Consider the following 72089-nt stretch of genomic DNA (forward strand, 5'->3'; position numbering starts at 1 on the left):
GCGAGGAACCTCATTTTATAGCCATTCTTGAGTGGCGCTTGCTAAGTCCTGTTGGAATATCCAAGGTCTGCGGCCAAAAGATTTGTGTGCCCAAGGCTTTAACATACCCTCCAGAATATTTTCGCGATAATATTCGGCATTTATTCTGATGCCATGGTCGATTAATATGAGCGGAGAGCGACCATCGGCTGTTATGGCGGCCCACATCATCACTATGGCCGGCGCTTGAGTTCTGGTGGCCAACCGAAGGTGCACATTTTCAGCTGACCTCTTTGGCAAGTAAACACGGTTATGTTGTTTGTTTACAAACTGCTGGACACATTCGTTTTCTCATCGGAGAGCAGATAAAACCAAATTCGGCAGTTCACCACTTTCGGCCAAGCGAAGCAACTCTTTAGCTCTTTTGAGTCTATTTTCCTTCTGTTGCGGTGTAAGTTCTTGCATTTTTTAAAATTTCAGTGGCTTTACCCCGAAGTAATTTTTCAATATTTGCCGATATCTTCAGCTCCCGGATCCTTTCTCGGCCGCAGGTTTCGATCAAGTCGCTTATTTACTTTTCGAACCATTTCTGCTGATGTTGCTGTTTTCCACCGTCCACGTTCTTGACGTCGGGCTACGCTACCAGTATCACGATAACGAGCGATGGTGTGAGACACAAAATATTTATTCACATTTAAATGCTGGGGTCCTCTAAAGATAGCCACTTGTGGTCTTCCAGCCAAATATAAAGAAATCACACTATCACGCTTGAGTTCCATCACGAATAACTTTTTTTCTGGAAAATTCTCAACAAAATGCTTTTGTACGATTGTAAACAATATAATGAGCTGTCACTGGAATAATTCTAACAGCTGCCGGACGAGTGGCTTAGAAATAACAGCAATCTGAAATTTGTTGCAGTTTTTTCATCTCACCCTGTAGTGTTGAGTCATGGAGGTGGTTTTGGACATACGCACCAGGTTATGGACGAATGGATTAAATGGTACTCAAATTTGAATTGTGATGAAAATTGGTGTGTAGGGTTGAGATATGCAGTGAATAGGTTTGGAAATCCAAGGTTGTTCGTGGACCTTGTTTTTTTTCTATTTATACCCTACACCACATAGTGGTAAGGGTATTATGTCTTTGTGCATTTGTTTGTATCATGGAGAAGGAAACGAGATAGACCCATAGTTACTTTTGAGAACCTTCATAGAATCACTTTCTGAGTCGATTTATGCATGTCAGTCCGTCTGTCCGTCCGTCCGTCCGTCTGTCCATGTATTCTTGTGAACAAAATGCAGGTCGCATTTATTATCCGATTGAGATGAAATTTTCCAAACAATATTTTTTTGGCCCAAGGACGAACCCTATTGAAATTGGTGAGAATCGGATCAAATTTAGATATAGCTCCCATATATATCTTCATCCGATTTCGGGTTAAATGTGCACCAAATATCCACTATCAGTCCAAATTACCTGAATTTTGGCACACCCAACCGAGTTCGGCCTAGAAGCAAGTATATCAAATTTGGAGAAAATCGGTTCAGATATAGCTATAGCTCCCATATATATCTTTCATCCGATTTGATCTTTAAGTCCCTCACATTCCTACTATGCACTCCACAACCTTGATATTTGGTACCAGGTATTAGATGGAGCACAGAAATAGCTGTTTTAAATTTTATCGAAATCGGTTCAGATTTGGATATAGCTCCCATATATATCTTCATCCGATTTCGGGTTAATTGGCCACCAAATGGCCAATATCAGCCCAAATGGCCCGAATTTTGGCACACCCAACCGAGTTCGGCCTAGAAGCAAGTATATAAAATTTGGAGAAAATCGGTTCAGAAACAGCTATAGCTCCCATATATATCTTCATCCGATTTCGGGTTAAATGTGCACCAAATGTCCACTATCAGTCCAAATTACCTGAATTTTGGCACACCCAACCGAGTTCGGCCTAGAAGCAAGTATATAAAATTTGGAGAAAATCGGTTCAGATATAGCTATAGCTCCCATATATATCTTTCATCCGATTTGGTGTTTAAGCCTCTCACATTCGTAATATGTACTCCACAAGAATGATATTTGGTACCAGATATAAGATACAGCCCAGAAATAGCTGTTTGTAATTTTATCGAAATCGGTTCAGATTTGGATATAGCTCCCATATATATCTTCATCCGATTTCGGGTTAATTGTGCACCAAATGGCCGATATAAATCCAAATGGACTGAATTTTAGTACATCGGACCAAATTCAGCCTAGAAGCAAGTATATCAAATTTAGTGAAAATCGGTTCAGATATAGATATAGCAACCATATATATGTTTCATCCGATTTAGAGTTTTAGTCCCATACATTCGTAATATTAACTTCACAACCGTGATATTTGGTACCAGGTATTAGATGGAGCACAGGAATAGCTGTTTTAAATTTTATCGAAATCGGTTCAGATTTGGATATAGCTCTCATATATATCTTCATCCGATTTCGGGTTAAATGTGCACTAAATGGTCAATATCAGCCCAATTTTCGTACATAAGACCGAATTCAGTTTAGAAGCTAATACGTAAAATTTGGAGAAACCCGGTTCAGAGATAGCTATAGTTCGTAAAATGCACGATTGAATTAGATAGATTTTGATTTTGTACCAAATATCTCATAGAGCTCTGAAATGCCATGTATAAACCTTTTTACGAGAGTTCTACTAAATATGCATAGTGGTGTAGGATATCATATAGTCGGCCCCGCCCGACTTTTGAGCTCTCCTTACTGGTTTTAAATTAATTTTAATATGTTTCTCAGAAAAAAATGGTTTCGCAACACTGTGCGTTGCCCATAAAACACTTAAAAAAGTAAAACATATTTTATAATTTGTGTTACTGACGAGAAGGAAGCCGTGCAGCATCGTCTCCACAATAAACGCACGGAAAGTTCGCAGCAGCAAACCACAGGGCCAAGAATTGGAAACCAAGTCGGTGCTGAAAAAATACACCACACACACATCCTCCATCCATCCACAAGCACAAATGCACAAAAGGCAAATGGTTTATTATGTTTCATTTTACTGCAATTTGTTTTGAGCCATGTTCTCAATTCGGCATTCAACATTGTGGCCGAATAAACAAACAGGCAGCCATCTGAACGCACACACACACACACCAAGCAATGGCTTCACACACACTACCTCCACATAATATTACGCCATCAGAGCGGCATCAACTCTGCAACATGGCAAACAAAACATAGGCCGCTCTTTTGGTCTTAACAAATTGGCGAAATGCCAGAAAATAGTATTTCAGATGTTGCAACAATTGCCGGGACTGCCATCGCCCTGTTGATGTTGTATTCCGGATGCTGCTAATACTGTGTACGTTGTTGTTGTAGACGTCGACGCCGCAAAAAAAAACGGCTAAATAAATGAAAACTCAAATAAAAAATTGAAATCTATGTTGCAGCTTTGAAGACGTTTCCTTCCTTCCATGGGTTTTTTTCTGAAAGGATTTTTTTATACTCTCCACCATACATAGTGTGGAGGGTGTATCAAGTTCGTCGATCCGTTTGTAATTCATTGATATAATAATTTTAGACCCAAGGAAGTATATATATTCTTGATCAGGGTAACGTTCGAAGAGGATTTAGCCCTGTCCGTCCGAGTCAAAACGAATAAAGAGAGGAAGCTAAAATTTTGCACAGATAAGTCTTTTCTCTGCAGATTAGTCATGTTCGAAGATGGGCTATATCGGTATAGCCCCCATTTAACGGTAACCCCGATATTCGGTATTTCGTTGATTTTAGCCACATTTTTCAATGGAATTATCTGAAACTCCACACACGGTGTTCGTTCTGAGTACTTTACCCCCTGGAAGAGTATTATCTATATAGGTCCACGATATCGTGTAGCCCGCATACAACGGTACCTTCCGATATTCGGTATTTTTATGATTTTAGCCACCTTTTTAAATGGAATTGTCTAAAAATCCACACTAGAAATTCTTTCTAAGCACTTTAACCCTTGGAAGAGAAATGTCTATATTGATCCACGATATCGTGTAGCCCCCATGTAGTGGTACCTCCCAATATTCGGTATTTTGATGATTTTAACCACATTTTTCAATGGAAGTGTATGAAAATCCACCCAAGGAATTCCTTCTGACCACTTTACCCCCTGAAAGAGAATTGTCCATTTAGGTCCACTATATCGTTTAACCTCCATATTACGGACCCTCCCCCCCCCCCATTCTCGTTATTTTCATGATTTTAGCGCCATTTTTTAGCAATCTTTTTCAAATTTCGCATTTAGATTTCGTAATGGGTACTACAGCCAGAGACGGCGTGCCGACAGATGTATACCCTCAACGAAAAGTCCCACTTAAAATTTTAGATTCGTTCTAAGACTTCGTGTTAGGCCTTTTTAGTACTTAAAATGCACAATTTGTTCATTTTAACAAAAAAAAAATAGAAATCAAAACCTCATACTTCGTACTAAATTTTCAGACTTTCAAGGTGTTATATATTTTTGAAAAGGTCCTTTTTCGGAGAGGATAATAGAAAAATGTCTATATTTTCTTCAAATTTTTCAATTTAGAAGTTTATCGAGAAGAATATTAGTAAAACCAGTCCAAAACTATTTCCACGTCTCTATATGTAAACCCCTGAAACAAACACTGACCCCTTCAAAATGTAGTAACATTTACTACGTATATCTAAGACAATCTACATCTCTATATTGTAGATACCAAAAGTGATCGAAAACTCGTACCCTTTGGTACTTTTTGAACAACTAGAGATACCTCAATATGCAATATTCGGATTTCAGGCCACTCAGCATCAAATTTAGTAACAACTAGTACTTTTCATATACACACATACGCACACATTTCCAAAACCACCTCCATAACCTCAATTCCAGATACCAACAGTGACCTTAATATCAAATTTTAGAATTTCTTCACTATCTTTTCACTCAAATACTAAATTTAGTACTAATAAGTATTTTTCGTACAATTATTGGACACAATTCCGAAACCATCTCAATATTTTAGCCAAAGCTACCAACAGTGGCATCTGCATGAATTTTCAAGATTTCAGCTTTATTCCTTTATCCAATATTGAATTAAGATCGAAAGCTTCACCGAAAAAAAAATTTTGTACCATTTAATACTTTTCGTCCATTCCAAAACCACCTGCATATCTCAGTTCCAAATATCAAATTTTGCGATTCCAAATCTATTCCTTCACCCAATACAAAATTTTAGTACCATTTAATACGTTACATACAAATATTGTACATTTCCGAAACCACAGACACCAACATAGACATATATATCAAATTTCAGCTCTATTCTTTCACCCAATAGCAAATGTGGTACAATTTTGGTATTTTTAGGACAATTACAGTAAACATTTCCAAAACACCTGCATGTCCCAATTACAGATAAAAAATAAAAAGTAAAAAAAAATTTAAAAATATTCCTTAAAACATGCACCATTCTTGGACTTTTGGTCTTTGAAACAATATTCTTTACAAACCTTTCCACGTTTCTTCAACTGATGGTCCTTGAAAAAATATTTCCTAAAAAAAAGAGAAGTTTTTTGGACTTTAGGTCCTTGAAAGTATATTCTTTAAAAAATTCAAGTTGGACATTTGGTCCTTGAATAATATTCTTTAAAAAACGCAAGTTGGTCTTTGAAAAATATTCTTTAACAAATCTACGTTTCTTGAACATTTGGTCATTGAAAAAATAATCCTTGAAAACCCATTATTTTGGTCTGTTGGTCCTTGAAAAAAAAAATCTTTAAAAATCAGATTTCTTGGTCTTTTGGTCCTTGATAAAATAATCCTTAAAAAATCCCAGTCTCTTGGACTTTTGGTCATTGAAAAAATATTCCTTAAAAATCCACGTATCTTAGAGTTTTGGTACTTAAAAAATATTCTTTAAAAAAAATCCATGTTGTTGGATGGTTCATGAAAAATATTCCTTTAAACAATATTATTTACAAAATCCATTTTTTTTTCAACTGATGGTATTAAAAAATAAATCCTTAAAAAATTCACGGTTTTTCAAACTGGTGGTCCTTGAAGAAATATTCGTTAAAAATGTTAGCTTCTTGGACTTTCGGTCCTTGAAAAATATTCCTTAAAAAATCCAAGTTTCTTGGACTTTTGGTCCTTGAAAAAATAATCCTTAAAAAATCACGTTTCTTGGTCTATGGTCGTTGAAAATATGTTTCTTAAAAATCCACGTTTCTTGGTCTTTTTGTCCTTGAAAAGATATTCTTTTAAAAATCCACGTTTCTTGGACTTTTGGCCCTTGAAAAAAATTAATCCTTAAAAAATTCACGTTTCTTGGAATTTGGCCCTTGAAATAATAATCCCTAAAAAATACACGTTTTTTTGACTTTTGGTCCTTGAAAAAATATTCCTTAAAATATATTCTTATTCTTTTTGGAATTTCAATGGCTTTACCCCGAGCTCATTTTTCAATATTTGCCGAATGGAATATTGCGATATGTTCAGCTCACGAGCCATTTTTCGGCCACTTGACTCGGGGTTCGATCAAGTCGCTTCTATACTTTTCGAACCATTTCTGCTGGTGGAGCTATTTCCTTCAGTCCACTTCCTTGACTTCAGGCTACGCCTCCAATATCACGATAACGAGCGATGGTACGAGACACAAAAGATTTATTTACATTTAAATGCTGGAGTGCTCTAACAATAGCCACTTATGGTTTTCCCGCCAAATATAGAGAAATCACACTATCACGCTTGAATTCCATCACGATTGACTTTTTTCTGGATAATTCTCATTAAAAAGGCTTTGGTACGGTTGTAAACAATATAATGAGCTGTTACTGGAATAATTTTAATAGCTGTCGGACGAGTGGCTTAGAAATGACAGCAGTCTAAAGTTGTTTTTTTCATCTCACCCTGTATATGTGATTTGGAGTTATTGAAAAGTATTTTTTCGTAGGACGTCTTACGGGGATTTACTAGAAATATTTTTGTGTGTCATCTGTATGTGTATTCATTAATTTTTTTTTTCGTATGCCACCTGTACGTGAATTCATAAAAACAATTCCTTTGACCACCTAGACATGGATTTATTCCAATTTTCTTGACCACCTAGACGTTGTTTTTGAATTTATTAGAAAATATTTTTTTGAGATTACAAAAATACGTGGATTTTTTAAAGATATTTTTTAAGGCTATAAATAAACGTGGAATTTTTAAAAATATTTTCTCGAGGCTATAAATAAACGTGGATTCTTTTAAAAATATTTTTTCGTGGCTATAAATAAACGTGGATTTTTTTAAAAATATTTTTTCGTGGCTATAAATAAACGTTGATTTTTTTAAAAATATTTTTTCGTGGCTATAAATAAACGTGGATTTTTTTTAAAAATATTTTTTCGTGGCTATAAATAAACGTAAATTTTTTAAAAATATTTTTTCGTGGCTATAAATAATCGTAAATTTTTTTAAAAATATTTTTTCGTGGCTATAAATAAACGTGGATTTTTTTAAAAATATTTTTTCGTGGCTATAAATAAACGTGGATTTTTTTTAAAAATATTTTTTCGTTGCTATAAATAAACGTGGTTTTTTTAAATGTTTTTCGTGGCTATAAATAAACGTGGATTTTTTTAAAAAAATTTTTTCGTGGCTGTAAATAAACGTGAATTTTTTTAAAAATATTTTTTCAAGGCTGTAAACAAACGTGAATTTTCTAAAAATATTTTTTCGTAGCTATAAACAAACGTGGATTTTTTAAAAATATTTTTTCGAAGCAACAGGAGAGCGTGGATTTTTTAAAAAATATTTTTTCAAGGCTATAAACAAACGTGGATTTTTTAAAAATATTTTTTCGTAGCTATAAACAAACGTGGATTTTTTAAAAATATTTTTTCGTAGCTATAAACAAACATGGATTTTTTAAAAATATTTTTTCGTAGCTATAAACAAACGTGGATTTTTTAAAAATATTTTTTCGAAGCAACAGGAGAGCGTGGATTTTTTAAAAAATATTTTTTCGAGGCTATAAACAAACGTGGATTTTCCAAAAATATTTTTTCGCGGCTATAAACAATCGGGGATTTTTTTAAAAATATTTTTTCGAAGCTTTAAACAAACGTGGATTTTTTTAAAATATTTTTTCGAGGCTATAAATATACGTGGATTTTGTAAAAATATTTCTTCGAGGCTATAAATATACGTGGATTTTTTTAGAAATATTTTTTCGTGGCTATAAATAAACGAGGATTGCGGTGATCGCCAAGGGTCTTTGATGAATAGCAAGGATAAAGCAAAAAGAGCAAACTCAACAACCACTGTCCGTTGACATATACGCTCTACGGTCTCCGCCGAGGGAAGTACGAAATTCCATCTTGTCCTTCAAATTGAACTAAATTTAGTACCATTTAGTACTTTTCGTGTACTTGAGTACACACTTCTTTAAATAGACATCTATACTCCTCAACCCTTATTCCCATTCAAAATTTCAAGTTTTTAGTTCTAACCAAATGTAGTACATTTTAGTACTTTTCGTACACTTATAGCGCGATTTTCAAAAAAAAAAAAAATCATTTGGTACATCTGTCATACACTCCATCTGTGACCCGCATTTTGAAGGTTTCTGCCACAATATCCAAATAAATTAGCTAAACTTGACAATTGGGGTTCTTGGTAGGTCAGTTCTTTCCTTGCAAAAAATCGTTTATTCAGGTCTACTAATTCGTATGTTACCTTCCGATTTTCGGTATTTTGAAGGTTTCTACCTCAATTTCCGAACCGAATAAGATGATAATATGGAATTCTAAGTTAACATATTTCACTTCTTTCATTATATCATTTTTCTTTAATAAACATAGAAGTGGAGGGTATAAAAAGTTCGGCCCGGCCTAATTTAAAGTCATTTTGACTTACTTTCCGCTTTTTTATTTCAAAAATTAAATACCCGTTAAAAATTCATTTTTTTATTAATTGTACATTTGATCTATAATTTTGGCATATTTCTGCTGAACAAAACTGCGTCGACTCTTGAGGGTGGGTCCTGAAAAAATTAAAAAAATAATAAAAAATTTATTTAATTAGACATATGTTCTTCTTACCCAATTCCCCAGTTGGTATTGAAAAGTCATGTAGCAACACTCTAAAATATTGTATTTTCTGGGCATTTGAAAGAGCCACTTGATTGTAGCTATCAATGCCATCCTGTAAACCTTTCAATACCCTGGGATCCAGTTTAATTTCTATGTTATTGAAATCCAAATGTTGGAGATTTTCTGGTAGCTGAATATTCAAAAGTTCATTGAGTTTTGTACAGTGTACTTGTAGTGTTGCCAGCCATTGGATGGTCTCAGGTAGTAGTGCGTTTGTGGGGTAACCGGTATCGGGATTGATGAGAGTCTAAAAAAATAATTTCAAATCAAATATGAAATAAATACAAATTTATTTTTTTATTGAATTTTCATTTCTAACCTTAAATGTCAAGAGCACTGTTAAATATTTCCGATTATCACCCACGACCATGGCATTACCAACACAGGGCAACAGCTTTTTGATTTGGTCTTCAATATAAATGGGAGGTATGTTTTCTCCACCCGAAGTAATGATAATCTCCTTTATACGGCCATTGATGTAAACATTTCCACCAGCATCCAGCTGACCAATATCACCACTTTTGATGAAGCCATCTTCCGTGAAAGCTTCCCTGGTCTTATGGGGTTCCTTCAGATAACCCATGAAATTACAGCGGCCTCTTATTAGAATCTAAAGATTTTGAAATGCCAAAAATTAAAAAATAAAATAAAAAAAATATTAAAGTGTATCCTTACCTCCCCTTCACCATATATATCGGGACTATCAATTTTAAATTCCACGCCAGCCAAGGCTTGACCACTTGTCTGCAGATTTGGCCGCTTGAAATCGGCAGTCACACCGCCACAGGTCTCTGACATGCCAAATGCCTCGACCAGGGGCAAATCCAGGCTGAGGAAATGCAGTTTTAGTTCCTCCGATACGGAGGCACCACCAGTAAAGCAGTACTTTAGACAATCCAAACCCAACCCCATTTTTATTTCCTTGACAATATCCAAAGCCCAGCCAGGGGCCAATGTGGCCGAAATATTTCTAAAAAAAAAATGTTCCTGAATGCCATTTCCATTAAAAATTACACCAATTCTTACCCTGCCATTTGGTCCATATACTGCTTCAGAACCAGTTCCCTAGCATTGTTGTACAGTGTCTTCTGTTCTTCTTCCGTTTTCGCCTGCCTCTCAATGAGTTTCTCAAAAATTCTGGGTACACCAAAAAACCAGGTTGGCCGTACCTTCTTGATTGTTTCACACAGAGTACCCTTCATGGCATTCCGGTCGGCGAAATATATATTAGCTCCGTTTAGCATGCCCAGGAAGATATCGAAAAATTGAGAAGCTATGTGGCTGAGAGGCAAGTAGGTTATACAGGATTCCATGCCGGGTTTTAATTGCGTCAAGGATTTATTCAAGGCTTGAACGACATAGAGTACGGCATCGTGAGACACCATTACGCCTTTGGGCAGGCCCACAGTGCCAGACTGCAAGAGAGGAGAAAAAAATGTAATTTGGGATGAGTCTTCGAAACTAGCGGCGATGTGGTCAGCTATTCTCTAGAAGACCATCTACCCTATAGAAGTCCCCTAAGGGGTCAACTTTTCCATAGAAGACCACTAAGGGGTCAACTTTTCCATAGAAGTCCCCTAAGGGGTCAGCTTTTCCATAGAAGACCCCTAAGGGGTTAACTATTTCTTAGAAGACCCCTAAGGGGTCAACTATTTCATAGAAGGCCCCTAAGGGGTCAACTTTTCCATAGGAGACCCCAAAGGGGTCAACTATTTCATAGAAGGGGTCAGCTATTCCATAGGAGACCCCAAAGAGGTCATCTAGGGAAAACCCCCCTGAGGGCTCTTCTATTCGATATAGAAGACCCCCTTGAGGGCTCTTCTATTCGATATAGAAGACCCCCTTGAGGGCTCTTCTATTCGATATAGAAGACCCCCTTGAGGGCTCTTCTATTCTATATAGAAGGCCCCCTGAGGGCTCTTCTATTCCATATAGAAGACCCCCTTGAGGGCTCTTCTATTCGATATAGAAGACCCCCTTGAGGGCTCTTCTATTCGATATAGAAGACCCCCTTGAGGGCTCTTCTATTCGATATAGAAGACCCCCTTGAGGGCTCTTCTATTCGATATAGAAGACCCCCTTGAGGGCTCTTCTATTCTATATAGAAGGCCCCCTGAGGGCTCTTCTATTCCATATAGAAGGCCCCCTGAGGGCTCTTCTATTCCATATAGAAGACCCCTGAGAGCTCTTCTATTCTATAGAAGACCCGTAAAGGGCTCTTCTATTCTATAGAGGACCCCTAAGGGTACTTCTATTCCATGGAAGACCCCTAAGGGCTCTTGCATTCTATAGAAGAATCCTATGGAGATCTTCTCTTTCCTTTATATGATCGGTTTGAGGCCTACTTAGATTCACTCGGTTTTGTTTGGCCGCGGATGACTAACCTTTTCCCATCCCAAATTTCGAAGATTATTTTTCGCCTGAAAATATGCTCTGGTTTTTATGAACTTTTATCTATACCCGAAACAAGAACCAAAAATCACTCACCGTAAATATCAGCAGAGAACACATATTGGCAGCCACATCCTCTTCACGGAATAATAACTCGTTTCGCAAACCCTTTCCAAAATCCAGCTGCATTAAATTCGCCCACGAGTAATAGCCGCTCTTCTCATCAGTTTCCTCAAAATCATAAGGTGCCGATAATTGAACAATAGCCTTCAGTTTGGGTAAACGTGAACGTATAGCTCGAATTTTTTCCATTTGTTGGCTATTGTCGACCACAACCACTGAAGCATCGGATGTCTCCAAAACATGATAGACTGCCTCCGCGGAATTGGTTGTATAAATCCCAGCCACCACAGCATTGATACGTAACGCTGCCAACTCAATGTAAAACCATTCGGGACAATTAGCCGCCAGTATGGCAACTGAGGAGCGAGCCTCAACGCCAAGATGGAGTAATGCTAAGGCGGCTTTTTCAACATTTTCGAAGTAGTCATTGTAGGTTATGTGGGTCCAGTTGTTGGAATTGTGGCCGGGGTTGTCTGCCTTGTAAGCCAAGGCTGTGTGGGTTTGGTATTTTTCACAACATTCTCGGAAAAATCCGGGTATAGTTTTTGGCTGGATGTCATTTAGGCTTTCGGTGGAGGCCAATAATTTTACCGGCTCATGTAGGCAACAGGAAGTGTAAGTGGTGGCGGGTTTTAGGTGGGTCATTGGGAGAGGCTGGGGTTGGGGATGATGGGAATTTCTGAAAAAATATATTTTCGAGGCTATAAATAAACGTGGATTTTTTAAAAATATTTTTTCGAAACTATAAATAAATGTGGATTTTTAAAAAATATTTTTTCGAGCCTATAAATAAACTTGGATTTTTTAAAAAATATTTTTTCGAAACTATAAACAGGCGTGGATTTTTTAAAAATATTTTTTCGAAACTATAAATAAAAGTGGATTTTTTAAAAAAATTTTTTCGAAACTATAAATAAAAGTGGATTTTTTAAAAATATTTTTTCGAGCCTATAAATAAACGTGGATTTTTTAAAAATATTTTTTCGAGACTATAAATAAAAGTGGATTTTTTAAAAATATTTTTTTTTCGAGGCTACAAATAAACATTAATTTTTTAAAAATATTTTTTTCGAGGCTATAAATAAACGTGGATTTTTTAAAAATATTTTTTTCGAGGCTATAAATAAACTTGGATTTTTTAAAAATATTTCTTTCGTTACTATAAATAAACGTGGATTTTTTAAAAATATTTCTTTCGTTACTATAAATAAACGTGGATTTTTTTAAAATATTTCTTTCGTTACTATAAATAAACGTGGATTTTTTAAAAATATTTCTTTCGTTACTATAAATAAACGTGGATTTTTTTTTTAAATATTTTTTCGAGGCTATAAAGAAACGTGGATATTTTAAAAATATTTTTTCCGAGGCTATAAATAAATGTGGATTTTTTAAAAAATATTTTTTTCGAGGCTATAAATAAACGTGGATTTTTTAAAAAATATTTTTTTCGAGGCTATAAATAAACGTGGATTTCTTAAAAATATTTCTTTCGAGGCTATGAATAAACGTGGGTTTTTTAAAAATATTTTTTCAAGGCTATGAATAAACATGGATTTTTTAAAAATAATTTTTCAAGGCTGTGAATAATCGTGGATTTTTTAAAAAAATTTTCTCGAGATTATAAATGAACGTGGATTTTTTAAAAATATTTTTTTCCAACTATAAATAAACGTGGATTTTTTTAAAAATGTTTTTTTTTTCAACTATAAATAAACGTGGATTTTTTAAAAATATTTTTTTTTCCAACTATAAATAAACGTGGATTTTTTTAAAAATATTTTTTTTCCAACTATAAGTAAACGTGGATTTTTTTAAAAATATTTTTTTTCCAACTATAAATAAACGTGGAATTTTTTAAAAATATTTTTTTCCAACTATAAATAAACGTGGATTTTTTTAAAAATATTTTTTTTCCAACTATAAGTAAACGTGGATTTTTTTAAAAATATTTTTTTCCAACTATATATAAACGTGGATTTTTTTAAAAATATTTTTTCGAGGCTATAAATAAACATGGATTTTTTAATAATTTTTTTTCCGAGGCTATAAATAAACGTAAATTTTTTAAAAATATTTTTTCGGACGTGGATTTTCTTAAAATATTTTTTCGAGCCTATAAATAAACGTGAATTTTTTAAATATATTTTTTCGAACCTATAAATAAACGTGGATTTTCTTAAAATATTTTTTCGAGCCTATAAATAAACGTGGATTTTTTAAAAATATTTTTTCGAGACTATAAATAAACGTGGATTTTCTTAAAATATTTTTTCGAGCCTATAAATAAACGTGGATTTTTTAAAAATATTTTTTCGAGACTATAAATAAACGTGGATTTTTTAGAAATATTTTTTTCGAGGCTGTAAATAACCGTGGATTTTTTAAAAATATTTGTTTGATGCAATAAATAAACGTGGATTTTTTAAAAATATTTTTTTTTATCCAATAAATAAACGTGGATTTTTTAGAAATATTTTTTCTAGTCAATAAATAAACGCGGATTTTTTAGAAATATTTTTTCGAGCCAATAAATAAACGTGGATTTTTTAGAAATATTTTTTAGAGGCAATAATAAACGTGGATTTTTTAGAAATATTTTTTCCAGGCAATAAATAAACGTGGATTTTTTAAAAATATTTTTTCGAGCCTATAAATAAATGTTGATTTTTTAAAAATATTTTTTCGAGCCTATAAATAAATGTGGATTTTTTAAAAATATTTTTTCGAGCCTATATATAAACGTGGATTTTTTTAAAAATATTTTTTATATAAAAGTGGATTTTTTAAAATATTTTTCAAGAGCCCATCTATACTTGGTCTTTTCACGAATTTTCGAATGACACCTGGTGGGCATACTTTACTGCAGATTGGCTTCTTATTGTTGTTACCGCACAATATATCCTCCAGACGATATAAATCCAATAAAACTTTCTTAATTTGTTTTCAATTATAATCACACACGAGTTGCTTAATGCGAATAAACTCAAACTGTGTTAATTATATCTACATTGTTGATATTTATAGGTTTCTAATACGCATGTACATACTGATGCTATTAAGATATTACATTTTGAACTTGATCTTCAATTTGATATTGAAACACTTGGCGTCAGATAATCGTAGCCGGTAATAATTAAAAAATACACTAAACAACTGATTTTTTTTCTTTAAATTTGTTAATTATGCATTGATTGGTCTATACGTATACGAATGTGCTTAAAAGTTTATGGAATTAAAGATAATTTTTTTTTTTGTTTTTTTTTTTTTTTTTTTGACCAGACCCACAATTTTTGTCCACTAAAAAAGTGCAAAAAAATTAATAGGTTTGTGTAAATTGATAATTATAGTTATTAGCAAAGCTCCGATTGACAATGAATTAGACCTACACACTAAATAAAAGTTGAGAACTAATTAATGTATGCTAAAATGAATACAATGTATTTGAACATCCCGAATAACTACTTATGGACGCTGTTGTTAAACGAGAAATAAAATATTTCTACAAAATCGACGTTTATTTATAGTCTCGAAAAAAAATATTTTTAAAAAATTCACGTTTATTTATAGTCTCAAAAAAAATATTTTTAAAAAAATCCACGTTTATTTATAGCTTCGAAAAAAATATTTTTAAAAAATCGACGTTTTTGTAGCCTCGAAAAAATATTTTTAAAAAACAAACATTTCTTTATAGCCTTGAACAAATATTTTTAAAAAATCCACGTTTATTAATAATCTTGAAGAAAATATTTTTAAAAATATCCACGTTTGTTTATAGTCCCTATTTTTTTTAAATCCACGTTTTCTAATAATCTCGAAAAAAATATTTTTAAAAATATCCACGTTTTTTTATAGCCCCGATTTTTTTTTAAATCCACGTTTATTTATAGCCTCGAAAAAATATTTTTTAAAATATCCGCGTTGATTATTAGCCTGGAAAAATATTTTTAAAAAATCCACGTTTATTTAGAATCTCGAAAAAAATATTTTTAAAAAATCCACGCTTATTTATAACTACGAAAAAAATATTTTTAAAAAATTCATGTTTATTTAGAGTCTCGAAAAAAATATTTTTAAAAAATCCACGTTTATTTAGAGTCTCGAAAAAAATATTTTTAAAAAATCCACGCTTATTTATAACTACGAAAAAAATATTTTTAAAAAATCCACGCTTATTTATAACTACGAAAAAAATATTTTTAAAAAATCCACGCATATTTATAACTACGAAAAAAATATTTTTAAAAAATCCACGCTTATTTATAACTACGAAAAAAATATTTTTAAAAAATCCACGCATATTTATAACTACGAAAAAAATATTTTTAAAAAATCCACGCTTATTTATAACTACGAAAAAAATATTTTTAAAAAATCCACGCTTATTTATAACTACGAAAAAAATATTTTTAAAAAATCCACGTTTATTTATTGGTTCGAAAAAAATATTTTTAAAAAATCCACGTTTATTTATTGGTTCGAAAAAAATATTTTTAAAAAATCCACGTTTATCTTATAACCTCGAAAAACTATTTTTAAAAAATTCACGTTTATCTTATAACCTCGAAAAAATATTTTTAAAAAATCCACGTTTATCCTATAACCTCGAAAAAATATTTTAAAAAAATCCACGTTTATCTTATAACTTCGAAAAAATATTTTTAAAAAATCCACGTTTATCTTATAACCACGAAAAAATATTTTTAAAAAATCCACGTTTATCCTATAACCTCGAAAAAATATTTTTAAAAAATCCACGTTTATTTATAGCCTCGAAAAAAAAAATATTTTTAAAAAATCCACGTTTATTTATAGCCTCGAAAAAAATATTTTTAAAAAATCCACGTTTATTTATAGCCTCGAAAAAAATACTTTTAAAAAAACCACGTTTATTTATAGCCTCGAAAAAAAATATTTTTAAAAAATCCACGTTTATTTATAGCCTCGAAAAAAATATTTTTAAAAAATCCACATTTATTTATAGCCTCGAAAAAAATATTTTTAAAAAATCCACGTTTATTTATAGCCTTGAAAAAAATATTTTTAAAAAATCCACGTTTATTTATAGCCTCAAAAAATTTTTTTTAAAAAATCCACATTTATTTATAGCCTCGAAAAAATTATTTTTTAAAAAATCCACGTTTATTTATAGCCTTGAAAAAAAATATTTATAAATAAATCCACGTTTATTTATAGCCTCGAAAAAAATATTTTTAAAAAATCCACGTTTATTTATAGCCTCGAAAAAAATATTTTTAAAAAATCCACGTTTATTTGTAGCCCCGAAAAAAATATTTTTAAAAAACCCCCGTTTTTTTATAGTCTCGAAAAATATATTTTTGAAAAATCCACGTTTATTTATGGTCTCGAAAAAAATATTTTTAAGAAACCCCCGTTTTTTTATAGTCTCGAAAAAAATATTTTTTAAAAATCCACGTTTGTTTATAGTCTCGAAAAAATATTTTTAAAAAATCCACGTTAATTTTTAGTCTCGAAAAAAATATTTTTAATAAAATCCACGTTTGTATATAGTATCGAAAAAAAATATTTTTAAAAAATCCACGTTGGTTTACAGTCTCGAAAAAAATATTTTTAAAAAATCCACGTTTGTTTATAGTCTCGAAAAAAATTTTCTTTAAAAAAACCAACGTTTATTTACAGCCTCGAAAAAAATATTTTTTTAAAAATCAACGTTTATTTATAGCCTCGAAAAAAATATTTTTAAAAAATCCACGTTTATTTAAAGCCTCGAAAAAAATATTTTTAAAAAATCCACTTTTTTTATAGCCTCGAAAAAAATATTAAAAAAAATGCACGTTTATTTATAGCCTCGAAAAAAATAATTTTAAAAAATCCACGTTTATTTATAGCCTATAAAAAATATTTTTAAATAATCCACGTTTATTTATAGACTCAAAAAATATTTTTAAAAAATCCACGTTTATTTGTAGCCTAGAAAAAAATATTTTTAAAGAATCCACGTTTTTTATAGCTTCGAAAAAAATATTTCTAAAAACTCCACGTTTATTCATAGCCTCGAAAAAAATATTTTTAAAAAATCCACGTTTATTTGTAGCCTCGAAAAAAATATTTTTAAAAAATCCACGTTTATTTGTAGCCTCGAAAAAAATATTTCTAAAAAATCCACGTTTATTTATAGTCTTAAAAATGTTTTTTAAAAATCCACGTTTATTTGTAGCCTCGAAAAAAATATTTTTAAAAAATCCACGTTTAGTTGTAGCCTCGAAAAAAATATTTTTTAAAAATCCACGTTTATTTGTAGCCTCGAAAAAAATATTTCTAAAAATTCCGGATTCATTTATAGCCTCAAAAAAAATATTTTTAAAAAATCCACGTTTAGTTGTAGCCTCGAAAAAAATATTTTTAAAAAATCCACGTTTAGTTGTAGCCTCGGAAAAAATATTTCTAAAAATTCCGGATTCATTTATAGACTCGAAAAAAAATATTTTTAAAAAATCCACGTTTAGTTGTAGCCTCGGAAAAAATATTTCTAAAAATTCCGGATTCATTTATAGACTCGAAAAAAATATTTTTAAAAAATCCACGTTTATTTATAGTCTTAAAAATGTTTTTTAAAAAATCCACGTTTATTTATAGTCTTAAAAATGTTTTTTAAAAATCCACGTTTAGTTGTAGCCTCGAAAAAAATATTTCTAAAAATTCCGGATTCATTTATAGCCTTGAAAAAAATATTTTGAAAAAATCCACGTTTATTTATAGTCTTAAAAATGTTTTTTAAAAATCCACGTATATTTATAGCCTCGGAAAAAATATTTTAAAAAAAATCCACGTTTATTTATAGCCTCGGAAAAAATATTTTTTAAAAATCCACGTTTATTTATAGCCTCGGAAAAAATATTTTAAAAAAATCCACGTTTATTTATAGCCTCGGAAAAAATATTTTTTAAAAATCCACGTTTATTTATAGCCTCGGAAAAATATTTTTTAAAAATCCACGTTTATTTATAGCCTCGAAGACAATATTTTTAATAAATTCCACTTCTATTTATAGCCTCGAAAAAATATTTTTAATAAATTCCACGTTTATTTATAGCCTCGAAAAAAATATTTTTGAAAAATTCACGTTTATTTATAGCCTCGAAGACAACATTTTTAAAAAATCCACGTTTATTTATAGCCTCGAAAAAAATATTTTTTTAAAAATCCACGTTTATTTATAGCCTCGGAAAAAATATTTTAAAAAAATCCACGTTTATTTATAGCCTCGGAAAAAATATTTTAAAAAAATCCACGTTTATTTATAGCCTCGGAAAAAATATTTTTTAAAAATCTACGTTTATTTATAGCCTCGGAAAAAATATTTTAAAAAAATCCACGTTTATTTATAGCCTCGGAAAAAATATTTTAAAAAAATCCACGTTTATTTATAGCCTCGGAAAAAATATTTTTTAAAAATCCACGTTTATTTATAGCCTCGGAAAAAATATTTTAAAAAAATCCACGTTTATTTATAGCCTCGGAAAAAATATTTTAAAAAAATCCACGTTTATTTATAGCCTCGGAAAAAATATTTTTTAAAAATCCACGTTTATTTATAGCCTCGGAAAAAATATTTTTTTAAAATCCACGTTTATTTATAGCCTCGGAAAAAATATTTTAAAAAAATCCACGTTTATTTATAGCCTCGGAAAAAATATTTTAAAAAAATCCACGTTTATTTATAGCCTCGGAAAAAATATTTTTTAAAAATCCACGTTTATTTATAGCCTCGGAAAAAATATTTTTACAAAATTTACGTTTATTTATAGTCTTAAAAATGTTTTTTAAAAATCCACGTTTATTTATAGCCTCGGAAAAAATATTTTTACAAAATCCACTTTTATTTATAGTCTCCCAAAAAATATTTTCAAAAAAATCCACGTTTATTTATAGTCTCGAAGAAAATATTTTTAAAAAATCCACGTTTATTTATAGCCTCGAAAAAATATTTTTAAAAAATCCAATTTTATTTATAGCCTCGAAAAAAATATTTTTAAAAAATCCACTTTTATTTATAGTGTCGAAAAAATATGTTTAAAAAAACCACGTTTATTTACAGCCACGAAAAAAATATTTTTTTACAAATCTACCATTATTTATTGCTTCGAAAAAATATTTTATCTCCGCTAAAGATTTTTTTTTGGAAATTTATTCAAATTCATTAAAATCTTACAACAATAATATCAAGCAAATATATTCATATATTCATACACACATACAAATTGACATTTAAAATTCAAAATGATAAGCGGTCAGCTGTCATTAAACGACAAAAATCTCTGCATGTTTTTTTCATTCATAATCTGTCTTCAGTTTGTTTAACTCGCACCGCTCTTATCGCATGTCGTACATTCTGTCAATGATCTTGGCGTATTTGGTGTGTACAATGTTGCGGCGAATTTTCAATGTGGGACCTTAAAGGCGAGGGGGAATAAATACATAAATTATATTAAATGAAGACAAATTAATCTCAAATTAAATTAATTATATTTTTTGAATTAAAATTAAAATTTAATTAAATTTTATTTAATTAAATTAAATTTCTTTCCGAAATCCAAACCTACCCAATTCCCCAGTGGGTATTGAAAAATCATGCGGCAACACGCTAAAATATTGAATCTTTTGGGCATTGGATATGGCCTGGTCGTTATAGCGCTGTATGGCCGATTCCAAAGTCACATGGATTTTATTATCAAGCTGAACCTCCACGGAGTTGGGATCAAAGTCTTGCAAATTTTTGGGTATTTCGATGTGCAGCATTTCCGAGAGATGGCTGTAGTGCAAATCCAATGGGGCCAACCATTCTTTGGTTTCGGGTAAGAGGGTATCTTTGGGATATCCTGTGTGGGGATCCATGTCGGTCTAAAAGGAAAGGGTATTATTAGTTATCAATTTTTAAAGGTTTGTAAAACCTGCTATCGTACCTTAAATGTCAGTAATGATGTCAAATATTTTCTATGATCCCCAATGACCATGACATTGCTGAGACATGGCAACTCCTTTTTAATAATTGTCTCAATATGCAAAGGTGGTATATTTTCCCCTCCGGCCGTAATGATGAGTTCCTTGATGCGACCATTTACATAAACATAACCCTGGTCATCCAAATAGGCCACATCTCCAGTCATAATCCAACCATCTTCGGTAATTGTGTCCCTGGTCTTTTCCGGTTGCTTGAGGTAACCCATGAAATTGGTTCGACCACGGACAAGGAGCTAGAAATTCATAATTTTTAGAAAAAGCGATAATTCGGAACCTAAAATTTTTCACCTCTCCTTCGCCATTATCACCACTTGGATCCTTTATCGTAACCTCCACCCCATCAATAGGTCTCCCGGTAGCTGTCAAATTTATCTTCTCAAAATTGAAGATAATACCCCCACTTGTCTCAGACATGCCGAAAACATTGGTCAACGGCATATCTAGGCTTAAAAAGAAACGCAGTAATCCCTCCGTGACAGGGGCTGCGCCGATTAGACAGTCTTTCATGGCCCCAAAACCCAAGGCCTCCTTCAGGCGATTGGTGATCTTTGAGGCTAGCCAATATTTAAGATTAGAAACGGGTTTGCTGAAATGAAAACAAGTGATTTTTTTAGAGAATATTTTTTTAAGGACTTCCATAAACGTGGATTTTTTAAAAAAAATATTTTTTCAAGGACTTCCATAAACGTGGATTTTTCAAAAAAAATATTTTTTCAAAGACTTCCATAAACGTGGATTTTTTAAAAATTATTTTTACAAAGACCATCAGAAACGTGGATTTTTTAAAAATTATTTTTACAAAGACCATCAGAAACGTGGATTTTTTAAAAAAATATTTTTTCAAGGACTTCCATAAACGTGGATTTTTTAAAAAATATTTTTCAAGGACCATCAGAAACGTGGTTTTTTTAAAAAAATATTTTTTCAAGGACTTCCATAAACTTGGATTTTTTAAAAAATATTTCTTAAAGGACTTCCATAAACGTGGATTTTTTAAAAAATATTTTTTCAAGGACCATCAGAAACGTGGTTTTTTTAAAAAAATATTTTTTCAAGGACCATCAGAAACGTGGTTTTTTTAAAAAAATATTTTTTCAAGGTCTTCCATAAACGTGGATTTTTTAAAAAATATTTTTTCAAGGACCATCAGAAACGTGGTTTTTTTTAAAAAAATATTTTTTCAAGGACCATCAGAAACGTGGTTTTTTTAAAAAAATATTTTTTCAAGGACTTCCATAAACGTGGATTTTTTAAAAAATATTTTTTAAAGGACTTCCATAAACGTGGATTTTTTAAAAAATATCTTTCAAGGACTTCCATAAACGTGGATTTTTTAAAAAATATTTTTCAAGGACTTCCATAAACGTGGATTTTTTAAAAAATATTTTTCAAGGACTTCCATAAACGTGGATTTTTTAAAAAATATTTTTCAAGGACTTCCATAAACGTGGATTTTTTAAAAAATATTTTTCAAGGACTTCCATAAACGTGGATTTTTTAAAAAATATTTTTCAAGGACTTCCATAAACGTGGATTTTTTAAAAAATATTTTTCAAGGACTTCCATAAACGTGGATTTTTTAAAAAATATTTTTCAAGGACTTCCATAAACGTGGATTTTTTAAAAAATATTTTTCAAGGACTTCCATAAACGTGGATTTTTTAAAAAATATTTTTCAAGGACTTCCATAAACGTGGATTTTTTAAAAAATATTTTTCAAGGACTTCCATAAACGTGGATTTTTTAAAAAATATTTTTCAAGGACTTCCATAAACGTGGATTTTTTAAAAAATATTTTTCAAGGACTTCCATAAACGTGGATTTTTTAAAAAATATTTTTCAAGGACTTCCATAAACGTGGATTTTTTAAAAAATATTTTTCAAGGACTTCCATAAACGTGGATTTTTTAAAAAATATTTTTTTCAGGTTGGATTTTTTAAAAAATATTTTTTCAAGGTGGATTTTGTAAAAAATATTTTTTTAACGTGGATTTTTTAAAAAATATTTTTTCAACGACTTCCATAAACATGCATTTTTTAAAAAATATTTTTTCAAGGACTTCCATAAACGTGGATTTTTTTAAAAAATATTTTTGCAACTTGGATCTTTTAAAAAATATTTTTTCAACGTGGATTTTTTAAAAAATATTTTTGCAACTTGGATCTTTTAAAAAATATTTTTTCAACGTGGATTTTTTAAAAAATATTTTTGCAATTTGGATCTTTTAAAAAATATTTTTTCAAGGACTTCAATAAACGTGGATTTTTTTTAAAAAATATATTTGCAACTTGGATCTTTTAAAAAATATTTTTTCAACGTGGATTTTTTAAAAAATTATTTTTGCAACTTGGATCTTTTAAAAAATATTTTTTCAACGTGGATTTTTTAAAAAATATTTTTCAAGGACTTCCATAAACGTGGATTTTTTTTAAAAATATATTTGCAACTTGGATCTTTAAAAAAAATATTTTTTCAACGTGGATTTTTTAAAAAATATTTTTGCAACTTGGATCTTTTAAAAAATATTTTTTCAACGTGGATTTTTTAAAAAATATTTTTGCAACTTGGATCTTTTAAAAAATATTTTTTCAACGTGGATTTTTTAAAAAATATTTTTGCAACTTGGATCTTTTAAAAAATATTTTTTCAACGTGGATTTTTTAAAAAATATTTTTTCTAGGACTACCATAAACCTGGATTTTTCCACGTTTATGGTAGTCCACGTTTATTTGTAGCCTAGAAAAAAATATTTTTAAAGAATCCACGTTTTTTATAGCTTCGAAAAAAATATTTCTAAAAACTCCACGTTTATTCATAGCCTCGAAAAAAATATTTTTAAAAAATCCACGTTTATTTGTAGCCTCGAAAAAAATATTTTTAAAAAATCTACGTTTATTTGTAGCCTCGAAAAAAATATTTCTAAAAAATCCACGTTTATTTATAGTCTTAAAAATGTTTTTTAAAAATCCACGTTTATTTGTAGCCTCGAAAAAAATATTTTTAAAAAATCCACGTTTAGTTGTAGCCTCGAAAAAAATATTTTTTAAAAATCCACGTTTATTTGTAGCCTCGAAAAAAATATTTCTAAAAATTCCGGATTCATTTATAGCCTCAAAAAAAATATTTTTAAAAAATCCACGTTTAGTTGTAGCCTCGAAAAAAATATTTTTAAAAAATCCACGTTTAGTTGTAGCCTCGGAAAAAATATTTCTAAAAATTCCGGATTCATTTATAGACTCGAAAAAAATATTTTTAAAAAATCCACGTTTAGTTGTAGCCTCGGAAAAAATATTTCTAAAAATTCCGGATTCATTTATAGACTCGAAAAAAATATTTTTAAAAAATCCACGTTTATTTATAGTCTTAAAAATGTTTTTTAAAAAATCCACGTTTATTTATAGTCTTAAAAATGTTTTTTAAAAATCCACGTTTAGTTGTAGCCTCGAAAAAAATATTTCTAAAAATTCCGGATTCATTTATAGCCTTGAAAAAAATATTTTGAAAAAATCCACGTTTATTTATAGTCTTAAAAATGTTTTTTAAAAATCCACGTATATTTATAGCCTCGGAAAAAATATTTTAAAAAAAATCCACGTTTATTTATAGCCTCGGAAAAAATATTTTTTAAAAATCCACGTTTATTTATAGCCTCGGAAAAAATATTTTAAAAAAATCCACGTTTATTTATAGCCTCGGAAAAAATATTTTTTAAAAATCCACGTTTATTTATAGCCTCGGAAAAATATTTTTTAAAAATCCACGTTTATTTATAGCCTCGAAGACAATATTTTTAATAAATTCCACTTCTATTTATAGCCTCGAAAAAATATTTTTAATAAATTCCACGTTTATTTATAGCCTCGAAAAAAATATTTTTGAAAAATTCACGTTTATTTATAGCCTCGAAGACAACATTTTTAAAAAATCCACGTTTATTTATAGCCTCGAAAAAAATATTTTTTTAAAAATCCACGTTTATTTATAGCCTCGGAAAAAATATTTTAAAAAAATCCACGTTTATTTATAGCCTCGGAAAAAATATTTTAAAAAAATCCACGTTTATTTATAGCCTCGGAAAAAATATTTTTTAAAAATCTACGTTTATTTATAGCCTCGGAAAAAATATTTTAAAAAAATCCACGTTTATTTATAGCCTCGGAAAAAATATTTTAAAAAAATCCACGTTTATTTATAGCCTCGGAAAAAATATTTTTTAAAAATCCACGTTTATTTATAGCCTCGGAAAAAATATTTTAAAAAAATCCACGTTTATTTATAGCCTCGGAAAAAATATTTTAAAAAAATCCACGTTTATTTATAGCCTCGGAAAAAATATTTTTTAAAAATCCACGTTTATTTATAGCCTCGGAAAAAATATTTTTTTAAAATCCACGTTTATTTATAGCCTCGGAAAAAATATTTTAAAAAAATCCACGTTTATTTATAGCCTCGGAAAAAATATTTTAAAAAAATCCACGTTTATTTATAGCCTCGGAAAAAATATTTTTTAAAAATCCACGTTTATTTATAGCCTCGGAAAAAATATTTTTACAAAATTTACGTTTATTTATAGTCTTAAAAATGTTTTTTAAAAATCCACGTTTATTTATAGCCTCGGAAAAAATATTTTTACAAAATCCACTTTTATTTATAGTCTCCCAAAAAATATTTTCAAAAAAATCCACGTTTATTTATAGTCTCGAAGAAAATATTTTTAAAAAATCCACGTTTATTTATAGCCTCGAAAAAATATTTTTAAAAAATCCAATTTTATTTATAGCCTCGAAAAAAATATTTTTAAAAAATCCACTTTTATTTATAGTGTCGAAAAAATATGTTTAAAAAAACCACGTTTATTTACAGCCACGAAAAAAATATTTTTTTACAAATCTACCATTATTTATTGCTTCGAAAAAATATTTTATCTCCGCTAAAGATTTTTTTTTGGAAATTTATTCAAATTCATTAAAATCTTACAACAATAATATCAAGCAAATATATTCATATATTCATACACACATACAAATTGACATTTAAAATTCAAAATGATAAGCGGTCAGCTGTCATTAAACGACAAAAATCTCTGCATGTTTTTTTCATTCATAATCTGTCTTCAGTTTGTTTAACTCGCACCGCTCTTATCGCATGTCGTACATTCTGTCAATGATCTTGGCGTATTTGGTGTGTACAATGTTGCGGCGAATTTTCAATGTGGGACCTTAAAGGCGAGGGGGAATAAATACATAAATTATATTAAATGAAGACAAATTAATCTCAAATTAAATTAATTATATTTTTTGAATTAAAATTAAAATTTAATTAAATTTTATTTAATTAAATTAAATTTCTTTCCGAAATCCAAACCTACCCAATTCCCCAGTGGGTATTGAAAAATCATGCGGCAACACGCTAAAATATTGAATCTTTTGGGCATTGGATATGGCCTGGTCGTTATAGCGCTGTATGGCCGATTCCAAAGTCACATGGATTTTATTATCAAGCTGAACCTCCACGGAGTTGGGATCAAAGTCTTGCAAATTTTCGGGTATTTCGATGTGCAGCATTTCCGAGAGATGGCTGTAGTGCAAATCCAATGGGGCCAACCATTCTTTGGTTTCGGGTAAGAGGGTATCTTTGGGATATCCTGTGTGGGGATCCATGTCGGTCTAAAAGGAAAGGGTATTATTAGTTATCAATTTTTAAAGGTTTGTAAAACCTGCTATCGTACCTTAAATGTCAGTAATGCTGTCAAATATTTTCTATGATCCCCAATGACCATGACATTGCTGAGACATGGCAACTCCTTTTTAATAATTGTCTCAATATGCAAAGGTGGTATATTTTCCCCTCCGGCCGTAATGATGAGTTCCTTGATGCGACCATTTACATAAACATAACCCTGGTCATCCAAATAGGCCACATCTCCAGTCATAATCCAACCATCTTCGGTAATTGTGTCCCTGGTCTTTTCCGGTTGCTTGAGGTAACCCATGAAATTGGTTCGACCACGGACAAGGAGCTAGAAATTCATAATTTTTAGAAAAAGCGATAATTCGGAACCTAAAATTTTTCACCTCTCCTTCGCCATTATCACCACTTGGATCCTTTATCGTAACCTCCACCCCATCAATAGGTCTCCCGGTAGCTGTCAAATTTATCTTCTCAAAATTGAAGATAATACCCCCACTTGTCTCAGACATGCCGAAAACATTGGTCAACGGCATATCTAGGCTTAAAAAGAAACGCAGTAATCCCTCCGTGACAGGGGCTGCGCCGATTAGACAGTCTTTCATGGCCCCAAAACCCAAGGCCTCCTTCAGGCGATTGGTGATCTTTGAGGCTAGCCAATATTTAAGATTAGAAACGGGTTTGCTGAAATGAAAACAAGTGATTTTTTTAGAGAATATTTTTTTAAGGACTTCCATAAACGTGGATTTTTTAAAAAAAATATTTTTTCAAGGACTTCCATAAACGTGGATTTTTCAAAAAAAATATTTTTTCAAAGACTTCCATAAACGTGGATTTTTTAAAAATTATTTTTACAAAGACCATCAGAAACGTGGATTTTTTAAAAATTATTTTTACAAAGACCATCAGAAACGTGGATTTTTTAAAAAAATATTTTTTCAAGGACTTCCATAAACGTGGATTTTTTAAAAAATATTTTTCAAGGACCATCAGAAACGTGGTTTTTTTAAAAAAATATTTTTTCAAGGACTTCCATAAACGTGGATTTTTTAAAAAATATTTCTTAAAGGACTTCCATAAACGTGGATTTTTTAAAAAATATTTTTTCAAGGACCATCAGAAACGTGGTTTTTTTAAAAAAATATTTTTTCAAGGACCATCAGAAACGTGGTTTTTTTAAAAAAATATTTTTTCAAGGTCTTCCATAAACGTGGATTTTTTAAAAAATATTTTTTCAAGGACCATCAGAAACGTGGTTTTTTTAAAAAAATATTTTTTCAAGGACCATCAGAAACGTGGTTTTTTTAAAAAAATATTTTTTCAAGGACTTCCATAAACGTGGATTTTTTAAAAAATATTTTTTAAAGGACTTCCATAAACGTGGATTTTTTAAAAAATATCTTTCAAGGACTTCCATAAACGTGGATTTTTTAAAAAATATTTTTTAAAGGACTTCCATAAACGTGGATTTTTTAAAAAATATCTTTCAAGGACTTCCATAAACGTGGATTTTTTAAAAAATATTTTTCAAGGACTTCCATAAACGTGGATTTTTTAAAAAATATTTTTCAAGGACTTCCATAAACGTGGATTTTTTAAAAAATATTTTTCAAGGACTTCCATAAACGTGGATTTTTTAAAAAATATTTTTCAAGGACTTCCATAAACGTGGATTTTTTAAAAAATATTTTTCAAGGACTTCCATAAACGTGGATTTTTTAAAAATATTTTTCAAGGACTTCCATAAACGTGGATTTTTTAAAAAATATTTTTCAAGGACTTCCATAAACGTGGATTTTTTAAAAAATATTTTTCAAGGACTTCCATAAACGTGGATTTTTTAAAAATATTTTTCAAGGACTTCCATAAACGTGGATTTTTTAAAAAATATTTTTCAAGGACTTCCATAAACGTGGATTTTTTAAAAAATATTTTTCAAGGACTTCCATAAACGTGGATTTTTTAAAAAATATTTTTCAAGGACTTCCATAAACGTGGATTTTTTAAAAAATATTTTTCAAGGACTTCCATAAACGTGGATTTTTTAAAAAATATTTTTCAAGGACTTCCATAAACGTGGATTTTTTAAAAAATATTTTTCAAGGACTTCCATAAACGTGGATTTTTTAAAAAATATTTTTCAAGGACTTCCATAAACGTGGATTTTTTAAAAAATATTTTTCAAGGACTTCCATAAACGTGGATTTTTTAAAAAATATTTTCAAGGACTTCCATAAACGTGGATTTTTTAAAAAATATTTTTCAAGGACTTCCATAAACGTGGATTTTTTAAAAAATATTTTTCAAGGACTTCCATAAACGTGGATTTTTTAAAAAATATTTTTCAAGGACTTCCATAAACGTGGATTTTTTAAAAATATTTTTCAAGGACTTCCATAAACGTGGATTTTTTAAAAAATATTTTTCAAGGACTTCCATAAACGTGGATTTTTTAAAAAATATTTTTTTCAGGTTGGATTTTTTAAAAAATATTTTTTCAAGGTGGATTTTGTAAAAAATATTTTTTTAACGTGGATTTTTTAAAAAATATGTTTTCAACGACTTCCATAAACATGCATTTTTTAAAAAATATTTTTTCAAGGACTTCCATAAACGTGGATTTTTTTAAAAAATATTTTTGCAACTTGGATCTTTTAAAAAATATTTTTTCAACGTGGATTTTTTAAAAAATATTTTTGCAACTTGGATCTTTTAAAAAATATTTTTTCAACGTGGATTTTTTAAAAAATATTTTTGCAATTTGGATCTTTTAAAAAATATTTTTTCAACGTGGATTTTTTAAAAAATATTTTTTCAAGGACTTCAATAAACGTGGATTTTTTTTAAAAAATATATTTGCAACTTGGATCTTTTAAAAAATATTTTTTCAACGTGGATTTTTTAAAAAATTATTTTTGCAACTTGGATCTTTTAAAAAATATTTTTTCAACGTGGATTTTTTAAAAAATATTTTTCAAGGACTTCCATAAACGTGGATTTTTTTTAAAAATATATTTGCAACTTGGATCTTTAAAAAAAATATTTTTTCAACGTGGATTTTTTAAAAAATATTTTTGCAACTTGGATCTTTTAAAAAATATTTTTTCAACGTGGATTTTTTAAAAAATATTTTTGCAACTTGGATCTTTTAAAAAATATTTTTTCAACGTGGATTTTTTAAAAAATATTTTTGCAACTTGGATCTTTTAAAAAATATTTTTTCAACGTGGATTTTTTAAAAAATATTTTTGCAACTTGGATCTTTTAAAAAATATTTTTTCAACGTGGATTTTTTAAAAAATATTTTTTCTAGGACTACCATAAACCTGGATTTTTTAAAAAATATTTTTTCAAGGACTTCCATAAACCTGTTTTTTTTTTAAAATATTTTTTCAAAGACCATCAGAAACATGGATTTTTTATAGAATATTTTTTCAACGACCATATCTTACCCCTCAAACCGATTCAGGTGATACTCCTCCATGACCGCTCTGGCCTTCTGCAGCAAGCATTTCTTCAGGCATCCGGCATTGGCCTCATACAACACCAGTTGTTCTTGTATTTTTTCAAAAATCCTTGGAACTCCAAACATCACTGTCGGTTGGACTTCCCTCAGCGTCCGCAAAAGTGTACCCTTCAAAGCATTGCGATCAGCAAAATAAGTTACTGCACCATTTTCCATACCCATCAGCATATCGAAAAGCATGGCGGCTATGTGATTTAGCGGTAAATAAGAGATGACCCTCTCACGACCTTGACACAGATACTTCATTTGGCGATTTATGCATTTTGCCGCATACAAGAAGCCATCGTGGGAGATCATACACCCCTTGGGTAGGCCAACGGTACCGGACTGGAGTTAAGAAAATGAAATTAAAATTGAATTTTGAGGAGTAAATTGGACCTACCGTAAATATAAGTTCCGCACAATCGTTAGGCGCCACTTGACGTTCACGCAATAGCAGCTCATCTCTCAGCGCCGAACTGAATTGCATTTCAAATAAATCCGGCCAACGATAAAATCCATCCTCCTGCTGATCCTTATCGAAATCAAAGGGACCATGGAGCTGTACAACAGCCCTCAAGTTGGGCACACTTGAGCGTATCGAACGTATCTTCTCCAATTGTTTGCTATCACCCACAACCACAACACTGGCATCGGAGGTTTCAAGAACATGAAACACCGCCTCTGCAGAATTTGTGGTATAAATTCCCGCGGATATGGCATTAATGCGTATTGCAGCCAAATTGACATAAAACCATTCCGGGCAGTTGTGAGCCAAGATACCCACAGAGGTACGCGGCTGCACCCCCAAATAGAGTAAGGCCAAGGCGGCTTGTTCCACATTTTCACGATATTCTCCATATGTCACTGTGGTCCACATCTCCAGTTTATCTTTATAGGCCAAAGCTGGCAGATCTTGAAATTTCTCACAACATTGATGGAAAAATTCCGGTATAGTCTGGGGTATAATATCCGCCAGGCTTTCCTCGCTGGCCAATATTTTGACAGGCTCATGCAGCGAGCATGAGATGTACCTTGTTGCCGCTTTAAGCGATGTCATTTTGTCAAGCGATGCAATTTACAACTGAACTTTTTTGCATGAACTTCGTTAAGAGGCGATCTTTTTTCCATCCATCGGTGCTCTGCAGAACAAAGAAGCTGTGAAATGGTCTGGAAAAAAACAAAACAAAACATTGATCTTTGATATTTTTTCCGCTTATCAGCGAGACAATGTAACGAGGTCTGTAAAAAAATATCAAAATATTTATTTGGCAAAAATATTCGAAAATAATTAATCTTGAGTTTTTTGCCAAGTCATTTTTTGATAATTGGTCACTCTTCTTCTTCTATTTAAAATCAGCTGATAAATGACGATAAAAACTTCAGATTTATATTTAAGGGTTCTCCAATTAGGCTGTGAAATAATATTCTGAAGCGTGGACTTTTTAAAGAATATTTTTTCAAGGACCCTCAGTTGAAGAAACGTTGATTTTTTAAAGAATATTTTTTCAAGGACCAAAGACCAAGAAACGTGGATTTTTTAAAGAATATTTTTTCAAGGACCCTCAGTTGAAGAAACGTGTATTTTTTAAAGAATATTTTTTCAAGGACCCTCAGTTGAAGAAACGTGGATTTTTTAAAGAATATTTTTTCAAGGACCCTCAGTTGAAGAAATATTTTTTCAAGGACCCTCAGTTGAAGAAACGTTGATTTTTTAAAGAATATTTTTTCAAAGACCAAGAAACGTGGATTTTTTAAAGAATATTTTTTCAAGGACCCTCAGTTGAAGAAACGTGGATTTTTTAAAGGATATTTTTTCAAGGACCCTCAGTTGAAGAAACGTGGATTTTTTAAAGAATATTTTTTCAAGGACCATCAGTTGAAGAAACGTGGATTTTTTAAAAAATATTTTTTCAAGGACCATCAGTTGAAGAAACGTGGATTTTTTAAAAAATATTTTTTCAAGGACCATCAGTTGAAGAAACGTGGATTTTTTAAAAAATATTTTTTCAAGGACCATCAGTTGAAGAAACGTGGATTTTTTAAAAAATATTTTTTCAAGGACCATCAGTTGAAGAAACGTGGATTTTTTAAAAAATATTTTTTCAAGGACCATCAGTTGAAGAAACGTGGATTTTTTAAAAAATATTTTTTCAAGGACCATCAGTTGAAGAAACGTGGATTTTTTAAAAAATATTTTTTCAAGGACCATCAGAAACGTGGATTTTTTAAAAAATATTTTTTCAAGGACCATCAGAAACGTGGATTTTTTAAGAAATATTTTTTCAAGGGCCATCAGAAACGTGGATTTTTTAAAAAATATTTTTTCAAGGACCATCAGAAACGTGGATTTTTTAAAAAATATTTTTTCAAGGACCATCAGAAACGTGGATTTTTTAAAAAATATTTTTTCAAGGACCATCAGAAACGTGGATTTTTTAAAAAATATTTTTTCAAGGACCATCAGAAACGTGGATTTTTTAAAAAATATTTTTTCAAGGACCATCAGTTGAAGAAACGTGGATTTTTTAAAGAATATTTTTTCAACGACCATCAGTTGAAGAAACGTGGATTTTTTAAAGAATATTTTTTCAACGACCATCAGTTGAAGAAACGTGGATTTTTTAAAGAATATTTTTTCGACGACCATCAGTTGAAGAAACGTGGATTTTTTAAAGAATATTTTTTCGACGACCATCAGTTGAAGAAACGTGGATTTTTTAAAGAATATTTTTTCAACGACCATCAGTTGAAGAAGCGTGGATTTTTTAAAGAATATTTTTTCAACGACCATCAGTTGAAGAAACGTGGATTTTTTAAAGAATATTTTTTCAACGACCATCAGTTGAAGAAGCGTGGATTTTTATACCCTCCACCATGGGTAGGAGGGTATATTAACTTTGTCATTCCGTTTGTAACACCTCTAAATATTCGTCGTAGACCCCATAAAGTATATATATTCATAATCAGCATAAAATTCTAAGACGATTTAGCGATGTCCGTCTGTCTGTCTGTCTGTCCGTCTGTCTGTCCGTCTGTCTGTCTGTCTGTCTGTTGAAATCACGATAGAGCACACATTATTTGACGTAGACCTTTGAAATTTGGCACAAGTGTGTGTATTGTCCCTAGGATGATTGGTATTGAAAATGAGATATATCGGTCCACGTTCTGGTATAGTCCCCATATAACGGTACCTCCCGATATTCGGTATTTTGATGATTTATGCCACATTTTTTCACGGATTTATCTGAAAATTGGTATTTGTAGGTCATGACGGGTCCCTGAGCGTGTGGCAAAACATTGCATGTATAGGTCCACGTTTTGGTATAGCCCCCATATAATGGTACCTACCGATATTCGGTATTTTGATGATTTATGCCACATTTTTTCACGGATTTGTCTGAAAATTGGTATTTGTAGGTCACAACGGGTCCCTGAGCGTGTAGCAAAACATTGCATGTATAGGTCCACGTTCTGGTATAGTCCCCATATAACGGTACCTCCCGATATTCGGTATTTTGATGATTTATGCCATATTTTTTCACTGATTTGTGTAAAAGTTGGTATTTGTGGGTCATAATGGGTCCTAGGTCGTGTGGCGAAACATTGTAATTATAGGTGCACGTGTTGGTGTAGCCCCCTTTTTAACGGTACCTCCCGATATTCGCATTTTAATGTTTTTTGCCACATTTTTTCTAATGTTCTTTTACCCTAGGGTGGAGGGTATTAAAAGTTTGGCCCGGCCGAACTTAATGTTTTTTTACTTGTTTAAAGAATATTTTTTCAACGACCATCAGTTGAAGAAACGTGGATTTTTTAAAGAATATTTTTTCAACGGCCATCAGTTGAAGAAACGTTGATTTTTTAAAAAAATATTTTTTCAAGCACCTTCAGTTGAAGAAACGTTGATTTTTTAAAAAAATATTTTTTCAAGCACCTTCAGTTGAAGAAACGTCGATTTTTTAAAAATATTTTTTCAACGACCATCAGTTGAAGAAACGTGGATTTTTTAAAAAATATTTTTTCAACGACCATCAGTTGAAGAAACGTGGATTTTTTAAAAAATATTTTTTCAACGACCATCAGTTGAAGAAACGAGGATTTTTTAAAAAATATTTTTTCAACGACCATCAGTTGAAAAAACGTGGATTTTTTAAAAAATATTTTTTCAACGACCATCAGTTGAAGAAACGTGGATTTTTTAAAAAATATTTTTTCAACGACCATCAGTTGAAGAAACGTGGATTTTTTAAAAAATATTTTTTCAACGACCATCAGTTGAAGAAACGTGGATTTTTTAAAAAATATTTTTTCAACGACCATCAGTTGAAGAAACGTTGATTTTTTAAAAAATATTTTTTCAACGACCATCAGTTGAAGAAACGTGGATTTTTTAAAATATATTTTTTCAAGGACCATCAGTTGCAGAAACGTGGATTTTTTAAAGAATATTTTTTCAAGGACCATCAGTTGAAGAAACGTTGATTTTTTAAAGAATATTTTTTCAAGGACCATCAGTTGAAGAAAAGTGAATTTTTTAAAAAATATTTTTTCAACGACCATCAGTTGAAGAAACGTGGATTTTTTAAAATATATTTTTTCAAGGACCATCAGTTGCAGAAACGTGGATTTTTTAAAGAATATTTTTTCAAGGACCATCAGTTGAAGAAACGTTGATTTTTTAAAGAATATTTTTTCAAGGGCCATCAGTTGAAGAAAAGTGAATTTTTTAAAAAATATTTTTTCAACGACCATCAGTTGAAGAAACGTGGATTTTTTAAAAAATATTTTTTCAACGACCACCAGTTGAAGAAACGTGGATTTTTTAAAGAATATTTTTTCAAGGACCCTCAGTTGAAGAAACGTTGATTTTTTAAAAAATATTTTTTCAACGACCATCAGTTGAAGAAACGTGGATTTTTTAAAAAATATTTTTTCAACGACCATCAGTTGAAGAAACATGGATTTTTTAAAGAATATTTTTTCAAGGACCATCAGTTGAAGAAACGTGAATTTTTTAAAAAATATTTTTTCAAGGACCTTCAGTTGAAGAAACGTGGATTTTTTAAAAAATATTTTTTCAACGACCACCAGTTGAAGAAACGTGGATTTTTTAAAGAATATTTTTTCAAGGACCCTCAGTTGAAGAAACGTGGATTTTTTAAAAAATATTTTTTCAACGACCATCAGTTGAAGAAACGTGGATTTTTAAAGAATATTTTTTCAAGGACCATCAGTTGAAGAAACTTGGTTTTTTTAAAGAATATTTTTTCAACGACCATCAGTTGAAGAAACGTGGATTTTTTAAATAATATTTTTTCAAGGACCATCAGTTGAAGAAACGTGGATTTTTTAAATAATATTTTTTCAACGACCATCAGTTGAAGAAACGTGGATTTTTTAAAGAATATTTTTTCAAGGACCCTCAGTTGAAGAAACGTGGATTTTTTAAAGAATATTTTTTTAACGACCATCAGTTGAAGAAACGTGGATTTTTTAAAGAATATTTTTTCAAGGACCATCAGTTGAAGAAACGTGGATTTTTTTAAAAAATATTTTTCAAGGACAATCAGTTGAAGAAACTTGGATTTTTAAAGAATATTTTATCAAGGACCATCAGTTGAAGAAACTTGGATTTTTTAAAAAATATTTTTTCAAGGACCATCAGTTGATAGTCCTTGGAAAATTCCACGAGTACTGGCAAAATAACTTTTGAAAATCCACGAGTCTTTCATAGCCTTGGCAAAATAACTTTTAAAAATCCAAGAGCCTTTAATATTCCTGGAAAAATAGCTTTGAAAAATCCACGAGCGTTATATAATCCTGGCAAAAATCTTTAAAAAATCCACGAGCCTTTGATATCCCTTTTAAATATATTTTTCAAATTTTTATCAAAATCAATCAGAATTTTATATGGTATGAAAACATATCAACCTGCTTTTAATAGTAATTGAGAACTTATTTTTTTTACCTCAAAAAATGAATTATAAACTAGATTTAAAAAATACACGAATCTTTGGAATATATTCAATATTTTGAACATTTGTCAGTGCTTGAAAAATATTAGAAAATAAATCCTTCTCCTGTTTTCCTCCTTGACAAAATATTTCTAAGAATTCTGGAATTTTTGATTGTCCAAAAAAAATTATTATTAAAATTAGTCCACAAGCTCTTCATATTCCAGCAATTTATATATTTTCAAAACTTTTCTAAACAGTAATAGTCCTTGAAAAAATATTTTTAAAATCTACGAGCCATTAGTATTCCTTGAAAGACAATTTTTTGAAAAATCATTTAATATGGTTTGGGAATTGTATCAAAATTTTTGATTTTTTGTACCAGGATTTTTTTTTGAAAAAATCCCAAATGTCGAAGAAGGTCCCATTCTGGGAGTCAACAAAATCCACAACAAATCAATGGATAGGTACTTCAATTGACTTTCAAATTATACCATATCGGCTTAGCAGGTCCGGGTCTATCTTGGATCTTGAACCCGGACTTTCGGGTCCGTCCACCAACTAAAAGCTACTTTTCCGGAATCATGGTACGGATACCGACCTTTTTCAACCAACTTTTTCTCACAAATTTAAGATTACAGTAAAGAAAAGTCAAAAGTCGGACGGGGCCGACTATATTATACCTAATGCTATACCACTATACTATTGGAGCCATATCCAAATCTTGGTCTTTCTCGATAAAATTTGGCAGAGGTATTTCCGAACTTTATAAGATATTTGGAACCAAATATCATTGTTGTCGAATGCATATTACGAATATGAGGGACTTAAACACCAAATCGGATGAAACATATATATATAAGAGCTATAGCTATATATGAACCGATTTTCTCCAAATTTAATGTACTTGCTTCTAGACTGATTTCAATTGGATGTGCCAAAATTCAGATCATTTGGACTGATATTGGCCACTTGGTGGACAATTAACCCGAAATCGGTTGATGATATATATGGGGCTATATTTAAATTTGAACCGATGTTGATGAAATTTAGCAAAGGTATTTCCGAGCTCTATAAGATATCTGGTACCAAATATCATTGTTGTCGGATGCATATTACGAATGTGAGGGACTTTAAACCCCAGATCGGATGAAATATATAAATGGGATCCATAGCTATATTCCAACCGATTTTCTCCAAATTTGATGTACTTGCTTCTAGACTGAATTCGGTTGGATTTGGCAAAATTCAATCCATTTGGGCTGAAATTAGGCATTTAGTTCACAATTAACCCGAAATCGGTTGAAGTTATATATGGGAGCTATATCTAAATCTTATCCGATTATCACCAATTTCAAAGGGTTCGTCCTTGGGCCAAAAAAAAAATATTGCTTGGAGAATTTCATCTCACTCGGATAATAAATGAGACCTGCATTTTTTCACAAGAATACATAAACTGACGTGCATAACTCGACTCAGAAAGTGATTCTATGAAGATTCTCAAAAGTAAGAATGGACCTATCTCGCTTTCTTCTCCATATTACAGGCAAATGCACAAAGACATAATACCCTTACCACTATGAGGTGTAGGGTATAAAAATACTTTATTTAAAAAAATTATAGGAAGTCTTTGAAAAAAGGATATGGCCAGGAATATGGCCTTTAAAACATCTTCTTCAAAAACTCCTCGGTTATTCTTTCCCGGATTAAATTTCGGATATTTAATTCTTACTACAGATACTTTGTTGATTATTCGCCGCACTTCTTTCAAGACCCGTTGGACAGACACTTTTAACAAAACTGAGCTTGGTAAGATAAGACAAAGTACTTGAGGGTGCCAAAGTTTTGTAGCTTCTTAAATAAATTAAGTGGACCTGAAACCGGTTTACATTCCAAAAATAATGTGACCTTTCTTTCTACAAAAAAAAATATTTATTAAAATCAAAAAAAGAAACAATTAAAATAATTAAATATATTCCATATAAAATATATTTTTTATTGTTTACGTAATTTCCAAAAAATTGTGGGTCACATTCGTTTTCGCAAAAAAAAAATGTCGTTTACATTCAAACACCAACGAAAGGGAGGGAATACATCAACATTCAAATTTAATCCTAATTTAAATAAAAATTTAAATTATTTTTTCTTTCAACTCAGCTACGATCGATGATTTGCTTTCGCTGGGGCCTTGCCATCTGTATCGGTGAGACTATCTGTTTCGGCTTCTTCCAACGTTGGCAACTTGGGTTCGTTTTTCTGTAATTTGTCCTGTCAGAACGAAGAAAAAATTTAAATTAGTGGGTTTTTCAGATTTATTTTTTTAAAGATTTGGAAATCCATTACCTTTGCCTTTTTCAGTTTGGAAAGCCTCTCTTTGCGATCGACCAATTTTCGGGCAATTCTCAGAGCCGAAAAAGCCAAGGCAATGGCAATGAGCATCCATATGACCACAGAGCGAGAGTCGAATTTATCCATGCGTATCTTGGGCCAGAATAGAGGGGGTGGCGATGGATGGGTTTCCAAGGGGGTGGGGTGCTAGGAAAAGATATCAAGAAATTAGAAACAAATAAAAAAAGCAATAAGTTCGGCCTGGCCGAACTTTGGAACTAAATTTGAAATTTTCAAAAAAATAAAATCCGTTAAAATTTCGGTTAAAATCTTAAAAATATCGAACATAGCCGTTATATTGGGGTCTATACGAAGACGTGGACCTTCTAAGGTAACGTTTGTTATAAGCCGTTACAATATTCAAATGCGAAACTTAAAAAAATCCGTCGAATAATGCGCTAAAATCCTCAAAAGACCAAATATCGGAAGGTACCGTTGTATGGGGGCTATACGAAGACCTCGACCAGCATAAGAACTTTTCTTTCATAGGCTGTAGAATCCATTACGAACTTCAGGTACCAAATTTGAAACTATTCCGGTTAATAATGTCGCTAAAATCATCAAAATACCGAATATCGGAAGGTACTGTTATATGGGGGCTATGCGAAGACGTGGACCTGCACAGACAATTTTCTGTCATAGGCTGTAGTGTCCATTACGAACATCAAATACCAAATTTCAAACAATGCAGGTGAATAGTGTCGCTGCAATCATCAAAATACCGAATATCGGGAGGTACCGTTACATGGGGACTATACGAAAATGTGGACCTGCAAAGACAATTTTCTGTCATAGGCTTTAGTATCCACTACGAACAACAAATACCAAATTTGAAAGAATTCCGGTGAATAATGCCGCTAAAATCAACAAAATACCGAATATAGGGAGGTACTGATATTTGGGGGCTATACGAAGACGTGGACCTGCACATACAATTTTCTGTCATAGGCTGTAGTATCTACTAGAAATTTCAAATACCAAATTTGAAACAATTCCGGTGAATAATGGCGCTAAAATCATCAAAATACGGAATATTGGGGGGTACTGATGTATGGAACCTATGGGAAGACGTGGACCTGCACAGACAATTTTCTGTCATAGGCTGTAGTATCTATTGCGAACTTCAAATACCAAATTTGAAACAATTCCGGTGAATAATTTAGCTAAAATCATCAAAATACCGAATATCGGGAGGTACTGTTATATGGGGGCTATATGAAGGCGTGGACCAACACAGACAATTTTCTGTCATAGGTTGTAGTATTCATTACGAACTTCAAATGCCAAATTTGAAGCAATTCCGGCGAATAATGTCGCTAAAGTCATCAAAATATCGAATATCGGAAGGTGCCGTTATATGGGGGCTATATGAATACGTGGACCTGCAGAGGAAATTTTCCGTCATAGGTTGTACCATCTATTGCGAACTTCAAATACGAAATTTGTAACAATTCCGGTGAATAAAGTAGCTAAAATGGTCAAAATACCGAATATAGGGAGGTACCGTTATATGAGGGCTATGCGAAGACGTGGACCTGCACAGACTATTTTCTGTCATAGGCTGTAGCATCCATAACGAACTTGAAATACCAAATTTGAAACAATTCCGGTTAATAATTCTCTAAAATCATCAACATACCAAATATCGGAAGATACAGATATATGGTGACTATACGAAGGCGTGGACCTGCACAGACAATTTTCTGTCATAGGCTGTAATATCCATTAAGAATTTCAGATACCAAATATGAAACAATTCCGGTGAATAATGTCCCTAAAATCATCAAAATACCGAATATAGGGAGGTACTGATGTATGGGGCCTATGCGAAGTGGACCTGCACACGCAATTTATTGTCACAGGCTATAGTATCCATTGCGAACTTCAAATACCAAGTTTGAAACAATTCCGGTGAATAATTTAGGAAAAATTAGCAAAATACCGCATATCGGGAGGTACCGTTATATGGAGGCCATATGAAGGCGTGAACCTGCACGGACAATTTTCTGTCTTAGGCTGTAGTTCCCATTACGAACTTCAAGTGCCAAATTTAAAACAATTCCGGTGAATAATGTAGCTAAAATAAAATACCGAATATAGGGAGGTGCCATTATATGGGGTCTCTGCGAAGACGTGGATCTGCACGGACAATTTTCTGCCACAAGCTGCACTATCCATTACGAACTACAAATACCTAATTTCAAACAATTCCTGTGAATAATGTCGCTAAAATCGTCAAAATACCGAATATCGGCAGTTATATGAGGGCTATACGGAGGCGTGGACCTGCACAGACAATTTTCCGTCATAGGCTGTAATATCCATTAAGAACTTCAAATACCAAATTTGAAACAATTCCGGTGAATATTGTCGCTAACATCATCAAAATACCGAATATCGGGAGGTACCGTTATATGGAGGCTATACGAAGACGTGGACCTGCATAGACAGTTTTCATTGGAATTCTCAAAATCATTTCAAAATTTCTTCCACTGAAGGAAGAATAACTTTCAAAATATTTTATTTAGACCTTAAAAAGGTCTTCCCAAATACCACTCGATCTCCCATAAAACTTACCTCACTGGTGATCAATTCCATTCGCTGCTCCCACAATTTCGATGTATCCAAAATGACAATACTCCGCTTCCTATCCTCATCGTAGCAATCGATGCCATTCGTCTCCAGCAGCGAAAGACTCCATTCCGTATGCACAGCATAGGTTTGACCAAAATTAATACTCTTCGGCATGCGCATCATCTCTTGGACCAACCATTTACAGCTCCACCAATTACCGGCCAACTCGACGTGTCCGAAATTTAACAAAGCCGTAATATTCAGTAGCCGAAAATGATTTGCTGTCAAATTCAATTGCAACTCATTGTGCAGTGGAATTTCGGCTAGCATTTCTATGAATTCATCGCGGGACAATTGATTATGGGATAAATCCAAATCGCGCAAAAATGACAAGCCATTGAAAATGCTGGCATTTATGTCACTCATCAGATTGTACGATAAATCTATGTACTGCAGCTGGCGTGTGGCATTGAAAACATCCGGTGGTAAATGAGAGATTTTATTATGACTCATCTCTAAATATTCCAGGCTACTCTGATCCTGGAATATTTGTGAGGGAACATTTTCCAGCAGGTTGTAGCTGATATTCAGACGCTGGAAAGAAAGGGGAGGAAAGGGATACGCAATTAAATTACACTGTGCGACAAAATTACAGGGAAATATCAGGAGATTGTTAAAGAGCTAAGAAAAGAAGACATTGGCGTTTTGAAAGTTTACAGCCCAAAATAACCTAAATAGAGGGGCAAGTTCCCCCCCGCTTCCAGAACTTTTGGAAATTTTCGAATTAAGATATCGTGGTATCCATACATTTTAGGCATATAGTACCTTTGGAAATATTGCAGATAAAAACACAGGGAATATTTCGGTTGAAAATTTTAACCCCCATACGAGCCAACAAAGGAGTCTTTTTGGTCCTTTTTTAAAAAAATGCATAAATTGCCCTTTAAACGGGATCCTAGCAAGTCAAAATATTCTACAAAATTATTTGTCATACAATTCTACTGTAGGTCCCGGAAGACGTCAAGAGTCTACATCTTACCTAAAAGCCAGGAATTTATATTAACTTATATACACATTCCGTTCAGGTCCATGTCTTCTTCGGTATAACGGTACCTCCCGATATTCGGTATTTTGATGATTTTAGCGACATTATTTACCGGAATTGTTTCAAATTTCGTATTTGAAGTTTATAATGGATACTACAGTCTATGACAAAAAAAGATCGACTCTAAATATCGTGAAGCGGATTTTGTCCAAGGAGACCCAGGGTCTAAAACTTCGAAGATGCACGTTTTGGCCGTTTCAAATTTAATATTTGAAGTTCATAATGGATACTACAGCCTATGACAAAAAATGTGTGTGCAGGTCCACGTCTTCGTATAGCCTCATATAAAGGTATCTCCCGATATTCGGTACTTTAACGATTTTATGAATATTTTTCACCAGAATCGTTTCAAATTTGGTATTTGAAGTTCGTAATAAATACTACAGCCTATGACAGATAATTGTATGTGCAGGTCCACGTCTTCGTATAGGCCCCATATATCAGTACCTCTCGATATTCGGTATTTTGATGATTTAAGCGACATGATTTACCGGAATGGTTTCAACTTTTCTTATTTGAAGTTCGTAATGGATCCTAAAGCCTAAAACAGGAAATGGGCCATGTGGGTTCACGTCTTCGTATAGCCCCCATATAACGGTACCTCTCGATATTCGGTATTTTGATGATTTAAGCGACATGATTTACCGGAATGGTTTCAAATTTTGTATTTGAAGTTCGTAATGAATACTACAGCTTAGGCAAAAATTATCTGTGCAGGTCCCCGTCTTCGTATAGGCCTCATATAACAGCTCCTACCGATATTCGGTATATTGATGATTTTAGCGACATTATTTACCGGAACTATTTCTAATTTGGTATTTGGAGCTCTTGATGAATACTACAGCCTATGACAGAAAATTGTGTGTGCAGGTCCACGTCTTCGTATAGCACCAATATATCGGTACCTCCCGATATTGGGTATTTTGATGATTTTAGAGACATTATTTACCGGAACTATTTCTAATTTGGTATTTGGAGCTCTTGATGAATTCTACAGCCTATGACAGGATATTGTCTATGCAGGTCCCCATCTTCATATAGTCTCCATATAACTTTACCTCCTGATATTCGGTATTTTAATGATTTTAGCGACATTATTTAGCGGGATGGTTTCAAATTTCGTATTTGAAGTTCGTAATGGATACTACAGCCTAAGACAGAAAATTGTCTGTGCAGATCCACGTCTCGTATAGTCCCCATATAACGGTACCCCCCGATATTCGGTATTTAGATGATTTTAGCGGCATTATTTGCCGGAATTGTTTCAAATTTCGTATTTGAAGTTCGTAATGGAATCTACAGCCTTCAGGTCCTCCTTTTATGACCCCGATTGTAACTCCCTGTATTCGGTATTTTGATGATTTTAACTGCATTATAAACCGATTTTTTTTAAAGTTTCGCATTTGAATATTGTAATAGCTTTTGACAAAAGTTGCCTATGCAGGTCCACGTCGTCGTATAGACTCTAATATACGGCTAAATTAGGTATTTTCAAGATTTTAACAGAATTTTTAACGAATTTTATTTTTTTGAAAATTGTTAAATTTTTACCAAATTGTGGAGGGTAGTTCGGCCCGGACGAACTTAGAGCCTTTTTACACGTTTTCTATGGATTTTTTTTAAATATTTCAAGTTCCTTCAAAATGGTGGAGGGTATTAATATTTGAGTCCAAACTCGGTGGCTACGTCAACAAGCAATATTATCGATTTCGAAAACCCAAAAGTTATTGCTGAAAGGGTCAATGACCTGGCGCCATCGAGAGATGAGGAGTGAACATTTTTCATTTCTTAAAACCAACAAATTTTTATTTATTTATTTATTTATTTTTTTTTTTTTTGGAAAACATATCTGAAACCTTAAAAGTACTACAAATCAGGAGATACTGCTACGTGGAGGCTATATCAAATGGTGGACGTATATTGGAAATGTTCTGCAAGGAATGATTCTATTAATGGTAATCTGAATTATCAAATTACAGATTTTTTGTTGAAACTTTTAGACCACCGAACGAAACGTGGAGAGAGACAACCTAGAACCTAAGTAGGCTTTAAATTCGCAGTTAATGGTTTAAAGGCTTTTGTACAGCTCCCTGACTCGCAGGGGAAAAACAAGTCGGTTTTTCCGATAAATGTATATCACCAGCCTTAAGTTATGATTATTCAAACTGTTGACCCTTTGTGTTGGAGGTACCAGAAGGAGTGGACCGATGTATTCCGTCTTAATACCAGATTTTGGGTACATAAAAATATTAGGTTGTGTGAAATATGAAGACAATCGGACTCTTACATCACATTTTATAAGAGTTGTAATTATTCAAAACTTTGACTCTTTGTGGGGGAGGTACTTAATGGAGTGGACCGCTATTGTATATTTTCGCAACTGACCTAGCACTGATGAAAATGTTAGGGTTCTCAAATTTGGAGCAAAATCGGATTATCCTTTATCTTTCTGTGCAATAAACTATTTTGTTTGAAAATTTTGACATTTTGTGGGGGAGGTGCCAGAAGGAGTGGGCCGATATTGTCCATCACCGAACTCGATCTAAGTTTGACAATAATATTACGATGTACCAAGTTTGGACCAAATCGGATACTGCCTTCGAGAGTTATCGTGCACACCAGCCAGCCAGACAGACAGACGGATGATCATCGCTAGATCGACTCCAAATGTCTTGAAACGGATTTGGTCCAAAAAGACCTGGGGTCTAATCGTTATTTAAATGGGGCATATAGCCCCTCCCCCCTTCCTGAGGGCATAAAAAACTCAAGTGGATACTTCTAACTCAGACTCACTGTATGTCCAACTTTTGGTACAGCAGTTATACAATGAGACTCACAGATTTTACTAGTTATTGCAAGGGTCCTCGCAAATCTATATATTCCCTGTATTTGTACCCTACACCACAAGGTGGTCAGGGTATTATGTCTTTCTTCATTTGTTTGTAACAGGCAAAAGGAAACGAGATAGACCCATAGTTCCTCTTGATGATCTGCATAGAATCACATTCTGAGTCGATTTATGCATGTCAGTCCGTCTGTCCGTCCGTCTGTCCATATATTTTTGTAAACAAAGTACAGTTCGCATTTATTACCCGATCCAGATGAAATTTTGCACAAATCATTTGTTTGGCCCAAGGACGAACCCTATTGAAATTGGAGATAATCGGTCAAAATTTGGATATATCTCCCATATATAACTTCGTCCGATTTACTTTTTATTCTGCACCAAACGTGTAATATCAGCCCGAATAATATGGAATTTTGCACATACAACCAAATTAGGCCTGAAAATAAGTATACCAAATTTGATGGAAATCGGTTCAGATATAGCTATAGCTCCCATATATATTGTTCATCCGATTTGTTATTTTTGTCCTCCGCAGCCGTAATATGCACTCTGTAATAGCAATATTTGGGGAAATGGAGCAAATACAGCTCAGAAATATCTTTGCCAAATTTTATCGAGATCGGTTCAGATTTCGAATATCTCCCATATATAACTTCGTCCGATTTACCTTTTATTCTGCACCAATCGTCTAATATTGGTCCAAATGGGATGAAATTTGGCACTTACGACCGAATTGAGTCTAGAAGGTAGTATGCCAAATTTGGTGAAGATCGGTTCAGATATAGCTATAGCTCCCATATATAGTGTTCATCCGATTTGTTATATTTGCTACCCACAGCCGTAATATGCACTCCGTAACAACGATATTCAGGGAAATATATCAAATACAGCTCAGAATTATCTTTGCCAAATTTTATCGAGATAGGTTCCGAATTGGATATAGCTTCCATATATAACTTCGTCCGATTTACCTTTTATTGTGCATCAAACGTCTAATATTTGTCCAAATGGGATGAAATTTGACACATACGACAGAATTGGGTCTAGAAGCTAGTGTGTCAAATTTGGTGAAGATCGGTTCAGATATAGCTATAGCTCCCATATATACTGTTTATCCGATTTGTCGTATTTGTTACCCACAGCCGTAATATGCACTCCGTAACAACAATATTCAGGGAAATATATCAAATACAGCTCAGAAATATCTTTGCTAAATTTTATTGAGATCAGTTCGGATTTGATTATATCTCCCATATATAACTTCGTCCGATTTACCTTTTATTGTCCACCAAATGTCTAATATTTGTCCAAATGGGATGGAATTCGGCACATATGACCTAATTGAGTCTAGAAGCTAGTATGTCAAATTTGGTGAAGATCGGTTCAGATATAGCTATAGCTCCCATATATATTATTCATCCGATTTGTTATTTTTGTCCACCGCCGCCGTAATATGCACTCTGTAACAACGATATTTGGGGAAATATATCAAATATAGCTCTGAAATATATTTGCCAAATTTTATCGAGATCGGTTCAGATTTAGATATAGCTCTCATATATATCTTTATCCGATTTCAAATTGTGAACCAAATGGGCAATACAAGTCCGAATTTAAAAGATACAAATGCTTCGGCATATTTAGTCTTTTGAACTTTAAATTATAATTATAGTCATAGGGTGTACGATTGAATTCTCCCAAGAGCTCCCGGAGCTCTACTAAATTAGCAAAGTGGTGTAGGGTATCATAAAGTCGGCCCGCCCGACTTTAAGACTTTCTTTACTAATTTTATCTGAAATATTGCCGAAGACATTATGTACCTAAAATACACGGATTCCGAGTAATCCCCTTTCGAAAATGTTTAAGAGGGGGGGGGGGGAACTTCTCCCCTCTATTTAGGTTACTTCGCGATGTAAACTTTTAAAGCGCCGATAAACAGGACTTCTTTTTTAACTCTATTTTTATCATCTGCTGGATTTTCCCCTTATGTCCTGAATAGATGTCTTACTCACCTCCAAAGCCTCGAGGCCGTGAAATACATCCTCGGTAATTTCCTCCAGCTGATTGTGAGACAAATCCAGTGTTACCACCTCAAATTCCTTCGAGAAGACAAACCCATCCAAGGTGTCCAGAAGATTAAAAGACAAATTCAAGTGCTGCAAACGCGTTAGACTTTTAACTTTCAGAAAATCCAAATCCCTTAAATAATTCCCCTCCAAACGTAGCGTCCTCAAATGTGAATTCGTATCGAATGAGGCCGATTCAATTTCTCGTATCTCATTAAAATGCAATGCCAAATACGACAGACGATGCATACCATGGAAATTGCGATTATCCAAAGTGATCAAACGATTGCGGCCCAAATTTAAATACTTCAAATGCGGCATCCATCGGAAAATGCCATCATCGATATCATCGAGGAGATTTCCGGCCAAATGTAAACGTTGCAGATTTGGGTAGCGAAAGAAGCTCTTCAAAGTTAAATAGCGTATGTTGTTGCCTTTCAAATCCAAGCTGGTCAGGGCTGTCATTTGTTCGTTGGACCATGACTTGACCTCGGTTATGTTGTTGTGGGCAAGGGATAGCGAACGTAATTGCCTTAGGCCATGCAAGGCATAATCCTCCAATTCGGATAACTGGCTATCGACAATTTCCAAATGGGTCAGCGAAGAGAAGCGTATAAAGAATGCATTCTCCAGTGAGGGGACATAACAGTTGTGAACACTTAGCTCGGTGATGACACTAAAGTCGGGAAACTCCAAGAGCTTCTCCTTGGTGCAACTATGCAGGTGATGTGCTTGCCCATGTATGGTGCGCAGGACACTATTTGCCGCTGTCTTGTGACCCGCCACCAATGCCACAATTGTCAATGTCAGGACACAGAGGTTATAATCTCTAGAAGTCATTTTTGCAACAGTTGTTGGGGGCGAAGTTGCGTGTGGCTTCCACTTGATTTATGTCGGGTTATTTTTTTTTTTTTTCTTCAGATGCCCACTTGATGCTCTCACGTAATGTATTTTTTCGCTGTTCGCTAGTCTCTCTCTTAAATGAATACCTTGTTTTTGTTGTTTCCGTGTCCTATTGTTTCATAAACTATTCATTTTCAAGTGTTGTGTTCTGGCGTTGTTCTACAAACAACCGAGAGGATTTATTGTAGCCCAGAGTTGTTTGTTCTGCTTGGTACGATGTTACCTAAATGCGGCTACAGTGGGGAAGAAAAAAAAGTTAAATAATTAGAAGATAAAATAAACCAGTAAGGAAAAGTCAAAAATCGGCCGGAGCCGAATAGAGCTAAAATCGGATTAAGGATATATACGGGAGCTATATCCAAATCTTAGCCAATCTCTATAAAATTTGCCAGAGATATTTCTAGGCTGTACCCGATATCTGGTACCAAATATTATTATTGCCGAATGTATATTACGCATGTGAGGGGCCTAAAATCCTAAATCGGATATAACTTATATAAGGGAGCTATAGCTCGATCTAAATCGATTTACTCCAAATTTGACGTACTTGCTTCTAGACTGAATACGGTCGGATGTGCCAAAATTCAGGTCATTTGGACAGATATTGGTCATTTGGTGCACAATTAACCCGGAATCGGTTGAAGATACAGATGAGAGATATCTCCAAATCTTAGCCGATCTCGATAAAATTTGGCAAAGATATTTCCGAGTTCTATAAGATATCTAGTACCAAATATCATTATTGCCGAATGCATATTACGAATGTGAGGGACTTAAACCCCAAATCGGCTGAAACATATATATGGGAGCTATAGCTCGATCTGAACCGATTTTCTCCAAATTTGACGTACTTGCTTCTAGACTGAATTCCGTTGGATGAGCGAGAATTCAGGTCATTGACATGATATCATTGTTTTGGAATGTATATTACGAATGTGAGGGACTTAAATATCAAACGGGTGAAACTTATATAAGGGAGCTATATCTACATTTGAGCCGATTTTCACAAAATTTGATGGACTTGCTTCTAGACTGAGTTCGGTCGGGTGTACCAAAATTCAGGTCATTTGGACTGATATTGGCCATTTGGTGCACAATTAACCCGAAATAGGTTAAAGATATACAGAGTGGGATGAAAAAACTGCATCAACTTCAGACTGCTGTCATTTCTAAGCCACTCATCCGACAGCTGTTAAAATTATTCCAGTGATAGCTCATTATATTGTTTACAAGCATGCAAAAGCATTTTGGTGAGAATTTCCCAGAAAAAATGTTATTCGTGATTCAGAATTCAAGCGTGATAGTGTGATTTCTTTATATTTGGCTGGAAAACCACAAGTGGCTATCCTTAGGGCACTCCATCATTTAAATGTGAATAAATCTTTTGTGTTTCGTACCATCGCTCGTTACCGTGATACTGGTATCGTAGCACGACGTCAAGGAATTGGACGGAAGAAAACAGCATCATCAGCAGAAATGGTTCGAAAAATAAAGAAGCGACTTGATCAAAACCCGCGTCGCAGTGGCGAAAAGTGGCTCGCGAGCATAATATCGTAAAATACCATTCGGCAAATATTGAAAAATGAGCTCGGGGTAAAGCCATTGAAATTCCGAAAAGTGCAAGAACATACACCGCAACAGACAAAAATAGACTCAAAAGAGCTTGGCATAAAGTGGTAACCTGCCGAATTTAATTTTCTCCGATGAGAAAACATTCGCTGTCCAACAGTTTGTAAACAAACAAAATGATCGTATTTACATGCCAAAGAGGTCTTTTGAAAATGTGCACCTTCTGTTGGCCACCAGAACTCAAGCGCCGGCCATGGGGATGTTGTGGGCCCCCATAACAGCCGATGCTCGCTCTCCGCTCGTATTAATTGACCGTGGCATCAGAATAAATGCCGAATATTAGTGCGAAAATATTATGGAGGGTGTATAAAGCTATGGGCACGCACACAGCTTGGCCGCAGACCTTGGACATTCCAGCAGGACTCAGCACCGTCGCACTTAGCATGCGTCACCCAAGAATGGTTACAAAATGAGGTTCCACGCTACATTTCCAGCCCAAAATGGCCACCAAAATCTACGGAATCCGGAAAATCCGTTGGACTATTGTGTCTGGAGTGTTTTGGAGAGCAAGGTTAGCACTAAAAATACCAAAGTGTAGATCATCTCAAGCAAGCCCTTCGCCGGGAATGGGCCAAAATACCACAGAACAACATTCGGGCAGCGTGTGACCGTTTCATTCTGGAGGGTGTATAAAAAGCCTTGGGCACGCAAACATTTTGTCCGCATACCTTGCACACTCCAACAGGACTCAGCACCATCGCACTCAGCACGCGCCGCCCAAGATTGGTTGCAAAATGAGGTTCCTCACTTCATTCAAGCAAGCGCTTCGCCGGGAATGGATCAAAATACCGAAGAGTAACATTCGATCAGCGCGTGACAGTTTCATTGGCCGTTTGAAGGCCATAATTCGTGCCAAAGGTGACCAATTCGAACAAATCTAATCTTATTCTAAAATTTGATGCTACTTCCGACATTTTTTAAAAAAAATGTAAAAACTAGGCCTTTGGCTTTGATGCAGTTTTTTTACTTCACCCTATATACGAAAAGTACTAAATTTAGTACAATCTGAATGTGGAGGACCGGCTCGAACTGGAATCCTTATATTCGAAATTAACATTACTGATATAATGTAGGATTGGGATATGGAGGAAATTTTCCAAATTTGTACTTATGTGTACGTAAAGTACTAAATGGTACTACATTTGGTACAATTTCGATTTGGGTGAACCGATGGTGTATGCAATCCGAAATTTGGCATTAGGAACGTTGTTCATGTTTAGCCTGGTCATGTGGAGGTGGTTTTGGAAGTGTGTACTAAAATTGTACCTTAAGTACTGAATGGTACTATATTTGGTTTTTGTCAAAGGACAGAGATAACATTCTAAAATTTGATATTTTTATAACTGATGGTATCCGTGTCTGAGAGTTGGCGGTGGTTTGGAAATGTGTCCTATATTGATACGAAATGAAGTAAATGGTACTAAATTTAGTATTGGGTGAAGGGATATGGTTGGAATTCTCAAATTTGATATTGAGTTCTCTGTTGGCATCTTAAATTGAAATATATAGAGGACGTCTTACAAATGTGTACCAAAATTATACTTAATTTGATAAAGGGGAAAATTACAGAGCTGAAATCCTGAAATTTATATCTGAGGATGAGATATGCCGATTGCTTTGAAAATGTGTACTTTTACTGTACGAAAAGTACTAAATGGTACTTGATTTGATATTGGGTGAAGGCGATGGAGATAAGACTCCAAAATTTAATATTTAAATCACTGATTGTATTTGTGTTTGAAATTTGTCGGTGGCTTGGGAATTCGTCCTAAAATTTGTACACAAAAATAGTAAATGGTACTAAATTTGGTATTGGGTGAAGGGATAGAGCAGGAATCTCGAAATTTGATATTAAGATCTGTGTTGGTATCTAGAATTTGGAGATTTTGAGGAGGTTTTGGAAATGTGTACTATAATTTTACGAATAGTACTAAATTTTTTTTATTGGTTGAAGGGATAGTGCTGGAAAACTTAAACTTGATATGGAGGCCCCTTTTGGAATCTGGAATTGAGATATGGAGGTGGTTATGGAAATGTGTACTATTATTGTGCGAAAAGCACTAAATATGGAATGGGGGTGAAGGAATAGAGCTGAAATCCTGAAATTTGAAACAGATGTCAATGCTGGTGTCTGTGCTTAAGATATAGAGGTAGTTTTGAAGATGTGTACTATAATTGTTCGAAAAGTAGTAGGTGTTAGTAAATTGGGTATAGGGTGAAAGGATAGAGCTAAAGTTCCAAAGCTTGATGTATGAGTGGTCTGTTGGTATCTGGGATTGAGATTTGGATGTGGATTTGGAAATGCTTCCTATAATTGTGTGAAAAGTACCATATGGTACCAATTTTCTATTACTGTTGATTATTATAATTCAGATTATTGACCCTCTATTTAGAAGGTTCCAAAGGAATTGCATAATATTGACAGACGGACAAATTGTCCTGAAACGGATAAGGTCTAAAATCGTTATTTCGATGTTGAAAGTTCTGGATTGGTATTCTTGAAATTTCGATGAGAACTTATAAATACGAGTGAGTAAAAATCCGAGTAGGTAAGTCTAATTAACTTAAATTGCGATTTGTAGTAATTTGTTAGAAAAGGTCGATGGGTAGGAAGTCAGCTAGTCAATTCGGAATTGAATTGCGACTTGTAAACGTGAGTTAGGAGCGAGGTAAAGCTTTGTTGTAAGAGGTGATATAAACGATTCTGAACTATTAAGCAAAGGTTTGTAAGATTCGTAATCTAAACGAATCCCTTCCGGAAATATAACAACTTTTTTTATACCCTCCACCTTGGAATGGAGGGTATATTAACTTTGTCATTCCGTTTGTAACATCCTTATATATTCGTCGTAGATCCCATAAAGTATATATATTCATAATCAGCATAAAATTCTAAGTCTATTTAACGATGTCCGTCTTTCTCTTCGTCTGTCTGTCTGTCTGTCCGTCTCTCTGTCTGTTGAAATCACGCTACAGCCCACATTATTTGACGTAGAGCGCCAAAATTTAGCAGAGCAATTTGTATTGTGTCTGATCGGTCCGCGTTTTGGTGTAGCTCTGTACCTCCCGATATTCGTTATTTTGATGATTTATGTCAAATTTTTTTCACGGATTTGTCTAAAAATTGGTATTTGTTGGTCACAATGGGTTCTAGCTCTGGTGGCGAAACAATAAAATCCATAGCTGTCATTCCAAACTTAATGTTTTTTTACTTGTTATCCATATTATGGGCTTTCAAGATGGATTAGATTGAAAGTTCTGGATTGATAATCTCGAAATTTCAATTTATACTCACTCGTATTTATAGGTAATACGAGTGAATATAAATACGAGTGGGCCAGTCTGGTTAGTTTGTTTTGCGACTTGTAGACATTGGTTCGTAAACAGGCTCTCGAAGCTCTTATCTATAGATGAGGACTTATAAATACAAATGAGAGGGAGGTCAGCTAGTCAGGGAGGCCTTTCGGCTATAAAATGACGTAACAACACTTATTTTATATATATTACCGACTTTCAAGAAGGATTAGACTAAAAGTTCTGGATTGATATTCTTGAAAATTCAATTTATACTCACTCGTATTTATAGGTAATAAGAGTGAGTATAAATACGAGTGGGCCAGTCTGATCAGTTTGTATTGCGACTTACATTGGTTCGTAAAGAGGCTCCCGAAGCTCTCATCTATAGATGAGGACTTATAAATACAGGTGAGAGGGAGGCCAGCTAGTCAAGGTACTTCGGGGAATAAAATGGAATAACAACACCTATTTTTTCTTCATATTATCGACTTTCAAGAAGGATTAGATTGAAACTTAGTATAACAAGTTAAAAAGCAGTATGTTCGACCGGGCCGAACTTTGAATACCCTCCACCATTTGGAAGGAATTTGGCAATTTTCAAAAAACAATAAAAATCCGTTAAAAATTTTGTTTAAATCTTAAAAGGCCGAATGTAGCTGTTATGTTAGGGTCTATACGACGACATGAACCTGCGTAGGCAACACTTGCATAAGCGATTACAATATTCAATGGCGAGACTTAAAAAAATCGGTCATAATGCCCACAAAATCCTGAAAATACCGAATATCGGTAGGTACCGTTATATGGGGGCTATACGAAGACGTAGACCTGCACAGACAATTTTCTGTCATAGGCTGTAGTATCCATTACGAACTTCAAATACCAAATTTGAAACAGTTTCGGTGAAAAATCTCGCTAAAATCATTAAAATACCGAATATCGGGAGGTACCGTCATATGGGGGCTATACGAAGACGTGGACCTGCACAGACAATTTTCTGTCTCAGGCTGTACTATCCATTACGAACTTCAAATATCGAACTTGAAACAATTCCGGTGAAAAATGTCGCTAAAATCATCCAAATACCGAATATCGGGAGGTCCCGTTATATGGGGGCTATACGAAGACGTGAACCTGTACAGACAATTTTCTGTCGTAGGCTGTAGTATCCATTACGAACTTCAAATACCAAATTTGAAACAATTCTGGTGAAAAATGTCGCTAAAATCATCCAAATACCGAATATCGGGAGGTCCCGTTATATGGGGGCTATACGAAGACGTGAACCTGTACAGACAATTTTCTGTCATAGGATGTAGTGTCCATTACGAACTTCAAATACCAAATTTGAAACAACTCCGGCAAATAATGTCCCTAAATCGTCAAAATATCGAATATCGGGAGGTACTGATGTATAGAGCCTATACGAAGGCGTGGGCCTGCACAGACAATTTTCTGTCACAGGCTGTAGTATCCATTACGAACTTCAAGTATCAAATTTGAAAAAATTCTGGTGAATAATGTCGCTAATATCATCAAAAGACCGAATATCGGGAGGTCCCGTTATATGGGGGCTATACGAAGACGTGAACCTGTACAGACAATTTTCTGTCTTAGGCTGTAGTATCCATTATGAATTTCAAATACCAAATTTGAGACAATTCTGTTGAAAAATGTCTATAAAATCATTAAAATACCGAATATCGGGAGATACCGTTATATGGGGGCTATACGAAGACGTAGACCTACGCAGACAGTTTTCTGTCTTAGGCTGTAGCATCCATTACGAACTTCAAATACCAAATTTGAAACAATTCTGGTGAAAAATGTCGCTAAAATCATCCAAATACCGAATATCGGGAGGTCCCGTTATATGGGGGCTATACGAAGACGTGAACCTGTACAGACAATTTTCTGTCATAGGATGTAGTGTCCATTACGAACTTCAAATACCAAATTTGAAACAACTCCGGCAAATAATGTCCCTAAATCGTCAAAATATCGAATATCGGGAGGTACTGATGTATAGAGCCTATACGAAGGCGTGGGCCTGCACAGACAATTTTCTGTCACAGGCTGTAGTATCCATTACGAACTTCAAGTATCAAATTTGAAAAAATTCTGGTGAATAATGTCGCTAATATCATCAAAAGACCGAATATCGGGAGGTCCCGTTATATGGGGGCTATACGAAGACGTGAACCTGTACAGACAATTTTCTGTCTTAGGCTGTAGTATCCATTATGAATTTCAAATACCAAATTTGAGACAATTCTGTTGAAAAATGTCTATAAAATCATTAAAATACCGAATATCGGGAGATACCGTTATATGGGGGCTATACGAAGACGTAGACCTACGCAGACAATTTTCTGTCTTAGGCTGTAGCATCCATTACGAACTTCAAATGCCAAATTTGAAACAATTCTGGTGAATAATGTCCATAAAATCATTAAAATACCGAATATCGGGAGTTACCGTTATATGGGGGCTATACGAAGACGTGAACCTGCACAGACAATTTTCTGTCTTAGGCTGTAGTATCTATTATGAACTTCAAATACCAAATTTGAAACAATTCTGGAGAAAAATGTCGCTAAAATAATCAAAATACCGAATATCTGGAGTTCCCGTTATATGGTGGCTATACCAAAACGTGGACCCTCGTGGCCCATTTTCAATACCCAAAGTCCTGCAGACATAACATACATTTGAGCAAAATTTTATAAATCTATTTCAATTCGTTCGGAAGCTAGAGTGATATGTCGGTGGATCGTTACAATTTTTTAACCTTTTTTCGCCAATTTTGCCCCACTGTTCATATTTCTATCTAACAAATTAGTCAAAGCTACTATTCGTTTTTTGTGTTGTTTTTCCATTTTCGTACCTTTTTTTCTATTGTCTCAAATGTTACCTTCTTTAATCGCTGGCTGACTACATGCTTTGCCATTCTCCAACCAAGCATGTCATGCCATTTAGCAAATGTGTCTGTGCTGGCTTTCTCTCGATGTTGGCCACCCATCATGTAGCCTGTGTGTACTTATCTTGTCCTTCCGTAAACGAGTAGTCGTCCCGCCACTGCCACTGCCAGCGCCAACAACATCAACCGGTAATCACCATAATGCGATGTGTTCGGTGGTTAACTGTCAAGATAATACCACCGTTGTTTACAATTGAATAATATTTACAATGAATAAATGCTCCGCTTGTTGGATGCTGTGGGTGACCGAGCGACCAAGCAACCGAGCTAGACGTGCATCTACACTTGTGCCATCCATCTGCGAGTGTAGCCAAGTAGATGTGAAATGTTAAATGAATTAGGGGCGAGGAGAATGGTAGGTTGGTTGCTTGGATGGATGGCTAGATTGTTTGTCTTCTTTGGCCAAATACACGGAATTTATCAAACTCTTACGGAGTTTAAACGTAATGTTCTGCATGGATTTTCTGATGTTTGACTGACACACAGACTGGCTGCAGAGTTGATACCAGACGTGGAGATATGGTCTAAAGATATCATAAACATCACCGCCACAATTAAAGGTTAGGTAAACGTTTTTTTCTTTAACATGAGACAAGAGAGATAATTAAGAGGTTAATGCAAGGTTGACAGTTTAAATAATTGAGCGAAGTTTAAACAGGTGTCGTCCGGTGAACATATGTTCAAAAATGTTATCATTAAAATAAATTCTTTATAAAAATGGGCAAAGTTCATGTGGGGAGTGAATGCGGAGGATCAGCAAGGTTCTCATTGGATTTCCCACTTCAAGAGTCTAATAACGCCACCTATACCTGCAATTTGAAGAAGAATTTTAAAGATCTCATATGGCCCTCTCATTGGAGTTATAAAGGGAATTTTGAATGACTCATATCAGGCCTTAATCTAGCGAATGGATGAATGGATGGAGTGGACTTTTGAAAGGATTTATAAGGGACTAAAGACGCCCTCTACATATGGATTTTTGATAGGGAATTTTAAAGTATCTCCCCTTACTCGTGTATTTTAAAAGGAATATATATATGGATAATAAAATGGAATTTTTGGGGGATCCATACCACCCTCTTTGCCATGATTTTAAATTTTTAAAAACGAATTTAAATGTTTATTTTTTAGAAAATATCAAGGGGCTCATATGGAGCTTTAAGTGTGGATTTTTTAAAGATTTTTTGGGAGACTCATGGCGCCCTCTAAACGTCGATTTTTTTGAAATATTTTAAGAGGCTTAAATGGAGCTTTCTGCGTAGATTTTATAATGAAATTTTGAGGAAATGATGTAACCCTTCAAATAAAGATTTTTATTAGATTCTAATAACGCCCTCTACACCTGAATTTTAAGAAGAAATTTGAAGATCTCATATTGCCGTCTCATAGGGGATATAAAGGGAATTTTGAATGACTCATATCAGGCCTTAATCTAGCGAATTAAAAAGACACCTAGAAAAGCTGTAAACGTGGACTTTTAAAAGCATCTATAAGGGATTAAAGACGCCCTCTACATATGGATTTTTGTTATGGAATTTTAAGGTACTCATATCGCCCCCTACTTGCGGATTTTAAAAAGAATATATATGGATAATAAAATGGAATTTTTGGGGGATCCATACCACCCTCTTTGCCATGATTTTAAATTTTTAAAAACGAATTTAAATGTTCATTTTTTAGGAAATATCAAGGGAATCATATGGAGCTTTAAGTGGGGATTTTTTAAAGACTTTTTGGGGACTCATGGCGCCCTCTAAGCGTCGATTTTTTCGAAATATTTTAAGAGGCTTAAATGGAGCTTTCTGTGTGGATTTTATAATGAAATTTTGAGGAAATGATGTAGCCCTTAAAATTAAGATTTTTATTAGATTCTAATAACGCCCTCTACACCTGAATTTTAAGAAAAATTTTGAAGATCTCATATAGCCCTATCATTGGAGTTATAAAGGGAATTTTGAATGACCCATATCAGGCCTTAATCTACTGAATTAAAAAGAAAACTAGAAAAGCTTAAAACGTGGAATTTTAAAAGAATTTATAAGGGACTAAAGACGCCCTCTACATATGGATTTTTGATATGGAATTTTAAGGTACTCATATTGCCCCCTACTCGTGGATTTTAAAAGGAATATATATGGATAATAAAATGGAATATCGGGGGATCCATACCGCCCTCTTTGTCATGATTTTAAATTTTTAAAAAAGAATTTAAATGTTCATTTTTTTTAGAAAATATCAAGGGACTCATATGGAGCTTTAAGTGTGGATTTTTTAAAGATTCTTTGGGAGAATCATGACGCCCTCTACACTTGGTTTTTTCAAAGATATTTTAAGTGGCTCAAATGGGGCTTTATGCGTGATTTTATAATGAAATTTTGAGGAAATGATGTAGCCCTCCAAACTAATATTTTTAAATGGAATTTCGTAAGGATTCATATTGCCCTTTATGCGAGAATTTAGAAAGAATTTTGAGGGATCATACCGGCCTCTAAACGTAGATATTTTAAAGGATTTTTCGAAGAATTTTTGTGAGACTGATATCGATCTTAAAAATTCGATTTTTTAATGACATTTTGCGGAACTCAAGTCGCCATCTAATCTTGGATTATTAACGATTTTTTTGGAAGCTAATAATATTTAATATTTCAATAATTGGAAGCTAATAATATTAAAATAGAATTTATGGGAATTAATTTTTTTTTATGTCAATTAAAAAAAAAAATAGTGACTAGAAGTAGAAGTTGCGACGGAATTTCAAGGGACTTATCGCACTCTAAATGGGGTTTATGAAAGCAATTTTGAAGGACTCAAATGAAGAGCTCCTAACGCCCTCTAAATATGGAACATTTATGGGCCTTACAAGGTGCATGTTTATTTTAAGGATTCTTTTTAAAGAATTTTCAGGAGGCTCATATCGGCCTCAAATCGTGGATTTTTCAATAACATTTTGTGGAACTCATGTCGTCCTCTATTAAATAGAAATTTCGGAGGATTTATATCGCTCATGTCAATTCTTAAAATTATTTTTTTGGATCTCGTATCAGCCTCAAAAGAATTTCAGGAGCATTCGTATCACTCTCTATGCGAGGATTTTAAAAAAGAAATTTGGGGAATCAACGTTTTTAGACCATCATATAGGCCCTACAGAGTGAATCTTTAGACGGAATTTCAAGGGACAAATTATACTCTATATGTGGATTTTTGCTGCAATTTCTAAAGGCTGGTATGGGAATTTTTAGGACTGTTTTTTAAATTGTAATTTCGGGGAATTCTTATCACAGTCTATTATTAATTTTTTACAAAACCATTGCAGGGGTAAAAACGTCCTCTAAATGTGGAATATGTGTGGGCTTTAAAGGGAGAGACATTAAAGTACTTTTAACTTGAATTGTTAAAAGAAATGTTTATCGACCTCTAAATTTTAATTTTTTGATATATGTGAAGGTACTCATATGGAGTTTTAAGCGTGGATTTTTTAAATAATTTTTGGAAGATTTTGTGGATTTTTCAATTAAATTTTAATTGACACATCTTCCCCTTAAAACGAGGATTTAAATAAATGGAGCATTCATAATGCCGTCTAACATGGAACTTTTATAGGCCTCAGACCTGGATTTTTGAAGAGGGACAGTTACAAACTTTTACGCCGAAAAAGGACTCATGTCAATTATTTTAAGAAGGTTTTTTTAGGGATACATAGCCTTATGTATATGGATTTCTAAACGAAATAGTACTATTAAATTCCGAATATCTGGTGTTACAGGTTGTACATGCAACTATCTACAGAAAAGATGGTGCCAATTACGAACTCCAACTTTTAGAAAATTCTGGCGAAAAAGTTCGCTTTATATGTAATCAAAATATTGAGTATTGAGAGGTAGCGTCTAACATTGGCTGAGGGTATAGATCTGTCGGCAAAACCGACTGATACTTTTTACATTTTTTTTATTATTTAATTCTATTGAAAATATAACATTAAAGACTTCTCCGTTTAACAACGCCCCTTGTATTCTTTACAAAATCTCATTAAATAATATACAAATATTTTTTTTCTTTACAGAACAAAATTTGGAAAATGAAAAACATCCCAAAAATTGGTAAGTTTAAATCTTTTTATGCATAATTGAATTGAAGACTTTCTAATTTGAAGAACTTTGCCTGACTTCAGAGACTTCTTTGATAAATTTATTAGAATCTCATGGAGAAAAATATTCTCCGCCAAAATAATTAAAAACATTTCCTGCCCTCGAGCAGCCATTACAAATTTCATAAGAATAAAAGCGTATATTAAATTTGTCATTCCGTTTGTAACACCTCGAAATATACATTTTAGACCCCACAAAGTATATTTATTCTTGATCAGCATAAAATTCTATGTCGATTTAGCGATTTTCGTCCGTCTGTGGAAATCACTCTAGCTTCAAAACGAATTAAAGTAGATTGATAAAATTTTACTCAAATGTATGCTATGTCTGCAGGACTTTTGACATTGGAAATGGGCCATGTAGGTCCACGTTCTGGTATAGCCCCCATATAACGGAACCTCCCGATATTCGGTATTTTGATGATTTTAACGACAATATTCACCGGAATTCTTTCAAATTAGGTATTTGATGTTCGTAACAGATACTACAGCCTGTGACAGAAAATTATCTGTGCAGGTTCAGGTTTTCGTATAGGCTCTATATATCAGCACCTCCCGATATTTGATATTTTGACGATTTTAACGAATTTATTCACCGGAATTGTTTCAAATTTGGTATTTGAAGTTCGTAATGGCAACTACAGCCTATGACAGAAAATTGTCTGTGCAGGTCCACGTCTTCGTATAGCCCGCATATAACTGTACCCCTCCCGATATTCGGTATTTTGTTGATTTCAGCGACATTATTCAACGGAATTGTTTCAAATTTGATATTTGAAATTCGCAATAGGTACTACAGCCTATGACAGAAAATTGTCGGTGCAGATCCAGGTCTTCGTATAGCCCCCATTTAATGGTACCTTGGTATTTTGATGATTTTAGCGAATTTATTCACCGGAATTTTTTCAAATTTGGTGATTTGAAGTTCGTAATGGACACTACATCCTATGACAGAAAATTGTCTGTGCAGGTCCACGTCTTCGTATAGCCCGCATAGAACGGTACCTCCCGATATTCGGTATTTTGATGATTTTAGCGACATTATTCAATGGAATTGTTTCAAATTTGGTATTTGAAGTTCGTAGTGGATACTACAGCTTATGACAGAAAATTGTCTGTGCAAGTCTACGTTTTATAACCCCCCTGCTACCTCTCCATATTCGGTCTTGTGATGATTTTAGCCACATTATAAACAGATTTTTTCGCATTTGAATATTGTAATGGCTTATGACAAAAGTTCCCTGTGCAGGTTCATGACATCGTTTAGACCCTATTGTAAAAGCTACAGTCGGTATTTTTAAGATTTAAACAGAATTTTTAACGGATTTTATTGTTTTCGAGAATTGTCAAATTCGTTCCAAATGGTGGAGGGTATTCAAGGTTCGGGCCGGCCGAACTTACACCTTTTGTACTTGTTTTAACTACAAGGTGGAGCAAAAGTGATCCTCCCATCAGAAAATGCTATAAACTGTACGGTTGATCCCTAATGCCTTAATTGCAGCCAAAAAATATCGGAATGTCTGTCAAGTGCATATGCCTGTATAATGTGGTCCTAAAGTAAATTTCCGATGTTTTTTTGGCTGTAATTAAGACATTAGGGGCAATGGTAAAATTTATAGCATTCTCTCATAGGAGGTTTACTTTCCAACCTCCTCCTGTATTTTAGAGCCACCAACCCGTATTTTAGAATTATTTTTTCAATTATATCCAAGGCTATTTTTTTCTAGAAAAATTTTCCCCATTTTTATAGAATATTTTTCTTTTCAAGCTTGAATTTCATTTTGTGAAAGGTTTTTCTTCCGGAGTGTCCAATTATATACCTTGAATATTCAAATTTAATCCTCAACAATTCGAGCTTCGCCTTTTATGCTGGTTTGCGTTATAAAATTCTCGTTCTTTCCTCCAATAACTTGTGATTATATTTTTTTCTTGTTTCAAATTGTTACTTAAAATCCAATTTCATTTCAAGTTATCGACTTTTTCAATAGACTTTTCTTTTCATTATTGCTCGGCATGCATTGAAAACGAGTTTTGAAAAATGAAATATTTTTTTTTCCAATTTTTTATTTTATTTTTTTTTTTAATTTTTTCACGTTATTAAATCAACGACCGGTTAATTGGAACTAAATTTGCAAATTGCTTTTATCTAGGTGCCAACTTAGCAGCCAGATGAATGACTGCCAGGCTGGCTGGCTGTCTGTCCGTCCATCCGTCTACCTACCTTCCAGCAACCCATCCAGATATGGCAAGATAACATCAAATGAGATATTGTTAAATATTTTATATCAATTAGCACTTGTTGTAAATTATGTTCAAAAAAAGTTTATCTGCGGAGCTTGTGCTGGCTGGCTGCTGTAGCAACAACAACAAATCACAACAACAGCGCACATTAAATGTTAACAATAACAGTAAATATAAACAAATGAGATTTTTTGTTTCTATCTTCTCCTTAAATAGAACTGCGTATCTTTTGTAGATCTTGGAGATTAACAAAATAGTCAGAGATAAAAGCAATAAAAAACCAGTAAAGAAAGTCTTAAAGTCGGGAGGGGGGCGACTTTTTGATACCCTACACCACTTTGCTAATTTAGTAGAGCTGCGCACAACAATTAAATGTTTTTATGGGAGAATTCAATCATACAAGCTATGCTTATAATTATAATTTAAAGTTCAAAAGGACTAAATATGCCGAAGCATTTGTATCTTTTAAATTCGGAATTGTATTGTCCATTTGGTGCACAAATAATTTAAAATCGGATAAAAATATATACGGGAGCTATATCCAAATCGGAACCGATCTCGATAAAATTTGGTAAAGATATTTCTGAGCTATATTTGACATATTTCCCTGAATATCGTTGTTACGGAGTGCATATTACGGGTGCGAAGGACAAAAATAACAATTAGGATGAACAATATATATGGAAGCTATAGCTATATCTGAACCGGTCTTCACCAAATTTGACATACTAGCTTCTAGAATCAATTCGGTCGTAAGTGCCAAATTTCATCCCATTCGGACAAATATTAGGCGTTTGGTGCGGAATAAAAGGTAAATCGGACGATGTTATATATGGGAGCTATATCCAAATCGGAACCGATCTTGATAAAATTTGGCAAATATATTTCTGAGCTGTATTTGATATATTTCCCCAAATATTGTTGTTACGGAATGCATATTACGGCTGTGGGTAACAAATATAACAAATCGGATGAACAATATATATGGGAGCTATAGCTATATCTGAACCGATCTTCACCAAATTTGACATACTAGCTTCTAGACTCAATTCGGTCGTAAGTGTCAAATTTCATCCCATTCGGACAAATATTAGGCGTTTGGTGCGGAATAAAAGGTAAATCGGACGATGTTATATATGGGAGCTATATCCAAATATAAACCGATCTCGATAAAATTTGGCAAAGATATTTCAGAGCTGAATTTCATATATTTCCCTGAATATCGTTGTTACGGAGTGCATATAACGGCTTCGGAGGACAAAAATAACAAATCGGATGAACAATATATATTGGAGCTATATCTATATCTGAACCGATTTCGATCAAATTTGGCATACTTATTTTCAGGCCTAATTTGGTTGTATGTGCAAAATTCCATTCCATTTGGGCTGATATTACACGTTTGGTGCACAATAAAAGGCAAATCGGACGAAGATATATATGGTTGCTATATCTAAATTTTGACCGATTAGCTCCAATTTCCATAGGGTTCGTCCTTGGGCCAAACAAATGATTTGTGCAAAATTTCATCTGAATTGGGCAATAAATGCGAACTGTACTTTGTTTACAAAAATACGTGGACAGACGGACAGACAGACGGACGGACGTACATGCATAAATCGACTCAGAATGTGATTCTATGCAAATCGTCAAAAGGAACTGTGGGTCTATCCTGCTTCCTTTTGCCTGTTACAAACAAATGCACAAAGACATAATACCCTGACCACCTTGTAGTGTAGGGTATAAAAACGATGAAATTAAATAGAGATACCCAAAATTAAGTCAAAAAATGTTTAAGAAAGGGCTACAGTTCCTCTCACCTCTATTGAATATGGTGTAAATTTATGGGGGAAAATTTTTGTTTATTGCAATAAATAATATGAGCTTAAAGAGTTTATTTATTTATTTATGAAAGACATGAGTAAAAAAGGTAAATAAATCATATCTTCCGTTAAGATAAATATTAAGAGGGTTATTATTTAACATTAGCTTATGCAAAATATACAACTTCTCCATACACGTTTGAATGGCAAACAGCTTTGGCTCTGGAAATTTTAGCACACGGTCATAGATCGATTTTGCTGGATCAAGTGACGGAATTTGTAAATAGTAGCTTGTTTTATATTCAATAAAAACATTTGATGAAGGTGTCAACAAATTGAAAATTCTGGAAAAATAGAAAAGGTTATGATAGCTGGGTGTCATTCTATTACACTGTGCGACAGCGAAAATACACACTTGCTCTAATATTCCAATTCTGGTTTGTGGGAGCCCACAGATGACAGATATGCCTTCGGGTTTTCTGGGGCACTTCGAAAGATAATTTTATAAGCGTAAATATAGAAAAACAAGTAAAAACATTAAGTTCGGCCGGGCCAAACTTTTAATACCCTCCACCTTAGGATAAAGGAAACATTAGAGCCTATTTGACCCACATATACCAATTTTTAGACATATTCATGCAAAAGGTGCCAAAAATCATCAAAATACCGAATATGAGAAATACGGCTATATGGGGCTATACAGTGTTTCCCCAAAAGATTTCCCAATTTCTAGACAAATTCGTGAAGAAATGTGGCAAAAACCATTAAAATGCCGAATATCGGGAGGTACCGTTATATGGGGGCTATACCAAAACGTGGATCCATACATGCGATGTTTCGCCACCATAGCTGGAACCCATTATGATCACCAAATACCAATATTTAGAGAAATTCGTGAAAAATGTGGCAAAAATAATCAAAATACCGAATATCGGGAGGTACAGTTATATGGGGACTATACCAAAACGGGGGCGGATATATCTCATTTTCAATACCAACCATCCTAGACACAATACAAATTGCTCTGCTACATTTTGGCGCTCTACGTCAAATAATGTGGACTGTATCGTGATTTAACGAATATTTAAGGATGTTTCAAACGGAATGACAAAGTTAATATACCCTCCTTTCCAAGGTGTCTCGACCCATCGCTCGTTACCGCGATACTGCTACCATAGCCCCCCGACGTCAAGGAAGTGGACGGAAGAAAACAACAACATCATCAGAAATGGTTCGAAAAGTAAAGAAGCGACTTGATCGAAACCCGCGTCGCAGTGGCCGAAAAATGTCTCGTGAGCAGAACATATCGTAATATTCCATTCGGCAAATGTTGAAAAATGAGGTCGGGGTAAAGCCATTTAAAATCCCCGATTGAAAAGTGTAAGAACTTACACCGTAACAGAAAGAAAATAAACTCAAAAGAACTACAGATTTGCTTCGCTTGACCGAAAGTGATGACCTGCCGAATTTGGTTTTCTCTCTCTCCGATGAGAAAACGAACAGCAAGAAATAAAATGATCGATCGTGTTTTCTTGCCAAAGGGGTCAGCTGAAAATGTGCACCTTCGGTTGGCCACCAGAACTCAAGCGCCGGCCATGGTGATGGTGTGGGCCGCCATGACAGCCGATGGTCGCCCTCTGCTCGTATTAATCGACCGTGGCATCAGAATGAAGAATATTATAGCGAAAATTTTTTGGAGGGTGTACTGCCGCAGACCTTTTACATTCCAATAGGATTCAGCATCATCGCATCTAAGAATACAAAATGAGGTTAGTGAGATAAGTTCGGTCGGGCCGAACTTTTTATACCCTCCACCATTTGGAAAGAACTTGAAAATGTTCAAAAAAAATCGGTCGGAAAACCTTTATATGGGAGTTGTAGGAAGACGTGGTGTTGGATAAGTAATTTTCTAACATAGGCTGTAGTAACGATTCCGAACTTCGAGTACGAAATTCCGTTGAATAATGTCGCGAAAATGCTGAAAATACCGAATATCCCGGAGTAGCGTTATATAGGTGCTATACTAAACGTAGAGCAGAGAGAACTCCTTGCGTGGATTTTCAGACAATTCCATTTCAAAATATCGAAAATCGGTAGGTACAGTAACATGGGGGATATACGATATCGTGGGGCTATACAGAAAATTTTCAAACTTCACCTGACTGGACACAAAAGACGGATCTGTGCAAAATTTTAGTTTCATATCTTAATACGTTTTGACTCTAGCTTGATTAAAACAGACAGACGGACGGATGGACAGGACTAAATCGTCTTTGAATTTTACGCTGATCGAAAATATATAAACTTTGTTGAATTTAAAATTATTATTTCGATGAGTTACAAACGGAGTGACGAACTTTATACAAAAATTCAGGTCATTTCGATTGATATTGGCCACTTGGTGCACAATTAACACAAAATCGGTTGAAGATATATATATGGAGCTATATCCAAATCTGAAGCGATCTTGACAAAATTTGGCAGAGCTATATCAGGGCTGCATCTGATGTCTGGTATAAAATCTTATTCTTGTGCAGTGCATATTACGCATGTGAGAGACTTAAAGCACCAAATCGGATGAAACATATATATGGGAGCTATAGCTATATCTGAAGCGATTTTCTTCAAATTTGAAGCACATGCTTCTAGACCTAATTTTGTCGGAAGTGCCAAAATTCTCTTCATTTGGGCTGAAATTAGCCATTTGGTGCACAATAAACTTAATATCTGATATGGATAAATAAACCTGAAATCGGTTGAAGATATATAAGGTACCTATATCCAAATCTGAACTGATATTGATAAAATTTGGCAGAGGTATTTTTGGGCTGTATGTGATATCTAGTACCAAATACTATTTTTGTGGAATGCATATTACGCATGTGAGGAACCCAAAATCGGATGAAACATATATATGGGAGCTATAGCTATATCTGAACCGATTTTCTTCAAATTTGAGATACGTGTTTATAGGCTAAATTCGGTCGGGTGTGCTGAAACACCTCCTTTCTCGACGAATATTACACATTTGGCCCACAATAAAATTGAAATTGGACGAAGATATATGTGGGAGCTATATATAAATTTGGACCGATTATCATCAATTTCAATAGGGTTCGTTTCCCTGGGCCAAAAAAACTGATTTGTGGAAAGTTTCCTTTCAATAGGGCAATAAATGAGACCTTTGTTTAGAAAAATACAAGGACAAAAGGACATCCGGACGGACATGCATATATGGACTCAGAATGAGATTTTATGCAGATCATCAAAAGGATCTATGGATCTAGCTCGATTCCTTCTCAATATTACAAACAGATGTTCAAAAACATAATACCCTGACCACAGTGTGGTGTGTAGTATATAAATGCCTTCGATATAGAATTTTAATTCTCCTTTCATTTCAAATTTGTTCGAAAATTGATTTTGTTTGTCCTGGTTATCCATTTGTATAATCGGCCAACACTTTTACCATTTAATAAATCTTTAAATATTTTAAATCTCTACAAATTTCCTGTAAATATAAACACATGTCGGCAATTTCATCCTCTCTTCGAAACAATAAAATTTCAATTTTGACAAAAGGTACACAAATAGACAGACAAATAAACAAATATATTTTTACCTTCCTTGAGATAAGAAAAATTCCTTGCCATGATTGTCGGGCAATAAATAAATCATAATTCATTTAACAATTCTTTATTCCAATTGAGAGGGAGGGGCGAAATAATTCAAATTATTGCCTCCGGCAGTGATGTGGAAATTTTACCATAATTTATGGTATGGCCACAATAGATTTTAAAACTAGACACAAATACATACATACATACCTTAAACTACAACCACAAAACAATAAATGTAATTGTTATGTTCACATGATATGACCGAGAGATTTGTCATACAATTTGAATGGGAGTTTTGAGTTGAGGATTTACAAAATATTCGAAATTCCCATTGCCATCCGGCTCAAAGTGCTCTGGCTTGAAGTTGAGTGGGTTTCAAGTACATCCATGCGTACATGTATGTGTGGATATATGTATGTATGTATGTGTGTATGCATGTCTTACAAAAGCAATATAAACTCCCATTCCATGTTCATTTCAGGAATAAAATCAATTGTCAGAATGTAAATTTGTCTGGAGTGTTTTGTGGAAATCCAAACATGAGAAGGATAAAACAGGGATGGGGAAGTCGGAATGGTACTTTAAAAAAATTAAATTTCTTTTAAAAATCCACGTTTATGGGTCCAATAGCTCCTCTAAAAATTTATTTTAAAAATCCACGTTTATGGGTCCAATAGCTCCTCTAAAAATTTATTTTAAAAATCCACGTTTATGGGTCTAATAGCTCCTCTAAAAATTTATTTTAAAACTCCACGTTTATGTGTCAAATAGCTCCGCTTATAATTTATTTTAAAAATCCACGTTTATGGGTCTAATAGCTATTCTTAAAATTAATTTTAAAAATCCACGTTTATGGGTCTAATAGCTCTTCTTAAAATTTATTTTAAAAATCCAAGTTTATGGGTCTAATAGCTCTTCTTAAAATTTCTTTTAAAAATCCACGTTTATGGGTCTAATAGCTCTTCTTAAAATTTATTTTAAAAATCCACGTTTATGGGTCTAATAGCTCCTCTTAAAATTTCTTTTAAAAATCCACGTTTATGGGTCTAATAGCTCTTCTTAAAATTTATTTTAAAAATCCACGTTTATGGGTCTAATAGCTCTTCTTAAAATTTATTTTAAAAATCCACGTTTATGGGTCTAATAGCTCTTCTTAAAATTTATTTTAAAAATCCACGTTTATGGGTCTAATAGCTCTTCTTAAAATTTATTTTAAAAATCCACGTTTATGGGTCTAATAGCTCTTCTTAAAATTTATTTTAAAAATCCACGTTTATGGGTCTAATAGCTCTTCTTAAAATTTATTTTAAAAATCCACGTTTATGGGTCTAATAGCTCCTCTAAAAATTTATTTTAAAAATCCACGTTTATGGGTCTAATAGCTCCTCTAAAAATTTATTTTAAAAATCCACGTTTATGGGTCTAATAGCTCCTCTAAAAATTTATTTTAAAAATCCACGTTTATGGGTCTAATAGCTCCTCTAAAAATTTATTTTAAAAATCCACGTTTATGGGTCTAATAGCTCCTCTAAAAATTTATTTTAAAAATCCACGTTTATGGGTCTAATAGCTCCTCTAAAAATTTATTTTAAAAATCCACGTTTATGGGTCTAATAGCTCCTCTAAAAATTTATTTTAAAAATCCACGTTTATGGGTCTAATAGCTCCTCTAAAAATTTATTTTAAAAATCCACGTTTATGGGTCTAATAGCTCCTCTAAAAATTTATTTTAAAAATCCACGTTTATGGGTCTAATAGCTCCTCTAAAAATTTATTTTAAAAATCCACGTTTATGGGTCTAATAGCTCCTCTAAAAATTTATTTTAAAAATCCACGTTTATGGGTCTAATAGCTCCTCTAAAAATTTATTTTAAAAATCCACGTTTATGGGTCTAATAGCTCCTCTAAAAATTTATTTTAAAAATCCACGTTTATGGGTCTAATAGCTCCTCTAAAAATTTATTTTAAAAATCCACGTTTATGGGTCTAATAGCTCTTCTTAAAATTTATTTTAAAAATCCACGTTTATGGGTCTAATAGCTCTTCTTAAAATTTATTTGAAAAATCCAAGTTTATGGGTCTAATAGCTCTTCTTAAAATTTATTTTAAAAATCCACGTTTATGGGTCTAATAGCTCCTCTAAAAATTTATTTGAAAAATCCACGTTTATGGGTCTAATAGCTCCTCTAAAAATTTATTTAAAAAATCCACGTTTATGGGTCTAATAGCTCCTCTAAAAATTTATTTTAAAAATCCACGTTTATGGGTCTAATAGCTCCTCTAAAAATTTATTTTAAAAATCCACGTTTATGGGTCTAATAGCTCCTCTAAAAATTTATTTTAAAAATCCACGTTTATGGGTCTAATAGCTCCTCTAAAAATTTATTTTAAAAATCCACGTTTATGGGTCTAATAGCTCCTCTAAAAATTTATTTTAAAAATCCACGTTTATGGGTCTAATAGCTCCTCTAAAAATTTATTTTAAAAATCCACGTTTATGGGTCTAATAGCTCTTCTTAAAAATTATTTTTAAAATCCACGTTTATGGCTCTAATAGCTCTTCTTAAAATTTCTTTTAAAAATCCACGTTTATGGGTCTAACAGCTCTTCTTAAAATTTCTTTTAAAAATCCACGTTTATGGGTCTAATAGCTCCTCTAAATATTTAATTTAAAAATCCACGTTTATGGGTCTTATAGCTAATCGGAAAATTTATTTTAAAAATCCACGTTTATGGGTCTTATAGCTAATCGGAAAATTTATTTTAAAAATCCACGTTTATGGGTCTAATAGCTAATCGGAAAATTTATTTTAAAAATCCACGTTTATGGGTCTAATAGCTCCTCTAAAAATTTATTTTAAAAATCCACGTTTATGGGTCTAATAGCTCCTCTAAAAATTTATTTTAAAAATCCACGTCTATGGGTCTAATAGCTCCTCTAAAAATTTATTTTAAAAATCCACGTCTATAGGTCTAATAGCTCCTCTAAAAATTTATTTTAAAAATCCACGTCTATGGGTCTAATAGCTCCTCTAAAAATTTATTTTAAAAATCCACGTCTATGGGTCTAATAGCTCCTCTAAAAATTTATTTTAAAAATCCACGTCTGTGGGTCCAATAGCTCCTCTAAAAATTTATTTTAAAAATCCACGTTTATGGGTCTAATAGCTCTTCTTAAAATTTATTTTAAAAATCCACGTTTATGGGTCTATTAGCTCCTCTAAAAACTTTGTTAAAAATCCACGTTTATGGGTCCAATAGCTCATCTAAAAATTTCTTTTAAAAATCCACGTCTATGGGTCTAATAGCTCTTCCAAAAATTTCTTTTAAAAATCCACGTTTATGGGTCTAATAGCTCCTCTAAAAATTTATTTTAAAAATCCACGTTTATGGGTCTAATAGCTCCTCTAAAAATTTATTTTAAAAATCCACGTTTATGGGTCTAATAGCTCTTCTTAAAATTTATTTTAAAAATCCACGTTTATGGGTCTAATAGCTCTTCTTAAAATTTATTTGAAAAATCCAAGTTTATGGGTCTAATAGCTCTTCTTAAAATTTATTTTAAAAATCCACGTTTATGGGTCTAATAGCTCCTCTAAAAATTTATTTGAAAAATCCACGTTTATGGGTCTAATAGCTCCTCTAAAAATTTATTTAAAAAATCCACGTTTATGGGTCTAATAGCTCCTCTAAAAATTTATCTTAAAAATCCACGTTTATGGGTCTAATAGTTCCTCTAAAAATTTATTTTAAAAATCCACGTTTATGGGTCTAATAGCTCTTCTTAAAATTTATTTTAAAAATCCACGTTTATGGGTCTAATAGCTCCTCTAAAAATTTATTTTAAAAATCCACGTTTATGGCTCCAATAGCTCTTCTTAACATTTATTTTAGAAATCCACGTTTATGGCTCTAATAGCTCTTCTTAAAATTTATTTTAAAAATCCACGTTTATGGGTCTAATAGCTGCTTTAAAAATTTATTTTTAAAATCCACGTTTATGGTTCTAATAGCTCCTCTAAAATTTTTTTTAAAAATCCACGTTTATGGGTCTAATAGCTCCTCCAAAAATTTATTTTAAAAATCCACGTTTATGGGTCTAATAGCTCCTCTAAAAATTTATTTTAAAAATCAACATTTATGGGTCCAATAGCTCCTCTAAAAATTTATTTTAAAAATCCACGTTTATGGGTCCAATAGCTCATCTAAAAATTTATTTTAAAAATCCACGTTTATGGGTCCAATAGCTCCTCTAAAAATTTATTTTAAAAATCCACGTTTATGGGTCCAATAGCTCCTCTAAAAATTTATTTTAAAAATCCACGTTTATGGGTCCAATAGATCCTCTAAAAATTTATTTTAAAAATCCAAGTCTATGGGTCTAATAGCTCCTCTAAAAATTTATTTTAAAAATCCACGTTTATGGGTCTAATAGGTCGTCTTAAAATTTATTTTAAAAATCCACGTTTATGGGTCTAATAGTTCCTCTAAACATTAATTTTAAAAATCCACGTCTATGGGTCTAATAGCTCTTTAAAAAATTCTTTTGAAAATCCACGTTTATGGGTCTAATAGCTCTTTAAAAAATTCTTTTGAAAATCCACGTTTATGGGTCTAATAGCTCTTTAAAAAATTCTTTTGAAAATCCACGTT

At 33.0% G+C, this 72089-nt stretch overlaps 4 protein-coding genes across 5 annotated transcripts; all 4 read right to left on the reverse strand.

Annotated features, from left to right (window-relative positions):
* Positions 1–8960: 8960 nt before the first annotated feature.
* Positions 8961–14650, reverse strand: LOC101899799 (long-chain-fatty-acid--CoA ligase heimdall-like). Of its 2 annotated transcripts, none has more exons than XM_059129546.1 (7): positions 14556–14650; positions 11638–12343; positions 10177–10565; positions 9826–10120; positions 9470–9760; positions 9100–9397; positions 8961–9041 (listed from the first exon to the last, which is right to left on the reverse strand). In XM_059129546.1, exons 2-7 carry the CDS (start codon positions 12307–12309, stop codon positions 8968–8970), a joined length of 2019 nt encoding a protein of 672 aa, XP_058985529.1. In that variant the 5' UTR covers positions 12310–12343; positions 14556–14650; the 3' UTR covers positions 8961–8967. The 2 variants fall into 2 exon arrangements, with proteins under 2 accessions (XP_058985529.1, XP_019891907.1); XM_020036348.2 differs by having other exon boundaries at positions 14524–14644.
* Positions 14651–20019: 5369 nt separating this feature from the next.
* LOC131805845 (long-chain-fatty-acid--CoA ligase heimdall-like) lies at positions 20020–25565 on the reverse strand. Its single transcript, XM_059129535.1, has 5 exons — positions 25555–25565; positions 20956–21253; positions 20610–20900; positions 20250–20547; positions 20020–20099 (listed from the first exon to the last, which is right to left on the reverse strand). Exons 1-5 carry the CDS (start codon positions 25563–25565, stop codon positions 20020–20022), a joined length of 978 nt encoding a protein of 325 aa, XP_058985518.1.
* A 182-nt stretch (positions 25566–25747) lies between these two features.
* LOC101896698 (long-chain-fatty-acid--CoA ligase heimdall) lies at positions 25748–30921 on the reverse strand. Its single transcript, XM_005182295.4, has 6 exons — positions 30265–30921; positions 29809–30209; positions 26743–27040; positions 26397–26687; positions 26037–26334; positions 25748–25886 (listed from the first exon to the last, which is right to left on the reverse strand). The coding sequence occupies exons 1-6, from the start codon at positions 30919–30921 to the stop codon at positions 25807–25809; spliced, it is 2025 nt and encodes a 674-aa protein (XP_005182352.2). The 3' UTR covers positions 25748–25806.
* Positions 30922–37857: 6936 nt separating this feature from the next.
* On the reverse strand, positions 37858–47931 carry LOC101896875 (insulin-like growth factor-binding protein complex acid labile subunit). Its single transcript, XM_005182296.4, has 4 exons — positions 46746–47931; positions 40784–41374; positions 38162–38353; positions 37858–38086 (listed from the first exon to the last, which is right to left on the reverse strand). The coding sequence occupies exons 1-4, from the start codon at positions 47637–47639 to the stop codon at positions 37976–37978; spliced, it is 1788 nt and encodes a 595-aa protein (XP_005182353.1). The 5' UTR covers positions 47640–47931; the 3' UTR covers positions 37858–37975.
* Positions 47932–72089: the final 24158 nt, after the last annotated feature.

Source organism: Musca domestica, unplaced genomic scaffold (genome assembly GCF_030504385.1).
Source record: "Musca domestica strain aabys unplaced genomic scaffold, Musca_domestica.polishedcontigs.V.1.1 62, whole genome shotgun sequence".
NCBI classification, from domain to species: domain Eukaryota; kingdom Metazoa; phylum Arthropoda; class Insecta; order Diptera; family Muscidae; genus Musca; species Musca domestica.

Coding starts and splice junctions, on each gene's coding strand:
- LOC101899799 (XM_059129546.1), bottom strand. CDS start 12,309: ATGACCCACCTAAAACCCGCCACCACTTACACTTCCTGTTGCCTACAT. Junction 10,121..10,176: donor TATATGGACCAAATGGCAGG/GTAAGAATTGGT, acceptor TTTTTTTTTTAG/AAATATTTCGGCCACATTGG. Junction 9,042..9,099: donor AATACCAACTGGGGAATTGG/GTAAGAAGAACA, acceptor TAATTTTTTCAG/GACCCACCCTCAAGAGTCGA.
- LOC131805845 (XM_059129535.1), bottom strand. Junction 20,548..20,609: donor CATCATTACTGACATTTAAG/GTACGATAGCAG, acceptor CTTTCCTTTTAG/ACCGACATGGATCCCCACAC. Junction 20,100..20,249: donor AATACCCACTGGGGAATTGG/GTAGGTTTGGAT, acceptor CTCGCCTTTAAG/GTCCCACATTGAAAATTCGC.
- LOC101896698 (XM_005182295.4), bottom strand. CDS start 30,921: ATGACATCGCTTAAAGCGGCAACAAGGTACATCTCATGCTCGCTGCAT. Junction 30,210..30,264: donor GTGCGGAACTTATATTTACG/GTAGGTCCAATT, acceptor TCTTAACTCCAG/TCCGGTACCGTTGGCCTACC. Junction 26,688..26,742: donor GTGATAATGGCGAAGGAGAG/GTGAAAAATTTT, acceptor ATGAATTTCTAG/CTCCTTGTCCGTGGTCGAAC.
- LOC101896875 (XM_005182296.4), bottom strand. CDS start 47,639: ATGACTTCTAGAGATTATAACCTCTGTGTCCTGACATTGACAATTGTG. Junction 41,375..46,745: donor ACGGCCTCGAGGCTTTGGAG/GTGAGTAAGACA, acceptor CTTTCTTTCCAG/CGTCTGAATATCAGCTACAA. Junction 38,087..38,161: donor CCAAACTGAAAAAGGCAAAG/GTAATGGATTTC, acceptor TCGTTCTGACAG/GACAAATTACAGAAAAACGA.